The sequence below is a fragment of the Trichosurus vulpecula genome, chromosome 3 (assembly GCF_011100635.1).
Source record: "Trichosurus vulpecula isolate mTriVul1 chromosome 3, mTriVul1.pri, whole genome shotgun sequence".
Taxonomy (NCBI): Eukaryota; Metazoa; Chordata; class Mammalia; order Diprotodontia; family Phalangeridae; genus Trichosurus; species Trichosurus vulpecula.
Window position 1 is genome coordinate 407,944,532 of NC_050575.1, and position 60,948 is coordinate 408,005,479.

At 39.5% G+C, this 60,948-nt stretch overlaps 2 protein-coding genes across 3 annotated transcripts in view; one reads left to right on the forward strand and one right to left on the reverse strand.

Annotated features, from left to right (window-relative positions):
• Positions 1-3,253, forward strand: part of LOC118840961 (zinc finger protein 2 homolog) — a 14,566-nt gene extending 11,313 nt beyond the window's left edge. The window contains exon 5 of the mRNA XM_036748351.1: positions 1-3,253. This exon is cut by the window's left edge and continues 804 nt beyond it. Coding sequence (XP_036604246.1) covers positions 1-806 — 806 coding nt within the window. The 3' untranslated portion in view covers positions 807-3,253.
• Positions 3,254-32,959: 29,706 nt separating this feature from the next.
• On the reverse strand, positions 32,960-60,642 carry LOC118844804 (zinc finger protein 93-like). 2 transcript variants are annotated; one of them, XM_036752794.1, is made up of 5 exons: positions 60,577-60,642; positions 51,615-51,814; positions 41,341-41,467; positions 40,549-40,644; positions 32,960-35,829 (listed from the first exon to the last, which is right to left on the reverse strand). In XM_036752794.1, exons 2-5 carry the CDS (start codon positions 51,651-51,653, stop codon positions 33,920-33,922), a joined length of 2,172 nt encoding a protein of 723 aa, XP_036608689.1. In that variant the 5' UTR covers positions 51,654-51,814; positions 60,577-60,642; the 3' UTR covers positions 32,960-33,919. The 2 variants fall into 2 exon arrangements, with proteins under 2 accessions (XP_036608689.1, XP_036608690.1); XM_036752795.1 differs by lacking the exons at positions 41,341-41,467; positions 51,615-51,814; positions 60,577-60,642 and having other exon boundaries at positions 32,960-35,846; positions 40,549-40,601.
• Between the last annotated feature and the right edge of the window lie 306 nt (positions 60,643-60,948).

The window sequence follows — 60,948 nt, forward strand, 5'->3', positions numbered from 1 at the left end:
CTGGAGAGAAACCATTTGAATGCAATGAGTGTGGGAAAGCGTTCAGTCAGAAGGGAAGCCTTAATGCACACCAGAGAATTCACACTGGAGAGAAACCCTATAAATGTAAAGAATGTGGGCAAGCCTTCAACTGGATGGGAAACCTGAATACACATAAGAAAATTCATACTGGAGAGAAACCTTATATATGTGATGAATGTGGAAAAGTCTTCAGCAGGAAGGGGAGTCTTATTGCTCATACCAGAATTCATACTGGAGAAAAGCCTTTTCATTGCAATGAATGTGGAATATCTTTCAAATGGCGTAGATACCTTAAGGAACATAAGAAAATTCATACTGGTGAGAAACACCTTGAATGTAATCAGTGTGGGAAAGGTTTGAGGAAGACCTCATCCCTTATGCAACATCAAAGAATTCATAATGGAGAAAAACCTTATAAATGTAATGAATGTGGAAACTCTTTCAACCGGAAGGAACATCTTAAAACACATAAAATAATTCATACTGGAGAGAAACCATTTGAATGCAGTGAATGTGGGAAAGCCTTCAACCAGAAGGGAAGCCTTAATATACATCAAAGAATTCATACTGGAGAGAAACCATATAAATGTAAAGAGTGTGGGAAAGCCTTCAGATGGAAGGGAAACCTCAATACACATGAGAAAACTCATACTGGAGTGAAACCATATAAATGTAATGAATGTGGGAAATCCTTCAGCCGGAAGGGAAACCTTAATGCACATAACAGAATTCATACTGGAGAGAAACCTCTCCAGTGTAATGAATGTGGGATAGCTTTCAAATGACCTGCATACCTTGTTGACCATAAGACGGTTTGTACTGGAGAGAAAGCCTTTCAATATAATGTGTTTGGGAAAGCTTTCAGAGGAATACCTTGGCAGATCAAATAATTGTTTCTGGGGAAAATCTCCATAAATGTAAAGAATATAGTTCATCCCTCATCAGAGACTTCATGTTAGAGGTAAACTGTAGGGTCATAATGGGGAGATGTCATAAATTCATCATTTATTAAATACTGAAAGTCAAGGTGTTAATTGTTTTTTCACTAACTACATTATCATTGTTGCTTTGAGAGTGGAAAATGATATTATCTATCCCTCTTGTTTATACCTATTAAATGCCATTAGGTACAATTGAAATTACATTGTATTAGGTACTTGAGAAGATTAAATCAAGGATGGTTCTTGACTTATAGCTCACAGAGGGGCAAAAAGGAGGAAAAAAATATGACAGATAATATATATATATTTGATAATTGTATGGGGAAAGGAAAGATAATATCTGGTAGGGGTTGAGGGCAGTGAGGATTGAGGAAGTCTTCATGGAGGAGAGGCTATTAATATGGTGATATAAAGAAACAGTACAATTTTTATTAACACAGATGGCAGTGGGGAGGACATTACTGGCCTAGGGAATACCATGGGCAAAATTCTGGAGACAGAATAGGGCTTTAGGGGGACTTGGTGAATAATCTAGTTTTTCTGGAAGATAGTTCATGTATGAAAAGCAATTAGAGTATAGAAGACAGCACTAAACCCAAAGTCAGGTACTGGGCTCCAATCCCACACCTACTACTCGCTACCGATGTGACTTTAGGCAAGTCATTTCAACTTTCTAGGTGTTAGACACCTCATCTATAAAATGAAAATTAGAAACCATCTAGGGTCGTTTCTGAGAGGCAACATGGTACAATCAGTAGAGAGTCAGCCTTGAGTCAAGACAGCCTGATTTCATCTCTTACCCCTGGCAGGCTGTCCAACCACAGGCAAATCCCTTAATTCCTCAGTTAACTCTCTAAGCTTTAAAATTATAGATTATTCACCAATATTCATTGGTGGAAGGAGTTACCACACAGAGTTTTCCCAAACCAAAGAAATCTCAAATTTAGCACAAAGTTCCTTCCAGCTCTTTCCATGAAGATGCCATTTTACTTTTGTCTTCTAAAGCCCAGCACACAGCACAGTGCTTTTCATTCAACAAGCACTTCATAAAAATTCTTTAACAATTCAGGTATGACCCTATGAGTAGAATGAGATGAAAAGGTGTGGTGATACCAATTTAGGGAGGGCTCTGATTGCCAAGGAAAAGGTTTTGAATAGAGGAAGGGATATGATCAGATTTAAGCATAAGCAAGTTAATATATTAATAGCTAATATTTATGTAGCACCTTAAAGCTTACCGAGTTATATATGTAAAAATCTGTATGTATATACAATCACGTGTATAGCCTCATTTGTATACATATGTTTATGTATACGATAACTTCATGGCATACAAAAACCTATGAGGTAGGTGTTATCTCCATTTTACAAATAAGGACACAGACTGAAAAATTCAATGACTTGCTGAAAGTCATACAATAAGTATTTGGGGTTGAATTTGAACTCAGGTCTTCAATGCCTATGCCACCAATTGGCCTCTCTTTGTGTTGGATTGGAGAAGGCGCTAGAGAAAGGAGAACTAGCTAATAACCTATTGCCACAATCCAAATTTGTGGATCTACATTAGAGTGTTGGTGGTAGAGATAGCCCCACACCAATGCATACCCACTTTCCCTTCTACCTTATTCTACTGCCACCATACTGCTTGGGAACTACAAACTACTAGAGACAAACAGCTTTTTATTTTGAACCTTTGTCTCATGTGTTCCTCCTACTTTGAAAACATCTTTTAAGCTACCTGGGGCTTTCTTGCCACCCTCTGCTATGGAGGTCTCTTATTTGCTTCCTAATGTCTCTTAGGGCCATAGAACTAGAAGGGACCTAAGAAGCCTTCAAGTCCAGCCGTCTTACTTTACTTTAGAGAAGACTGCAGCCCAGGGAGATGACAGACCGTGTCCAAATTCTCATTGGTAGTAAGGGTCAGAGGTAGGATTTAATCCCAGGTTGACCCTCTGACTCCAGAGCCTGGCTCCACCACCCTCTCACGAATTCTTGTCATTCCAAGAACATCCTGGCCAAATTCTGGTCACTCCTTTGCAAATCTTTGCCATTGCCTGCTGTTGTATGACTTGTTGGACTGTGAAAGTGCCAGTTCACTTCATGGCGGCTGCTTTGTGATATTCATGAGCCTTTCTTATGATGTACGTAAGAATATGTTTACTTTGACTCTCCACTCTGGGAACTGTAAATGAATTCATGTTGCTTGCTGTAAAATATGTACATGCATGAACACATTTGTACATGGCTTTGTTAATACTTAAGACTTTTTTCCCCTTGTTACGGTCTTTGTGTGTTGGAAGTGTTTGTCTCTGTAAGAATCTGAATTAGCTTTCCTATAGAGAATCCCACCTAGCACTATATAAATGGCGGCTGTTATTGTCATTGCAATAGCAGCCTCCTCACGGTTTACCCACTTCTGGTTTCTCCTCTCCCCCTTAAATCTGTTCTTTAAAGCAGTGGTCTCAAAACCTTTTTGATGGTATACCCCCATCAGTTAAACAAAAAAAAGAGATTCAAGCATACATCCTATAACATGGGTCTTCTTTTTTTTTAATTTATTTTTTTTTATTTTCAGTTGTCAACACTCAGTTCCACAAGTTTTTGAGTTCCAAATTTTCTCCCTGTCTTTCTCCTCCCCCTCCCCACCAAAACAGCATGTAACCCAATGTAGGTTCTACATATACCTTTGAATTAAACTTATTTACACAATAGTAAGTTATAAAGAATTATAACCAATGGAATGAATCATGAGAAAGAAGAAACAAAACCAAAAAAGAAGGAAGAGAGCGAGAGAGAGAGAGCAAATAGTTTACCTCAATCTGCATTCAGACTCCATAATTCTTTCTCTGAATGTGGATAGCTTTTTGCATCATGAGTGTTTTGGAGCTGCGTGAGTTTATTTCTAAAGTATATACTTGTACAAATATATTACAAGCAGCTAGGTGATGTAGTGGATATAATGCTGGGCCTGGGGTCAGGAAGACTCATATTCCTGAGTTCAAATCTGCCCTCAGACTCTTCCTAGCTGTGTGACTCGGCAAGTCACTTAATCCTGTTTGCCTCAGTTTCCTCATCTATAAAATGAGCTAGAGAAGGAAGTGGCAAACCACTCCAGTATCTTTGTCAAGAAGATCCCAAATGGGGTCACAGAGTTAGACATGACTGAATAATGACCGATGAACAAAAAAAAAATGTATTATGCATATTATAAATCATATACAAAGTATATGATTTATTTAATATATTTAATTTGAACTTTTAAAAATACTTTGTCCATGTTCCCAATTCAGGACTATTCTCTGAGGTACAGGGGAGGCCTAAGAATTATGCTTTCATTTGCTTCCCCAGTATGATAAAGCGAAAAAAATTAAAAAGCATAGATCTTATACAGGTCCACATGTACAGGCAAAAATCAAAATTGCCCCCAAACCCAGAGTTATATTGAACCAACAAAGAACATATTACAAAGTTTATTAGAGATTATCACTTATTGTATTCTCAGTTTGGTGTTTGGTGGAGTGGGGTGAAGAAAGAATTCCTTCTTGAGCATTGACTGTCACTTATGTATTTCTAATTGAAGTTTCCTCTGATTGGTAATTCTAGATCATGAAATGTGGTATTCCCCCTGCAAAAAAAAAAAGGTGATTTGGTTCATTGTCAGGGAATCTTGTGCATGGACTGCACTGGAGCATTCATGTGGCATTTTCCCTTAAACCCTGGAGACCACTAAAGGTAAGGAGATCCTTTAAAAAAATCTCTTTAGGGCTATGTAGAATTATCTTGGATTCTATACATTTCCAGGGGAACGGCATTCCCTGTTTTTTAAACAGGCCAATGAGAATCTGTTCCTATTCTGTTCCTTGCCACAAGGACTTTGCCTGACCTTGGGGGATTTGTATGAACACAGAGGAGCTGGGTCTAACATCTTGACACCACCAAGCTATCCTTCAAGGATGTCTGGTTTCCTGTCCAAAAGTCTAGCCCACTATCTTGCACCTGGACTCTCAGGAGAAAATGAGGGGGTTGCTGCTAATCCTCATTACCAGACTTCCGACCAATTGTATTATTCCCTGCACCTTGGCTCTGTAACCAGTCATGTTATCCTCACTCCCATGATGTCAACTACCCTGTTCTGCTCTTTGTTCCATACTCCCCAAAATCTATAAAAGGGGAACTGTGCTTTTGCTTGGGGGCTTCCACATAAATGGAGGCAATCTACTGACCTATTTGTGGACAGGCAGTATACCCCTGCTAAGAAATATTACCTTGCTCAGAGAACTGCCTCAGTTTACCCTTCTTGTTAAATTTTACTCATGACAGTGACTTTTGAGGCATAGTTCCAAATTGCTTTCTAGAATGACTGGACCAGTTCTTAGCTCACTCAATAGTGCATTAACAAAATTGTTTTTCCCTAGTCCCCCCAACATTTGTCATTGTTGCTAATCTGATGGGTGTGTGAGGTGGAATTTTAAAGATGCTTTAATCTGTGTTTTTCCAGCTTGGGGTCATCTGAGCATTTTTTCAAATGCTTTGTTGATAACATGTATTTCTTCTTTCAAAAACTGCATATTCACAACCTTAGACCATTTACCAATTGGGGGATTATTCCCCCAATTTAAATCACTTCACATGAGATTATTGTCCCAGTTACCTGTTCATGAAACATTCCTAAACTATATGGCAGTTAATAAAAAGAGGCTTACTCGATGATAGTATGGGGTGAATATTCAAGATGCATACAGCATTAATTCACTTGGATACAGTTTTCATACATCTAGATTCGTCTTGGGGGCGTGCAGACAACAACTATGTGTATAGCCTGAGTCAGCAGTACTTCTTTTCACATTTTCTTCTATGTTTCCATTCGTTTGACTTGTTTTATTTTTTCTTAATGCCTCATGGAGCCATTAGCTTCCACTTGCCCCGTTCTAATCTTTAAGGAATTATTTTCTTCACTGAGCTTTGTACCTCCTTTTCCACTTAGCCAATTCTGCTTTTTAATGAGTTCTTCTCTTCTCTAGATTTTTGTGCCTCTTTTGCCACTTGGCCAATTCTGTTTTTAAGGTCTTATTTCCTTCGGTATTTTTTGTGCCTCTTTTACTAAGCTTCTGACTCTCTCTTCATAATTTTCTTGCATCAGTATCATTTCTTTTTTTAAAAATTTGATCTTCTCCATTTTTAATTTTTTGTAAATAGTATTTTATTTTTAATTACATGTAAAGATAATTTTTAACATCCATTTTTATAAGATTTTGAGTTCCAATTTTTTCTCTCTCCCCTACTCCCTCCCCAAGAGAGCAAGCAATCTGATAGACGTTATAATGTGCAATCATGTTAAACATATTTCTACATTAGTCATGTTGTGAAAGAAAAAACAGAACAAGAGGGGAAAACCACAAAAAGCTAACAATAAACAAACAAAAAACAGTGAAAATATTATGCTTTGATCAGTATTCAGATTCCGTAGTTCTTTTTCTGGATGTGGATCTCATTTTCTGTCATGAGTCTTTTGGAATTGTCTTGGAACAGTGTATTGCTGAGAAGAGCTGAGCCTATCATAATTGATTATCATATAATATTGCTGTTAGTGTATACAATGTTCTTCTGATTCTGCTCACTTCACTCAGCATCAGTTCAATAGTATTCCATTGCATTCATATACCACCACTTATTCAGCCATTCCCCAACTGATAGGCATTCCCTCAATTTACAATTCTTTGCCACCACAAAAAGAGCTGGTATAAACATTTTTTTGTACAATTCTCATTTCTTTTCCCAATTTTTCCTCTACCTCTCTTATTTGATTTTTCAAACTCTCTTTGAGCACTTCCAGGGATTCTTATTGAGTTTGTGTCCAATTGAAATTTTTCTTTGAGGCTTTGCTTGTAGCTGTTTTGATATTATTGTCTTTTGAGTTTGTCTTGATCTTTCTTGTCACCATAGTAACTTTTGTAGTCAGGTTCTTTTTGTTGGTGTTTGCTCATTTTTCCAGCCTATTTCTTGATTTTAACTTTATATTCAAGTTGGGCTCTGCTCCCAGGTGGAGGGAGCACTGTCCCAAGCTTCATGTTTTTTGTGCTGCTGTTTTCAGAGCTAGTTTTGGGGGTCCATAACTTTTCAGCACCTCCAAGATGGTATGATATAAGGAGAGGTATGGTTACTATTCTCCTGGCTTGTGTTTTGTACCCAGGAAGGGAGCTTGTTCCCCTAAAGCCACAAGTGCTGGTGGCTCCTCTTAGCCCTGGAACTGTGACCAGGTCCCCTGAAGTGGCAAGCACTAGTGGTCTTTTCTGACTTAGAACTGTCAAGTCTGTGTTTTCTTTCACAACATGACTAATATGTAAATATATTTAGTATGACTGGACACATATAACCTATATCAAATTGCTTGCCATCTCAGGGAGGAAGAAAATTTGGAACTTCAAAATTTTTTTAAATGCTAAAAATTGTTTTTACATGTAATTGGGAAAAAAATAAAATATTTAGGAAAAAAAAGAACTGAGACCGAGGCTCCTGCTCCCTTGTGAGCACTCTTCTCTGCCCTGGGACTGTGACCAGGTCCCTGCTCCCTTGCAGTGGCTCTTCTTCAGTCTTGAACTGTGACCTGGAATCACATCTGGGTGATGCAATAGGGTCCTGAACACAGCACCTGCAAAGAGTTCCCTTTAATCTCTTTTTGACCAGTTTTCTGAACCCCTTATCATCTGTGGGCTGAGAGCTTCTGAAGCTGCTGCTGCTGTTATTGCAGCCACCTCCAAGGCCTGCTGCTGGCATTGCCATGGTGGGACTTGTCCTGTGCTCCAGGCCCAACTACCACCCCAATGGGACAGACCTTTCCTTCAGACCTCCTAAGTTGTCTTGGGCTGGAAAATTGTTTCACTCATACCCTTTGTTGACTCTGACACTCCAGAATTCAATTTGAGGCATGATTTTGAAGTTATCTGGAGGACAATTTGGGAGAGTTTAGGTAAATTTCTGCTTCTACTCCACCATCTTGGCTCCTATACCTCTCACAGATGAAGGAAGGAGATGTATTCTCAACTAAATAAGAGACAGAGGGAATTGTAGAAAATTATAAAAGATAAAATTGATAATTTTGATTATATGAAACTGAAAAAACTTTTGCACAGACAAAAGCAATGCACCTAGAATAAGAACGGAAGAAGTTGGATGGGGAAAAACCTTTGCATCAAATTTCTTCAATAAGAGTTTGGTATTGTGGGGTCAAAAATTGTCCAGTCTGCAAGAAAAGCCACTGAAGCAGAGCTCCAAGCCAGTAGCACTTTATTAAAGGGTCCGTGGCCCCCTCTAATGAAATGAACCTCAGATTTTCCTTATAATCTGAGATACCCCTGGTCTCCAAGAACTCATTTTTATAGGATTTGATACTGGGTTTGATACCTGGACATTCTGGAGTGGCAACACAAAATACAAAATCCCATTGGTTAATAGACCTTGTTTTGAAGGCCAAAGATGATGTATCGACTGAAAACTGGAATATCAGCAGGGTGGGGTCATGAGTTGAGTAGAACGTGGGATAGCTCCACTGTCTAATTGGTCATAAGATGGGCAAGGCAATAGTCATCTCCGGTGACTATATGGTCATAAGATGGTTACCTGCTCATGTTGGACAAGAAAGAATGGTCTTGAGATACAAAAATAAGTTGGAGGATTTTCCAACGCATTCCACCCACACTGGGTTTGGACTTGGAATTTGAGCAAAACAGGATGGAGATGTCTTTTTCAGCATTCTTGTGGTTGTGCAAGTGAGCCTCATAACTGATAAACAAGTGGTAAACATTGGATTAACATTTGAGACCTACTATAAGAACCTATCTTATCTAATTAGCCTTATGTGATTTAAGTAAAATGTCAAACTGATTAAAATTGATTGGAATAGAGTAGGGGTCCAAATGAATTATTCCTTACAGTATCCAAGATATATAGATATACGTATATATGTGTATGTAGGCATGCATGTATGCATATGTATTTGTAATATGGGATGGCCCTCTGGGAGGGGTAGAAAGAGGGATGCTGGGGGAAACTATGCTGATATTAAAAAAAACCAGGCAAACCAAAAGATATCAATAAAAACTTAGTTTTTTATAAAAATGCTTACTTTCTAGGGGTCAGGAGGAGTCAGTATACTACTGTTCCTAAAATCACATGTAGTTCTAACTATGTATGTGATTAGAATCTTTTTGGATTTGATCTATATGCAATTATTATTTTGGGGGGATTGGATATTGGCACATAAGAAAACTTCTTCCACCAATGCAGACTGGCACCTCATGGCCAATTTGTAATCTTAAAGTCACCCAATCCACCAAGTACTGGCACAGAAGCTTGACCTGCTCCATTTTCAACTTGGGCTGCTTTGCCTCTCCTTAGATATCCTGGCAGATCCCTGAACCTGGAGGCTCGCCAGAGTGGTGCTTGCAAGACTTCATGCTTTTCTCATCAGCTTTAGCCCTACTTCAGTCTAGAACTCCTGGGTTCAAGATATCCAACAGCTTCAGCTTCCCTGGTGGTGGGGATTAACAGGCATGCATCCCCATGCCCCACTCAGACGTAGGACCTGAACCCATTTCTTCCCAATCCTGAGGTTGTAATACAATGCTACCTCAGGCATACACATATATACATACATATTTTGTCAATACCTAAATAACTTGTAATTTAATTGGTTCTGGGTAGATACAGGTCACAACCTACATGACTGGGTTGATGATCCTAAAGAGTTACTGTCACAGAAACATGTAGTTACCTCATTTTGTGGCCCCTGGGTCAATTCTTGAAGAACAGACATCCAGACTGTGAGCTTATGCTACTGTGAGAAACACGGCTGTGGGCAGGGCCAAACCCTGAGGAAGAACCATGTGATGGTCCCTTGGTCTGTGGCGATCACAGGACCTCCCTAGGCAGGGTCAGACCCTGAGGAAGGCCCAAGTGATGGCCCCTTAGGATGGTGGTAAAGATGACAGGGCTCCCAAGACAGGGCCCCAAGACCCAAGTGATGGTCCCTTAAGAAGGCTGTGCAGATGACAGGGATCCCTGAGGAAGATCCAAGTGGTAACCCCTTAACACCACTGTGGGGATCACAGGACTGTCCAAGGCAGAGTCAGGAAGTAAGCCCGAGACGTGCTTCCACAACTCATTGCTTTCCTAGTAGCATAACCTTAGGACAATCCATGTGATTTGCCCATCCTCACCCAAAGAACTCAGGACCAGAGTGGGCAGAGAAAAGCATTTATTACACTCCTCACAGGAGAGTGGGTACAGTGCTCACTAGGAACACTCATGCCAATACAGAAGTAGGAGTGAGGGTAACCAGTTCCTCCATCCTTTTTTGACTTAAGGTTAGTTTACATTCTTTACTTTGCTACATACTTTTCTTAATTTATACAGATTACACAGGTAGGATAGTAAGGATACAGAAGCAAAAATGAAGTTAATTAGTTCTATCTTCCTTGTCTGAGTGAGGATTAATCTACATTCTTTATTTCCCTACCTTCCCTCATTAGTATATGCAAATTATGTAGATCAGTAGACCTGGACACTTGACCAGGACCTGACCCTTGAACTGACATGTTAAGCTTGAACTGGTTCAACTGGTTTAGCCTCTCTAGCTTCCCTGACACCAAGATGGCCATTGTCTTGGTAGGTAAACTTTAGCTCAGCAGGAGCAAAACCAGATACCATACTATCTTTTCTTACACTTCCGATTTTATTTCCAGATAGATGGCATATCCAGAGCATGTGCCATGTAGAAGAGCTTTCAATAACCCACTTCGAGCCATTAGATTAGGACCTTAGTGGAAGATACTGGAAATTGAAGAATACCTTTTGAAGCGTGAATAATATATATTATGCACACACACACATATACATATATATGTGTATATATAATATATATATATATATCACATACACACACACACACACAGACAGATGTATATATACAGTGCTTTTCCCGTGGTCACAAAACTAATATTTGTCAGATAATAATAGTAAATAATAACTAGCATTTATATAGCATTTGAGGTTCCCAAAGCACTTTGAGATGTTTTCTTATTAAATCCTCACAATAGCCCTGTGAGATGGGCACTATTATTATCCCCATTTTAAAGACTGTCAAAAGCAAGACTTCAATTTGGGTTTTGCTGACTTCAAGGGCAGCATCTAACCATGACATCACGCACACACACACTCTGTCTCTCTCTCTCTCTCTCTGTCGCTCTCCCCTTCCCATACTCACATTCAATTCTTCTCCCCCCAACCCTACCCCTCACATTCACCCACCCCACCCCCACTCCTCTTCCAGCCCTAGAGGAGCTGTCCAAAAACAAGAAGCGCTGAAGTCCGGCCACGCCTGGATCTACGGCTGCGCAAAAGCCCTGAACTACGACTCCCAGAAAGCTTCGAGCAGAAGGCCGCAGAGCGAGCGTGAGGCGGCTGGTGCTGAGGAACTCTGGGAAATGGTGTCTTGGTGTTTCCAGCTGGGACCGAGGCACCGCGCCTCGGAGTGGGAAGTGGTGGGGGGTGGGGGGTCCGCCTGGAGCCCTTTCCGCGCAGGCGCACTTCCTTATCCGGGGACCGCGTCTCCTTCCTCTCTTCTCCGGGACCCCACCCTCGGCCCCTCTCCTCTGGGCGCTTTCAGCAGCCTCCTAATGATCGTCTCCGTCCCTAGTCTCTCCCCACTGCAATCCCTGCCCAGGAGACTGGTCCTGCCTCTCCGGCCTTCTGTCGTGTGACTCCCCCTTACAATCCAGGATTGGGCCGGAGGAAGCCGACTTGACGTTTCTCACGGGGGATAGCCCCCCTCCGTGCCTTTGCACCGTCTGCCCCGGGTAGTTCGGGGGTGCTTCGGTTGGGGCAGCGCAGCAGCAGCATTGCTTCCTCATGCAGCACGGAACACTGCCCGGAATGCAGCAGTACCCTAACCCTAAACACTCGAGTCTTCTGAGCCTCGGAAGCCCCGAGCTACCTTCAGGGTCAGAGCAAACGTCCTGCTAGTTCCTTCACCCTCCCCCACTCCCCCCACCCCGCTACCACCACCTCCAGCCTGGTTACCCTGGATCTGCTTTGCAAATGATCCTTTGGGTTCTGGGTTCTGTGTGTGCCTTGTCGCTGCTGCTACTGACATTAACAAGAATAACAATTAGTTTTTATGTTGCGTTTTGCAAACACAAACACAATGTTATTTGATCTTCTTAACAATCCTGAACCTTGTTTAGGAGAGCCAGCGTATTTTATATCCCCTGTTACAATGTAAGCTCCTTGAGACTTAAAAATGTTTCACCTTTGCCTTTCTATCCCCAAGGTTTGGCCCGCCTGGAACACAGTATGGGCTTAATAACTGCTTATTGTTGGATTAGTTGAATGATTGCGAATTGTCTCCCATACCCTCTGTGGGTGGTTTCTTTCCTTTTCCTTTTAAAGCCCCTTTCAACAAAACTCCATTAAATATGTTGGGTTTTTTGTCATTTTGTTTTTAGGCACCAGTCGCTTCTGACAAGCAACCCCCTCCTCCCACCACCACAGTGTTGTTCAGTCGGATCTGACTCTAACTGACCACCATTTGGGGTTTTCTTGGCAAAGATATTGGAGTGGTTTGCCATTTCCTTCTCCAGCTCATTTGACAGATGAGTAAACTGAGGCAAACGGGTGTCACACACCTAGGAAGTGTCTGAGGCCGGATTTGAACTTAGATCTTCCTGACTCCAGGGCCAGTGCTCTGTCCACCATATCATCGAAGTTCAATGCTTAAGTGAAACACAGGAAAACTTGTTTTTACCAGCCCTTGTTTAAGAGTGCGCCATCCCTTGCTAAGAGTCCATCTGTCTTTTGTGATAGAGAGATTCAAGCCCTATTTTCAGACACTATCTTCTTATGTTCACTTCTCAAGTCTGCCTTTCTCTCCTGAAACCCTAACACCACCCATGCTTAGTCTTCCATTTTAGTTCCCAAACCAGCCCTGATCTTCCGTTTGGAGAGATGAGAAGCACAATTGTCAGCAGGCAAAATCCTGAGAAGAATTTACCTGGATGAGTGGATTAAAACCAGACAGATGCAAGTCATTGCAAGTGAAGGTTTTGGATAGGGACCTCTCCCTAAAGACCTCCAAGACTGTGTAAAAGAGTTCTCTCTCTCTCTCGATCTCTCTCTCTCTCTCTCTCTCTCTCTCTCTCTTGATCTCTCTCTCTCTTGTTGTACCGACAGCGAGCAAGACACATCACAGAGTATAAGTTTTAATTGGAGAATTTATTAGCCGGCAACCGTCCGGAGCATAAGCAATCCAAATCAGAATGGCCCCGCTCAGAGCTCAAGGGATCACATTCATACAAACCCGGCAAGCCTGTGTTACCTCACTTTTATGACCCCCCATGTATGTTTAACCATGATACAAGAAGAGGAACTTCCTTAATGGAATAGATTGTAAAGACAACAAATTAGATCGTTGTCAAAGTGTCAACTGAAATTACAACCCAGGATCTCTGTGTCCAATTTGCCATGAACATTCCACAACATAGTATATGCCCATAAAATATCAAGATAAGGAAAAGTCACATAATTCAAGATAATGTCTGGGGCCAAGGTTTTCAACCTTAATGGCCATGGACAGAGCAAGGAATGCTCCATCTGGGTTTGTTGACATAAGGTAGAGACATCTCTGAGCTTACTTAGAGAACAAAGAGACTGTTAGGGTCAGGCTTTTCTCAAGTATCACACTCTGTATTTCTCTTTCCCTCTAACTTGAGAGAAGAGATATTCTTAGTAGTTCCCACCGTTCCCATTTTTCTCCAGATCTCATTCTTTTCCTGCACTTTCTTTTGATTGTTTTCTCATCTTCTTTCATCTTTAATCTCTCCTGCTTCAAAAGTTCCTTTTCTTCTTCACAATATAAATAAGTCTGACCTATATTTTACAAGTACAAAACTTAATCATCTAAATTCTAATTCACCTCAAGCCTTTCACCATCAAACCCTACACTTTCTGTCTCCATTTCAGATGGTCTATTATCCCTTTTTAAATACTATGATCTGCTTCCTAGTCCTACTGCTCTATGGAAAAGGATCTTCGAAGTTGCCACCGATTTCCATGATATCAGCAGTAGCTTACATACATTATGGCACTTAATCATTTACAACTGCTTTTCCTGCCTCTAAGGTGAAAAGTGAAAAATATTATGATCCCAATTTTATAAACAAGAAATCTGAGTGAGGTTCAATGAGGCTAGTAGTAACAGGATGTGCAGTGACTCAAATCTAGGCTTTCCATCTTGAGTCCAGCACTTTCTTCACTATGTGATGCTTCTTCTTTCTTCTACCCAAATTCAAGATTATTTTCTCAGACTTTTTCCTTATTTTACCTCTTAGCAATCTTTCACAATACCCACTATTCATGATACTAGTTGGGCATTTGTGGAGGGAATTATGATTTGGGCATCATTTGGATTAGAAGATTTCTGATGTCCTTTCCAATCTGATTTTCTGTAGTGTTATCCTGAACTCTGCCATGATCAGACCATATTTATTGCATTGTGTGAAGTTCTATGCCATAGTTTTGGAAAGAAATAGACAAGCTGGAGCACCACCACAACAGGATTATAAAGACAATGAGAGAATTGATTTCCAAGGTTGAATAAAGGAACTTGATATGTTGAGCCTAGAAAAAGAGAAGACTAATGAAAGAATGAATGAAAAAGCATTTATTGACCATTTACTATATGAGAAGCAGTGTATTAAGTGCTGGAGCTACAAATAGAAAATTGAGTCAGTCCCTGCTCTCAAGTAGCTAGCTTTCTGTTGGAGAGAGACAATACATGTAGGAGGTTTCAGCTGCAAGACAAATGGAAATACCCAGTGGTCTCTAGGGTGCATTGGCAAAGCATTCAATCAACAAGCATTTATTAAATGCTAACTACTGACAATCCTTTCAGATTATTTGGACCCCAATAAGATCCAAAGCCTGAATTAATCAACCAAACTGCTTTGCTCTACTCTAAAAATGCCCTTTCCTGTGTCAGCAAAGACCAGGTAAGATTGACAAGGAGTATCTTTCCTGTTGGTGACAGGATGTCTACAACCAGAATAGTGGGATTTCTCTTACATTGATATCCTAGGGGCATATGCTTATACAGGGGAAACACAGATATCTTGGGATTATAATTTCTAACTGACACTACTTTGTCAATTGTCTTGTCTTATTGTATTTATGATTTATTCAACTAAGAAACTTATTTTCTCATGATATGGAGACCACAAATTGGAGTTGGGATTGTTCTAAAGTGTATTTAAACCTTCTTATTCTTTTGTCAGTCAATCAGAAGTTTCCTTCTGACTCCATGATCATGTATCTGCCAGCTTCAAGGGAATAAACAATATGAATTTATATATCACCTAGCCTGTTTGCCTCCTTTAATCAAACTTTCAGGTCAACACTACATGCCAGGCCTCTGCTAAGCCCTGCGATACAAAGAAAGGAAAAACACAGCCTACCTTCAAGGAACTCACAGTCTAATGGAGGAATCAACTTGGAAACAACATGTACATAAAGATATATACAATAATTGATCTCAGAGGAAAAGCATTAGTACTAAGAGGGTACCTGTAAAGGCTTCCTACAGGAGGTGGAAATTTAGCAGAATCTTAAAGAAAAGTGAGGAAATTAAGAAGTAGAGGTGAGGAGGGAAAGAATTCCAAGTATGGGGAACAGCCAATGAAAGGCAAGAAGGTGGAGATGGAATGTTGTCTTCAAGGGAAGGCACAAAGACTAGTATGGCTGGATCATGGGGTAAATGAATGGGGATAAAGTATAAGAAGGTTAGAAAGAGGGTAACACTGCATCTTCTTTAATGCCATTTTCATTAGCAGAACAATGTCTCACATTGAACCGTTGGACAGTGCCAAGGACTTTGGCACGATCGTTGGACAAAGTCACTCAAGTTATTTTTGTGACAGCACAAAAAAATGTGGTTCAGATGATAGCACAGCTCAGTGAATTGTCAGTCAGTGTAAAAACCTTATTTAAAGAGCCTTAGATAAAGGTTTATGTCAATTTGGAATTAGTTACCTAACTCTGAACTTGGTGCTATTATGCTCAACATTTCTATTGACACTTTGAATAAAATCTTAGTGCCCTCACTGGTTTTGCTGATGACACAAAAGTACATGGGATACCTCATATAATGCATAACTGAAGACATGCACGACAAGAATTTTAAAAATCTCAACAAGAAGAATGTGCCAAAACAACGTGAAATTTTAAAAGGTTCTAAGTACATTCCTATACTTAGGTTCAAAATATCATTTTCCTAAGCACAAGATTGAGGTTACCTGGTTTGGCAGCAGATCATATTCAAAAGACCTAGGAAATTCAACACTCCTCAATTTCAGAACAAACCAACAACATACTGTATGTACTCATTATTATGAATTTGAGGTACAATAACAGATGTACATTGCATAGGTTGTTCACAAGTATAAAGAGAGGAACAGCCAAGAGATAAATTGCAATAGCTCTTCGTTATCTCAGTTGGCCATGTCATCAGCAAAAAGAACAGAGAGAATATTGCTTCAACAAAGAAGGAAAAGAACCAGATTTTTTCAATGACCTGAAGGCAATGTATGACATTTGGCAAAGGATTCAAAGGAAAGTAGATTTTTTCATATTTTATTATTTAATATTTTTAGGTTTCAACATTGATTTTCAGCAAGATTTTGAGTTAAAAATTTTCTCCCCATTTCTACTCTCCCCCCCGCACTCCAAGATGCCATATATTCTGATTGCACTGTTCCCCAGTCAACCCTCCCTTCTGTCCCACTCTCCCCCCACCCCATCCCCTTACTTTCCTGTAGGGCAAGATAGATTTCTATGGTCCATTGCCTGTATATCTTATTTCCCAGTTGCATGCAAAAACAACTTTTTTTGAGCATCTGCTTTTAAAATTTTGACTTCCAAATTCTCTCCCCTCTTCCCTTCCCACCCACCCTCCCTAAGAAGGCAAGCAATTCTGCATAGGCCACATCTGTATCATTATGCAAAACACTTCCACAATAATCACGTTGTGAATGATTAATTATATTTCCCTCCATCCTATCCTGTTCCCCTCTATTCAATTTTCTCCCTTGACCCTGTCCCTTTTCAAAAGTGTTTGCTTTTGATTACCTCCTCCCCTGATCTTCCCTCCCTTCTATCATCTCCCCTTTTTTATCCCCTTCCCCTTACTCTCCTGTGGGGTAAGATACCCAATTGAGTGTGTATGTTATTCCCTCCTCAAGTCCAATCCAATGAGAGCAAGATTCACTCATCCCCCTTCACCTGCCCCCTCTTCCCTTCCAACAGAACTGCTTTTTCTTGCCACTTTCATGTGAGATAATTTACCCCATTCTGTCTCTCCCTTTCTCCCTCTCTCAGTATATTCCTCTCTAATCCCTTAATTTTATTTTATTTTTTAGATATCATCCTTTCATATTCAACTCACCCTATGCCCTCTGTCTATATATATGCATATTCCCTTCAACCACCTTAATACTGAGAAAGGTCTCATGAATTACACACATCATCTTTCCATGTAGGAATGTAAACAAAACAGTTCAACTTTAGTAAGTCCCTTATGATTTCTCTTTCTTGTTTACCTTTTCATGCTTCTCTTGTTTCTTCTACTTGAAAGTCAAATTTTCTATTCAGCTCTGGTCTTTTCATAGAGAAAGCTTGAAAGTCTTCTATTTTATTGAAAATCCACATTTTGCCTTGGAGCATTATACTCAGTTTTTCTGGGTATGTGATTCTTGGTTTTAATCCTAGCTCCTTTGACCTCCAGAATATCATATTGCAAGCCCTTTGATCCCTTAATGTAGAAGCTGCTAGATCTTGTATTATGCTGATTGTGTTTCCACAATACTCAAATTGTTTCTTTCTGGCTGCTTGCAGTATTTTCTCCTTGACCTGGGAACTCTGGAATTTGGCTACAATATTCCTAGGAGTTTTCTCTTTGGGATCTTTTTCAAGAAGTGATCAGTGGATCCTTTCAATTTCTATTTTAGTCTCTGGATCTAGAATATCAGGGCAGTTTTCCTTGATAATTTCTTGAAAGATGATGTCTAGGCTTTTTTTTTTATCATGGCTTTCAGGTAGTCCAATAATTTTTAAATCATCTCTCCTGGATCTATTCTCCAGGTCAATGGTTTGGAAAAACCAGTGAGATATTTCACATTGTCTTCCGTTTTTTCATTCCTTTGGTTCTGTTTTATAATATTTTGATTTCTCATAAAGTCACTAGCTTCCACTTGCTCCAATCTGATTTTTAAGGTAGTATTTTCTTCAGTGGTCTTTTGGACCTCCTTTTCCACTTGGTCAATTCTGCCTTTCAAACCATACTTCTCCTCATTGGCTTCTTGGAGCTCTTTTGACATTTGTGTTAGTCTATTTTTAAGGTGTTATTTTCTTTAGTATTTTGGGGGTCTACTTTAGCAAGTCATTAACTTGTTTTTCATGATTTTCTTGCATTACTCTCATTTCTCTTCCAAATTTTTCCTCTACTTCTCCTACTTGCTTTTCCAAATCCTTTTTGAACTCTTCCATGGCCTGAGAGCAATTCATATTTTTTTGGAGGCTTTCGATGTAGGCCCTTTGACTTTGTTGACTTCTTCTGGCTGTATGTCTTGATCTTCTTTGTCACCAAAAAATGATTCAATAGTCTGTGTCCTTTGTTGCTACCTGTTCATGTTCCCAGCCAACTACTTGACCCTTGAGCTTTTTGTCAGGGTATGATTGCTTGTAGAGTAGAGAGTACTTTGTCCCAAACTTTAGCGGCTGTGCTGCTGTTTTCAGAGTTATCTTTACTCCACTGTCACTGCAAGCTCTGCCACACCAGTGCTCCTCCTCCCCCAAAAACCACCAACCAGGACTGTGACCCAGATCCAAGCAGGGTAAAGCAAGAGAACCCTGCCTCTCCACCAGCAAAGTGCTCCCTGCACTCCTGTTGTGATCTGCTGCTTGATTCCTCCCACTGTGGGCCTGGGGCTGGAAGCAGCCACAGCTGGATCTCTGGAAGCAGCTGCAGGAACTTCCTGCTGTTGCTGCCACTGCTGGCACTTTGCCTCCAGGGCACCCAGGGCTGGGGCCGGACTGCTCTCACCTCGATCCAGCAGTTTTCCCATTAACCTGCTCTGTTGTCTTTGGTGTTTGTAGGTTGAGAAGTCTGGTAACTGCCACAACTCAGTGATTCATGGCCCTAAGGGCTGCTCTGACCAACTCCCGGTCTGGTTGGTCCTGGCATGGCCCAAGCTGGGATGCGCTCAGCTACCAGTACAGTGCAATAGACCCTTTCCAGTGACCATCCAGGCTGTCCTGGGCAGAAGACCTGCTTCCCTCTGCTATTTCGTGGGTCCCACAGCTCTAGAATTTGTTCAGAGAGATTTTTACAGGTGTTCGGAGGGATTTGGGGGAGAGCTTAAGTAAGTCTCTGCTTTCCAGCCACCATCTTGACTCCACCCCCCAGGAAAGTAGATTTGGAAAGTTGAATTTACTGGCTAATAAGATTGTATCTGAGATTTGGGATTTCTGGACCACAGATTAAAACACAGATCTTTGCCAGAGATGACATACATCTTGGAAGTCCTGATGTGGGTCTATCTGGATTCCTAATTTTTTTTTCTGGTGTAATATTATTCCATAATATTTATGTAGCACAATTTGTATAGTCATTTCCCCATAGATGGTCATTCACTTCATTTCTAGTTCTTTGCTAAAGCAATGTTAGTAGTATGGTCATATTTAGGTAGCTTTTCTTTCTGTTTTTTTTTTATTTTTTTCTCTCTGTCTTTAACCTCCTTGGATTATATATGTCTAACAATGGGATCTTTGGGTCAAAGAGTATTTTTTCCACGTAATTCCAAATTGATTTCCAGAACGGCTGAACTAATTCACAACTATGCCAGTGGTATATTATTATGCCTACCTTTACATCCTTTCCAATCTTACTTATTTCTTTTATCAACTTTACCCCTTTGTTGTGTGTGAGGTGAAACATAGTAAGAATGATATGAACTGATAAAGAGTGAAGTAAGTAGAACCAGGAAAACTATGTAAATAACGGTCATAACAAAGTAAATGGAAAGGACAAGAAAAAGAATCAAGAATTCTGTGTGATTATAATGGCCAAGTTTGATCTATACAATGGTTGATTTCCTGAACTTAAAAAAATTATTGTCACAAGGGAAGGATAATTGGAGGGAGGAGAAAATATTTCGAAACGAAGGCAACTTAAGTGCAAAGAGAATCAATAAAACTTATAAAAAAAATTTGGCTGGTGAAAGGTAGTATACTGAAATCAGGAATGAGAAACTTAAGGCAGCAGTACAACAGTACCAATATTGGATATTAAAAACTAATCTCATGTAAAAAGTAGAACTTTACTAATATAGGAGTAGATGAGTGGGAAAGAATGTATCTGCCTGAGGTTCTGGAAATCTCTCTAAAATGTCTTTTGAAAGATGAGCAGAAGGAAGAAAAATATAAATGCTTAAGGTAACAGAGTTTAACTTTAATATATGAAAAAGTAAAGCAATAGAGGAACTAAAAAACTTGTAGGAGAAAAAAATCTAATTTAAAAAATAGCAATAAAAAGCCTGTGACCTCAGATATCTAGATACAAATAGGAAGATTCCCTTTAATAACCCCAAACTTGTAAGGTTTTCTGAAACAAGGATCCATCTTTTGATGCCAGTGTTCTCCTGGTGGTTCAAAAGCAGAAAGCAAGTGTCTTCCCTGACTTCTCTCTCCCCCAATCCCTGCAGTCTATGTGAGTCTTTACATGTCCTCAACTGAGTATATTGCTGGGGACCCACCCAACATGCTAGGGCCTTGTTTCTTTTCTTCAATTGATATTGCAAGTATTTCAGTGGAACATCCAGGCAATCAGTTCTCTCGGGTATTTCTCACTCTTGATACATGACTAGCCCATTAATTTTTCAGTCATGCATTTCCTTGACATCCTTAATCTGCTTCTTCTTCTTCTTCTTCCTAGTTTATGATGTGTTGAATGTCTTCAATGTGGAAAAGCCATCAGAAGTCATCACTACCTAACTCAACATCTAACAATGCATACTGGAGAAAAATCTTATAAATGTAATGAATGTGGGAAAGCATTGAATATTTTAACAGACATATAGTAACTCATTCTGGAGAGAAATGGTTTGAATACGAAGAATGTGAGAAAAGCTTTAAATACAGCTTGTACTTCATATGACATGAGAGGACTCATAGTGAAATCCTATAAATGTTATATGTATATATATATATATATATATACACACACATATGGGAAAGGCTTCAAGCTAAACTCATCCCTTAGGCTGAAAGAATTCATTTGGAGACAAACCCTGTAAATTTGATGAATACAAGAAAAACTTAAGCTGGAAGGAAAATCTTAATATTTGTCAGAGAATCCATACTGGAGAGAACCTTTATACATGCAATGAATGTGGGACAACTTCAAAACATAGAGGAGCCCTTAATCCACATATGATATGTAAGATATGTACTGGGAGAAAACACTTCAAGTACAACAAAAGTGAAAGAGTCTAGTAAAAGTCCACGTTTTGCTGCACCTGATATAATTTGTAGTAAGTAGAGATTCATTGAATGTAAGAAATTTAGGGAAACCCAGTTAACATTGTGTGATTCATACTGGAGTGAAACCCAGTAATGACTGTGATGAATGTGAAAAAGTCTTCAGCTGGTAGGGAACAAAAACTCCTATTAAAGAGAAGATTTTTAGTGTAATGATTGTGGGAAAGCTTACAAAGGTGTGCAATATGAGACAATTCCCACTGGAGAGAAATCCTTTAAACATAAGAAATGAGGAAAAGTCTTAGGACAAAAGCAAAGCAAACACATACAGTGCAATACAATTGGTTCAACTTTCAAAGTTGAAAGGTTAAAGACTTTAAGAGACTTCCTTCTTCTGCGAAACCTTTTTTGAACATAATGAATATGAGAAAGCCTTGAAGGTTGGACAAACTTTTGCTAACATATAAAATTTCTAATTTAAAAAAAATGTTTAGTGTATTTAAGAAAGACTTCAAATAGAGGGAACAGGATAGATGTCTTGTACAGGCCAAACAGTCCCATTTCCTTCAATCAGTCTTCTTCATGTGACATGAATTCAATGCTTTTCATCATCTTGATTTCCCTCTTCTGGAACTGCATCTTACCAGCTTATGAATGTCATCCCTAAAATGTGGTGCCCAGAACTGAATGCAATGTTTTAGATGTGGTCTAAGGCAGAGTATAGTAGGATTATCACCTTCTTCATTTTGGGAAGCATATTTCTCCTAATCTAAGATGGAATTCTTTTTCTTTTTTTTTTGGAGGGTGGAAGGCAGGGCAATTGGGATTAAGTGACTTGCCCAAGGTCACACAGCTAGTAAGTGAGTCAAGTATCCTGACTCCAGGGCCAGTGCTCTACTCACTGTGGCACCTAGCTGCCCCTGGAATTCACTTTCTTGACTTGTACTATCAGACTGTTACTCCTGTTGAACCTATAATCTTACTAAAATCTCCAGATATTTTTAAGACAACTTGATACTAAGCCATACTTCCCCTACCCTGGATTTATGAAGCTAATTTTTAACTGTTAAACCTTATGCTTTTCCATTAAACTTCTTCTTACTACATTTGGCCCAGTGTCCTAAGCCTCGGACATTTACTAGCAGTGTGACAAGTCACAACCTCTCTGCGCCTGTTTCCTCATCTGTGAAATGAGGGGGTTGGATTCAACGGCTTCTAAAGACCTTTCCAGTTCTAAATCTTGTCCTCTGATTGATGATCCTATAAACTATCCTTTCATACAAGTCTTTCCATGTTTCTCCGAATTATTTATAGCCTTCATTTGTACTGTATGATATTTTCTGGTGACCACATAGTACAGTTTGTCAGCCATTTCTCAATTATTGGGCAAAAATGATTCCCAGCTTTGGACTGGCACAAAGAATGTAGTTATGTATATTCTAGTATACTTGGGAAGTTTCTGTCATTGAATTCTTTATGTTCTGAAGCTGGGATCATTAGATTAAAGGATGTGAACAATTTCATGACTTTTTATCAACATTCCAAATTGTTTTCCAGAGTCAATGGACCAATCCATAGCTCCACTAGTAGTGAATTACTGCATCTGTTTTTCCATGGTTGCTCCAACATCGACTTCTCACATCATTTGCCATCTTTGCCAATTTGTGATACCCTGGAGTTGCTTGATTTGCATTTCTCTTATTTAGAAGTGATTTCTTTTCTAACAGAATTGAGTGATTTAGAACAGTGGTAGTAAATTCAAATAGAAATGAGCCATGTGAGGACAAGCAAAGCGGGATTTTTTGTTGTTTTTCTTTTTTGAGTTTAATTTCCCAGGCTTAAGTTAAATTGTAGGCATCTGAAGGATTAATCTCATTTGAACCCTAGTAATCCACAGCTGTAACACTTTAGGCGCTGAGGCACACTTTTATGCCTTCGGGCACTAAACTAATTAAGTGCCGAGGCGAGGGCATTCATGGCTTTGGGGCACTAAGCCAGTCAGGGGCTGAGTTTTGGCACTAGACACGTGAGCTCTCTGGCTGAGCCAATCAGACATCGCACGTGGCTATGAACATGGGCTCAGCCAATCAGATGCTGAGTAAAACCATGTATATAAACTGGAAGTTTGATATTGTCTTGGGGCTCACTCATTGGAAGAATATTTGGAAGAATACTGTGCCTGAGAACGCTTAAGAAGAAGACGAGACTCTGGGTAGCTGTTTTTTTTTTAAAGGCCCCCCCCTCCGGCTATGAATGTGAACCCAGAAGAAGATGAGCATTGAGCACTAAGCGTTAACATTGAGCTTCGAGTGTGAATATGAGTACAATCATGAGGAGGAAAATAGGCTTTGAGCGTTGTGCTGAGAGAGCTGGCAGCAGTGGCTGCAGCAGCAGCAGGAGTTTGCATAGCTATGGCTTTTGGTGAGACTGGGATGGTTGTTTGTTGTTTCCCAGTCATTATGCTACTTTTGGAAGCCAAAGCTCCTATAGAAATAACAAAGGAGCAAGGAGAAAAGTTTCTTTTGAAGTCCTCAGTGCCAAGGCTATGGCCAGAGGCAGAGCTTAAGTGGAGCGACGAGCTGAGACTAGCAGCAGCAGCAGAGAGCTGTTCGCATCAGGATCCAAGCAGACCTGCAGCCTTGGGTCTCAGAATTAAGCCCTGGGTCAAGATGAAAGACTTGGACTCTGGAGAAGGACATACCCCCAAGAGGACTTTACTTGGACACTCTATTTGGATTGAGGGGATTGTAAACTACTGTGACCTAGGGGTGCAGTCTCTGCTACCCCTGGGGATGTGATTATGTAAACAAACATTTTGGGACAGTATGTTATATATTGAATGATATGTTATATATTGAACGATATATATTGAACGATATATATTGAACGATATATATTGAATGATATATATTGAATGATATGTTATATATTGAACGATATATATTGAACGATATATATTGAACGATATATATTGAATGATATGTTTTGTTTAAGGATGTTACTATGAATTTTATGCTTTAGTTTCCTGAATAAGGTTTAGTTTTGAATTGAGAGCTCATTATACTGTGCGATTTGACCCTAAATAAATATATATGTTCACAGCAGCAACCCTCAAGTGGGCTGTATTGATTGGCATTACAGGCCACCAAGCCATATATAAAGGACCCCTGTGGGTCAAATGTTAACTTAGCTTTAAAATGTAATGTAAACAATGTTTTATTGTATTTTTATTTTGTTAAGTATTTCCACAATTACATTTTAATCTGATTTGGGAGCACTCTGGAGTATTGTGGGCTATGTGCAACTGCAGCCCAGTTGTATGACACCTCATATTATTGTTGACAGTTTGAATTTTTTCTTTTGAATACTATTGATATACCTTGAACATTGTCTGTTCAGAAATTTCTCTTAGTCATGTGGATTTGTGACAATCCCCTATAGATTTTGGATGTTAGACTTTGTAGTAAATGCCCATCTTTTCCTCATTAATTTGCTCAGATTCATAAAATCTGGCCCACCTTGTCTCTGACTGAAAGAAGGCTTGAGTGCTGGAATTCTTTCAAGTCAGACCCACCCTGTATTTCAGGGTTTCCAGCAACTCTAGACCACAACAATTACAGACCTGTTTGCATGGCAGTGTGTTTTCCTATTGAATCTCGTCTCAAAAAACACATTTGTTTGTGGTGCTCTATAAGATAAATTTAGTTAAGTGGGATGGTCTGAACCACTCACTTGAGCTGATGATGACCCTCTTTAGGAAGAGAAGTGGTTGTTGAGAGAACAGTGGTTGTGAGATTGCTGATTGCAACTCACTGGGACAGCCTCTTGGTACTCTTTATCTGATAGCCACTCAAGTAGGGGATGGCAGGCAGAAAGTTCTTAATTATAGGGAAGCTCCAAAGTCTAGATAGTGATAAATTCCATGTTCCCAGCTAAGTCTTTTATGATTCACTCTATAAGGGCATTTAACAGGACTTAAGCACGTGTGTGTGCGCGCGCACACACACCCACACACACCCACACACACACTCACAAATCAAAAGTGACTACCGCAAAATTATAAAGAAGGGAAGGAAAAGGAATAAACATTTATATAGTGCCCACTATGTGACAAGCCCTGTGCCAAGCCTGACTAAGGATAGCTTAAGGGAAGAGTTATGAAAAGACATTTCCAGCCCATTCTTTTGAAAACGTGGGAAGAACAAAAAAAAAGAAGCATTTATTTGTGCCTATGATGTGCTAGGCACTGTGCTAAGTGCTTTACCTATGTTAACTCATTAGATCTTCACAACAACCCCAGGAGGTAGGTGCTACCATTTCTATTTTACAGCTGAGGAAACTGAGGCAGACAGTGGATAAGTGAATTCCCCAGGATCACATATTTAGGAAGTGTCCAAAGGAGAGTCTGAACTCATGACTTTCTGACTCTAAGTCCCACGCTCTATCCACTGAGTCATCTACCTGGTATATTACACATATTTTTAGATTTTTTCAACTTATTGATCAATTGCGCTGATGTTTTTCCTCTTTTTCTTCTTTTGTTTTCAAAATATTATTTTTGTTGCTATTGTCATTGTTACATGAGAGCTTTTTGATAGGGAAAAATGGGAAGAGATACTGGAGCAAATTATAGTGATGCAAAAAACCCAAAAGGCATCAGTAAAACTTACTTAAAACAAAAGCCAAAACCAATATATACAACTACAACAATGTAAAATGGAAAGAACCACAAAAAAAATCAAAAGTGAATGTTACAAAACTACAAAGAATAAGTATTACTCCAAAGAAGAGGTATGAGAAGACATATCTTCCCAACTCCTTTGCGGAGGTGGAAGATTCTTGCATACAGAGCATTACATATATTTTCAGACTTTTCCAATGTATCGATTGCTTTTGTTGTTGACACCCCTTCCTCTTTTTGTTTTCTTTAAAAATATTCTTTGTTATACAGTATGGCTTGTGGGAAGAAGAGAGAGGAAGACTGGAAGAAATTTAGGCAATGTAAAGACAAAATGCATCAACAAAATTTAATAGAAAAAATAAACTTAGGATAATAAGTTATCATCTAAAAAGGAAATTTTATTGGGTCATTATTCTTTAGTGAGATTGGCCTATAGTTCTTTGCCCTGCCTCTTCCTGGTTTGGAATCGAGGTTGTATTTATCTCAGAAACAAAGTTTGGCAGAATGCCTTGTGTCTATTTTGGAGAATAATTTTTATAGCATAGGTATGAATTCCTTTTAAAGATCTGTTGAATTCATTTGTAAATCCATTTGTTCCAGATTTGCACCCCTAATTTGGCTTGCTTAATTTCTTTTTTCTGAGATTGGGTGTTTAGCTCTTGATTTCTTGCTTTACTAATTTGGTAGTTTACATTTTTGTAACTACTTGTCCATCTCCTTGGAATCCTCAGTTTTGCTGGAATATAAATTGTGTGCAGTAGTTTCTTAAGTCAAACTAGCTCTTGAGTTTGATAAGTTCTGTAGTTTTTAGTGTCTTTTTTAATTTTTAAGATATCTTTGATACTTTTAGGGTTGTTAAATTATTTTCCACTCTTTGTTAAGTTGCATCTCAGTTTGCTGATCTTGTCTTTATATATTTTTTCATTTTCAAAGGTAATTTTTGTATCTCACAGACTTAGCATAGTCCTTAACATAGAGTAATCAATTAATGCTTGTTTAGTGAATATGATAACAAAGACAACATACCAAAGTTTAGAGGATTTAACTAAAGCAGTCATAAGAGGAAAATAAAGTGTCATGGTGGTCAGTCTAAAGCTCACCTATCAAAGCCCAGGGTAGTTGTAGAGGTTGAGGGAAAGATTCCAATGTGGAAAGACTGGGAATAATGGCCAGTGGAGGAAGCAAGGTGTAGAGCTTGCTGAGAAGTGGTTACTGGGGATCAGAGGTATCATAAACAAAATATTAAATTATCTCTAACCTTTACTACTGACTTGATATGTTAATTATTGAGAAAGTCTTCTGTAGTTTATATAACAAATAATACTTAATGAACCAAGGTGGTTTCTTGAGCTGAGAAAGCTGCAATTTTATTAATAAGTCACCATTCAATCACAGCTCTGGATTGCTTTAGGGCTCAAGATGAAAAAATTAAGTATTAGTTCTTCACCAGTTCATGCCCACTAAATGATGGGGGTTCTCCAAGGCTCTGACCCAGGTCCTCTTCTCTTCTCCCTTTGTTACTTCACTTAATGAACTCAGCTCCCTGAGTTCAATGGTCTCTATGGAGATGATTCACAGATTGGCTTGCCTAGCCCTCTCCATGTGCCCATTCTAAGGCTAATAGGTCCTACCTCTGAGCTTGCCACTCCACCCATGATGAATATTACTTGGGGGAGCTGGTGGAGAAGTGAATGCTGAGTTACTTGGCAGGCTGATGACCTACAAGTAGTTATGGTCAACTCATAATATTTGCTACAGATGATGGTTGCTCTCCATTTCACCTTGCTACGTTAAGAAATGTTGCTTTCATTCTAATGCTGTGCTTACTTCTAGCTGTTCTGGGATGGAATTATAACTCATTTCTAGAATTGCTAATTCTTAATAGACACTGAATTCAATGAGAGATAATCTATAACCTGTGTCTAGGCTGCTATATCCTGTTCTATTTTCTCTTATTATCTATACCTTTTTATATCATGTAATCCTCCTTTTGAGCCTCTAAGTCCAGGTCCAATTCTCACTCAGACATGCCCCTCCTGAAGTTCCAACCATTTCCCTCCTCCTCCCCTCTCCCTCCCTTCCCATGGGAGTTAGGGTACTGAGACACATGACTACTCTTTGAGAAGCTATATTCTCTAGATGTTTATTCCTTCCTTTCACCCCCTGGTAGTTTGTTGCAACACTCCTATCTTACTCCCTCCCACCTGTTGGTTTACATCATAATGATGACCGAGGATTCCCTTTTTGCAGAGGAACTGGACAACGAAGAAGAAGAAACCTGTAAGTTTTTTGCAATTAATCTTATTTCTCTTGGCCATCAATTTGTTCCTGCATAATATTAAATTGTTGTAACCAATACCATCCTTCTTGGCCCCTATTTCCTCTGACTCCAGGGCCAGTGCTCTACGCACCATGCCACCCAGATGCCCCTATATATTCTTTAATATTTTTACTCAGAAGTCATCATCTTTGAAATCTAAAGTTCCCAATAGTTGGTTAGGCTATTTTGTTTTCATCTTTTTGTTATATTAATCTGGTATTCTGACTTCATTATCATCTATGCCTTTTTGTAATTCAGTTAGTTTCATCTTTAAGAATTTGGATACTGTTATTTGGTGCACATATATTTAATATCATAGTTTTGTTGTCTATAGTGCCTTTAAACATTATGTAGTTTGACACTGTCAACTTTCACTGTTGTCATATCTGAAATCATGATTTCAATTCCTTTTTTTTAAATTAGCCGGAAATATTATACTCCCCACCCTACTTCCTTCCCAGCCCCTCATTTAAATTTTTTTGTGTTTATTTTTTTGGTGTGTCAAAATATTTAGGAAATTGCTAGGTTTTATTCTTAGCCATTCTTTTTTTTTGGGGGGGGGGAGGGAATTTAAGCCATTAACATTTAATGCTATAATTGTTAGATTTGTGTTTTTCTACACTTAACTCAGGTTGATGGTGGTGTGGGGAGAGCTTTATTTTCCCTTTCTCCTCTTAAGTCAGCACTTGGTCTCCATGACTAGTTTTGTTCCTTAATTTGACCAGTCTCCTCCCACAGACTCACTCATCTCCTGCCTTCCCCAGTACTGTCCCAAATTCCTGAATTTGGTTTTATTACTTTTTTTCCTTCTTCCCTTTCCCAGCTTGGATGAGACTACAGTACAGAGTATTCTCTGCTATGAACCTTCTGGGGAACTGTGAATTTGTCTTCCACCTTATTCTTTTCCTCTTTGAGGATATTCTTAAAGGGAATCTTCCATGTATGGGCTTTATAATCAACTCATAACAGATAAAGCTTCTGGAAAACAAAAACCTCACTCCCACTTTAGTCCAGTTCATCCATCAATGCTATTATAGATTTCAGCCACTCTGTTCTTCTCCATTTCTTTTAGGTCTATTTTGTTTTTCTGAAAAGCATCCCTTTGCAAAGCCTGGCTCCCAGAAATGCTGCTTTATGAAGGTGGTTTTGTGTTGTGGTATGGCAGAAGTTGCTCTTTTTATAGGATATCTCACTCTCTTCTTCAATCTTTATGGACTGGCTTCCAGTCTCATCATTAAACCTAAACTGTTGTCTCCAAAGTAACTAATGATCTCTTAATTGTCAATCAAGTGGCCTTTCCTCCACCATCATCCTTCCTGATCTCTCTGCAGTCCTTGGCACTGTCGATCCCTCTCCACTCCTTGAAACTCTCTAGATTTTTGTGGTGCTGTTCTCTCCTGGTTCTCCTCCTACCTATCTGCTGCTTTCACCCAAGGATCTTTTCCTACTTGACCATAGGACCCCAAACAGGGTGAAAGGTTGAAGTCCCCTTTTCCTCCCAAGCTAATGCTGAGGGTGAGGATATCTTTGGGTCTTTCTCCTCTCTTCACTCATTTTCCCCTTGCCAAGCAACTCCTTGCCCCACCCCACTCCCCATATTCCAATTTATTTATGAGGAAAAGTGGGTTTTAGTCCAAATAATATAAATCCTTCCTCCTTCCCTCCTAATTCCTTAACTCTTCTGTTCATTGGCCTCTTAGATCCTCATGCAGCTAGACTTCTCTTTGTTTTCTCATCGACTCTCAACTAAGGTGAGATTTAAAAATAGCTTTATCTTTCCCTAGAAGCCACTGAACATTGATTTTGTTGCTTACTTTCTGTTATCTGTGTTTACTTTCCTCAGTTTTCTCTTAATGAAATTATTTGCGTGCTGATCATTCACTGTGTAATATTTATATATGTGGTTCTATTATTTTGTCAATTGTTTGCTCCTTTCCCCTTATTTGTTTTTTTTTTAATTTTTTTTTAATTTTTTTTGGAGGGGAGGAAGGCAGGGCAATTGGGGTAAAGTGACTTGCCCAAGGTCACACAGCTAGTAAGTGTGTCAAGTGTCTGAGGCTGGATTTGAACTCCGGTCCTCCTGACTCCAGGGCCGGTGCTCTACTCACTGCGCCACCTAGCTGCCCCCCCTTATTTGTTTTAATGCACTGAATGTTTATTTGCCTGGAGAGTGGCCTTATACCCAACCTCTCTTTCCTAGCCTTCCTGCTTACCATCCCTTTTCATCTGTTCTAAATATATTTTTATCAGGTCTCATTACCTTGTTTGATTCCTTTCTCCATACAATGCTCCTTGCTTTTGTCTATCTGCATAACCAAATCTGAACAACTTTAATAACCAACTTGAGTTAAGTGCAACAGGGTAGAATCCAGTTGGAGATCTGTCTTGAAGAAATCCCATGGAGAGATGGCTACAGCTGAGCTAATACCAACCCCTTTAACATACCACACAAGTCCCTTCCCCTCTGATTAACTTTGTATTTCCGAGTCTCTCTGCCATCTAGAATAACCCCATTTCTCTGCCACTGAGACTGGATGAGTTCTGTGAGAATTTACAAGGGACAGAATAGTTGCCACCATATCCAACACTGGAAATTCATGCCTAATGAGACGATCACCCTGGGAGCAAGAGGGGCTTAGTACCTTGAGGAGAAATGGGTTCATCAATCTTCTGAAGCCATTTTAGAAGCCTTTACCTTGTGGAAGTGGTTTTTTTCCTACTCTTCTTATGGTAGCTGATATTGCTTTTGAGGCATATTTGTAATGGGGGTGAGGGTGGGAGGTATGCTGATTGTAAATCTCTCGCTCTTGCTATTTTTGTAGAAATTCTCCTAGCTGCTGGTCTCCACCCCATTTATAGAATCTTTTGGATTTTGCAGGGACCTTCACCAATTAAGGTGGCATTTGTTCCTAGTGAAGCAGAAAGCATTCCTGGTTAGTTCCAAAACTTTCAGTCTCAAAACTTAAGGCAAGGCCTTGACTTCCTCCCATCAAACTATGGGATCATTTTCTCTACTGGTGGAAGCAACAACCCTCAAGATATCCTGTAGTAGGGACAGATATTCTTATCCTGGAACTCAAAATGAGGCTGAGGAATTCAACACATACTCTTCAGGGGCACAGCTGCAGAGCAAAAATTCTGAACCTTTGAGTAGGAAAGGGGTAATCGAGTGCTTTAATACCATTCCCTACCAAGGGTCAATTCCTAGCCAATTGCAATCCAATCCAATCTAATACAATTCCCAGCCCCAGTAGACTTAATATAATAGATTTAAGAACTGGAAAGGACCTTAGAAGTCCAACTACCCCATGTCTTTAGTTTTAAATATTATTTTATTTTTCCCCCAATTACATGTAATTTTTATACTCAGTGTTTTTTTTTTTTTTTAGTTTTAACCAACTACTCCATTTAAAGATGAGAAAACTGAGGCCCAGACAGGTTAAGTGATTGGCTCAGGGTCATTTTGAGTGTTTGAGGTAGGATTTGAACCCAGGTCTTCTTTGCTGCAAATCCAGCACTCTATACCACCATGTTGCCTTCCTTGTACAATATGAGTTTTACTGCTTAACTGTGGGCTGAGTCACCACTGAGATGCCTACTGTACTGCCCTTAGGGATCTTGATAGGGTGTAGATTTCCTTAAGATGTTGGCTTTAAAAGTGTTGAGGAAACAATAATCGAGGGCTTCCATGGCCATTCAAGAACCAGTCAGTGAACTTTCATACTAAGGTCAAACCCAGATCTCATTAGCATGATGTGGAGTTCTTTGAGTTGCTACATTTTCCCCTTGGATCAGGAAGCAAAATTTTTTTAAGTTCATTTCTTATTTTCTCTATTTCTCATCCTTAAGTTCCAAAACAGCATCTGAACCAGGTGATTTTTTTTTTTTTTGCAGAGCAATTGGGGTTAAGTGACTTGCCCAAGGTCACACAGCTAGTACATGTGTCAAGTGTCTGATGCTGCATTCGAATTCAGGTCCTCCTGACTCCAAGGCCAGTGCTCTACTCACTGCATCACCTAGCTGCCCCTGAACGAGGTGATTTTTAAAGTCCCTTCCTTTTTATGATGCTATTCCAGACTGGGAAGTACAGTATGTATAAATCTGATCCAGATAAGCCTAAGGGTAATTAATTTACATTTCATAAGAACTTCCAAAGAGATAGTTCCCATATTAAACATCCTCTGGAGGTGGGGGAATCATCCTAGGACATTTATCTACTATCTTTTATTCCTTGGCTCTAAGAAGTTATAATAGTTTAACTATTTTGTTAATTAATATTTTGCTGTGTTTCCTAAAACTATTTAAAAAAAATCAGACTTGTATTATATTGGCAGTACTTCAAATTTTGCACTTTTGCAACTGAACAGCCACCTGATTGGCAGCTAATATAACAAAAAAGAGGGACATAAAGGAAGATGGAGCTGTTTTTTTCTTCTCAAAGCAACAATTTAATTGATGATAAAACTTGACATCTTGATTTTCCAATATTTAACAGATGATAAAACTTTATGAAGCATTCCTTCAATTATATGCATGGCTAATCTCCAGTATGAAAATTCTGATGAAGAGTGGACTCCAAAGATTTTACTAGGGTCATTATGCTTCATCAGGGATGAGCTCATTCTGAGGGCATTTCCACATTCATTACATTTATGAACATCCTCACCAGTATGAATTATCCAACATTCTACAAGTTTTTCTAGATTGAAAGCTTTCCCAAATACATGATAATCACAAGATTTCTAGCCAATATGAATTTTCTTATATGTATCAGAGCTTTTATATCAGCCTGAAAGAAGTACAACATTCATTACAGTCAAAGAATCTCTCCAGTATGAATCAACTTCTGGTGCTTCAGGTTTCTACTCTAGGTGAAAGCATTCCTACATTTATTTCACTGAAAGGATTTCTCTTCAGTATGAATTCTTTGATAACTAATACAGGTTGCACTATTGCTAAGGACTTCATGAAATTTATTACATTCAAAGAGTTTTTCTCCAGTATGAATATCCTTGAGAGGTTATTAGTTGGTATATTGGATAGAGCATAAAACTTAAGAGTCAAGGAGCCCTAACCTGATGCTATCTGGGCAAGTCACTTAACATTAATGTTATACATGGGTTGTGATTTAATCACAAATTTTGGTTATAACGATGAATGAATCCACTTGCGTCCTTCAGTTTCCTACTCAAATTGAAAAATTTCTCACATTTTTTAATCATGAAAACTTTTCTCTCCAGTATGAATTCTCTGATGTGCAATAAAGCTGTTTTTGTTTTTTTCCTGCTGAAGGCTTTCCCAATTTCCTGATATTGAAATGGTCTACAATAGAAATTCTCAATTTTTTTAAGCAATGAGCTGTTTCTAAAAGTTTTCTCACATTTGTTTATATTCAAAGGGGTTCTCTCTATTATGAATTTTATCATATGCAACAAAGTTTGGACTATAAACACTTCCTCTTTCATTCCATTCAAAGAGCTTCATCCCAGCATGAGTTTTTTTATGTTCTTTAAGGTTTCCACTCCATTTGAAAGCTTTCTCGCATTCATCACACTGAAATGGCTTCTCTTCAGTATGAATTTTCTTATGTCCTTTGAGGTTTTCACTACGGGTAAAAGCTTTCCCACACTCCTCACACTGAAAAGGTTTCTCTCCAGTATGAATTCTCTTGTGTTTATTAAGATCTCCTCTCTGGCTGAAAGATTTCTGACATTCATTACAATGAAAGGGTTTCTCTCGAATATGAGAAAATATCTGATGACGAGCTAAGCTCTGGTTATTGGTGAAGGCTTTTTCACATTCATTACATCCAAAAGGAGTTTCACCTGTATGAATTCTTTTATGGGTGTTAAGGCTTCCCTTCCGGCCAAAGGCTTTCCCACAATCACTACATATATAGGGCTTCTCACCAGTATGAATTCTCTGATGTTGCACAAGGAACGAGCAGTATCGGAAGCCTTTTCCACACTCACTACATTCAAAGTGTTTCTCTCCAGTATGAGCAATCTTGTGTGCATTAAGGCCTCCTTTCTGGCTAAAGGCTTTATCACATTGATTACATTTATAAGGTTTCTCTCCAGTATGAATTCTCTGATGTCGCATAAGGGATGAACGGTGTCTGAAGGCTCTCCCACATGCATTACATTGAAAGCGTTTCTCTCCAGTATGAGTTATTTTATGTGTGTTAAGGATTCCCTTCTGGTTGAAGGCTTTTCCACATTCATTACATATAAAGGGTTTCTCACCAGTATGAATTCTCTGATGCTGCATAAGAGAAGAACTATACCTGAAGCCTTTTCCACATTCGTAACATTTAAAAGGTTTCTCTCCAGTATTATTATTATTATTAATTACCCTACGTTTAGTAATGTAAGAGGTGTTGCTGAAGGCTTTACCAAATGTATTCAATACATATGGTTTCTCTTGAGAATGAATTCGTTGATGTCGAGTTAGGTGTCTATTACTGCTGAAGACTTTTCCACATTCGTTACATTCAAAAGGCTTCTCCCCTGTGTGAATTCTCTTGTGTGTTTTAAGGTTTCCCTTCTGGCTGAAGGCTTTTCCACATTCATTACATATATAGGGTTTCTCTCCAGTATGAATTCTTTGATGCACAATAAGGCGTGAATTGTTACTAAAGGCTTTCTCACACGCATTACATGGAAAGAGTTTGTCTTCAGTATGAAACATCTTATGTGCATCAAGGTTTTCCTTCTGGCTGAAGGCCTTCCCACATGCATCACACACAAAGAGCTTCCCTCCAGCATGACTTCTCTGATGTAGGGTGAGGTTTAAAATGCTATTAAAAACTCTGCTACATTCATTACATTTAAGAGGTCTTCCTCGAGTATGTGTTCTATAGTAATGAATGAGGTTTGACTGATAATTGAAGGGTTTCCTGTACTTACTATATTTACAAAGTTTCTTTCCTAATTCAATTCTATTATATTTAATTAGGTCTGAAAATTGTTTGAAACTCTCTCCAAGTGTATCATACTTATGGAGACCTTCTCCTCTAGGAAAACTCAGTTGTGGAATGAAGAAAGACCCTAGAATGAGCTTTCTCCCAAATATATTATAGTCATTAGTGACTGGTACCTGTCTTGGCTGTCTCTCTTGGTTTCCCTTTTGTCTCTCTAACCTGATATCATGATCCCAAGCTTCTCCCAAATGGGAATTCCAGGGACCCTCCTTTGTGAGTCTCTCATTGGATGATTCTCCCATAGAAATATACTGCTCTGGAACTGATTCCTTGATTTCATATCCTGTCTTCTGAATAAGGGAATCTGAAAGAAACAGAAAACTGTCAATATTTACTGTTGCCTGTGCTGTGAGAAAGAAAAGTGATTTATACTAAGTTCTAGATTTTACCTTCTTATTCAAAGTGAATGACAATTAGTCTGGAAAAAGTGGAACATTGAGGGAAGTGAGAGAAAGTAAAAAGAAGAAGAGAGTAAAAGAGCACCTAGCCACCCAGAATTTAATCAATTGCATTCTAGGATATGGCAAAACTTTATAAATTTCATCAGAGTACCAATATTGGGAATTCTTGGGAAAATATGTCAATATTCAGAAAGAGAAAATATATTAATTCTGAGAATAAAGATAAGCTTGAAGTAAATCTCCATCAAAATTCAAGAACCTACTATGAAAGAGATTATTTATAAACACAAATATCCTTATGGAACAATGTAGAATAATGCCTCACTTGTGTGGGAAAAATTTGATGTTACCAAGAGGCAGACAAATATTTTTTATTCATTGAAAACCAGAGGAATATAAATGTAAAGAAACATAGCTTCAAGGATACCAAAGAGGTGATGGACCACACTGGAGAAGTTATAGTTGCAAGGGATTATGGTATTTTGGCTCACATATATATATCTATATATCTATATCTATATCTATATCTATATCTATATCTATATATACATGTTTTGTGACTAAAGATAAATCTTTTTTTTAAGTCAAATAAACATTTGAACAGTGATGTGTGATTTAAATTGAGCTACAGATTTCACAGGGAAAATTTAGAGAGTTTGTGACTTCTTAAAGGAAAGGTGAGTCACTGAGAATCAGGAGGTTCTCATTTAAGCCACAAAGTATTTAAGAATAGGGTGTAGGAACCTGAAAAGAACCTGACATAGAAGTCTGAGAAGAAGCGATCGGGGTGGGAGGCTGCTTATCTTTTCTGCCACCTAAAGCTTGAACAGGAAAAACAGAAAGGCTTTTTGGATCTGCTTTAGTATTCTGGTGAGCTGGCTAGGTTTATCTGTCTAGCTTAAAAGAATCAACTTGTAATGTGTTGCTGTGAGCACTACCTGACAAAGCAGCATCTAGGTGAATGAATAATTGGGATGGTCTGTAAATCCCAGAGATAGCTAGTTTCATGATTTTTGCAATTCTCTGGTTTAAAGAGAGCTGTTATTCGTATTAAGTAAAACTTCTGGAAAATGGGAAGACCTCTATGAAATCATGCAGAGTAAAATGAGCAGAACTAGAACAATTTACACAATTTACCGCAACACTGTAAGAAAAACAATTTGAAGGACTTTAGAATTCTGATCAATGCAACGAATAAATGAGTCCAGAAAATTCAAGATGAAACATGCCACTCTCCTCCTGTAAGAGAGGTGATGAATTTAAAATAAAGATAAAGACGTAGATTTTGGGAGTACAACTAATATGGGAACTGGTTTTGTTGGACAATGCATGTTGATGGTGATGGTTTTGTTTGGAGTTTAAAAAAAGTGCAATCGTGAAATAGTGGGAGGGACTGATTAAAAATGCAGAGCAAAATAAATAAATGCTTTTTACAAAAAGTAACATTTTTAAACACCTTTTTAATGGTAAGTATAAATTAAAAGTCTGTAAAAGCTATGTTCGATTAGTGAAAAGAGGATTTTCCCAGCTGTAGAGCGGTAGGGACCAACAGGCAAGCAGTGGATAGAGAAGCAATTTCCTGTGGACCAAAAACATCAAAGCCTACAGTCCAGAGTTTTAAGTTACCCAGCCACACAGGTTTTCCTTCTTTTTGTGCTTTCCTGCCAAGTCCCAATAAGTGTATGCTTGCCCTTCACTAAAGATTAGTGGAAGAGTATGATCTAGATTTATATGTGTACTGTGATCAATTTTATTTATGCATTGACTTTAATGTATTAGTAGCTACCTTGTAATTATTACTATTTATTTTGTCTTTTTGTCAAATAAGTGTTTATGTTTCATATCTAAAAGTGTCATTGTGAGTACTAATTATGTTGCTAGAATTAATTCAACAGGGCTCAAGACCTAGAGTGGTGAGTAAGGGAAATGTATTTCCCCTCAAAAGAGTTACCTGTAGGCCTTTGAGAGAGCTTGAGTGTAATCATATAATGGTGGTCTATCTGTGGGCAAGTTGGAGTGAGGGAGCTAACCCAGAGAATGAATGGGTGTTGACATGGCCCATAGGAGGGGTTATATAGTATCACATTATGGGGGTGGTCAAATTAAGGGACACCCCAGGCATATATTGTCATAGTATACCTAATGCTAGCTACCTGCTATCTGACTTCTGTACTCCAGTTCTGGGGTGGTTATGGAATATCATTGGAGAAAATAATAAAATTGAGTTAATTAAACATATAAATTCAGGGTATATAACCTTAGCTGAGGCCCTGCTCCCACTCAGCCCTGCTACAGTCCTTATATTCTGCCTGACAATCCTATTCCAATTCTCTATATCTAGTTCCACAAGGACTATTTCATGTTTTCTTTCTCAAAACACCCTAGGCTCCCCAACCCCCACCCTTACTGCAGATGACCTAGGCTCTCACCTCAGTGAGAAGAATGAAACCATCTGACATGAACCCCATTCTTTTCCTTAAATGTTCTCGACATGATCATCCTTGCTCTCCTCTCTGCTAATCACAGAAGTGATATTTCTACTAGTCATTAATGTAATTATGCACCTATTTCCACTCCCCGTCCACATTGCCCCAAAGTTTTCAATTACATGTTTTCTCTCTAGCAATTTCAATTTCTCATCTCACCACTGATTGTTTCATTCATCAGCCTGCAAATATGCTCAGGTCTCTCGAGTCTTATAATTAAGAAAACAAAAAAACCAAACCCTAATACCTTTTCTTAATCTTTCTGGCCCATGTTGCTTACTATCTTGCTCTTCTCACTGCTAAAATTCTAAAATGTGTATACATTTGATGCTCTCACTTCTTCAATACATACTTTTGCCTCAATCCCTTACAACCCCTTCTGCCAAGATTCTGGAATATAATGACTTCCAAATCCCTAAATCCCAGGGTCTTTTCTCAAGCCTTATTTCCCAAGGTCTCTATGTCAGATTGATCATTTCCCCTAAGGCAAATTTCTAGGAAGGGGAAAGTTGCAGAAGATTTGTGACCAAGATTGTGACAATGGAAAGGGACCTTGAAGAATGATTACTGCTAAATGGCAAGGACAGAATTAAGGATGAATTCCAGAGAGTCCCACAATGAACAAGGACCAGAGCACGATATAAGCTAGGCATGCCAGGTCTGGAGGACAGCCTGTCACGGGGTTATCAATGCCATTTCTCCTGCCACTGTGGCCTTAAGATCACTGGCACCAAGGCATACTGACATCTCTCTGCTCAGGGAGATGAGACTGTATGCTTCTATGGCAAGAGACAATGATAAACCTTCTCTTTCTGCTGAGACAGTTATATCCTTGTCTCTCTCTTCACCATAATCCAGATATAGTATTTTCTCTGAACTCCTCTTCACTTGCTCCTCCTAGCCCAATCCCCTTGCCTCCCAACACCCCCAGATATTTCCAGATAGGCCTTATGCCTTCTCTTGGGCACACTAAAATGTACCCATTATAAAAGCCTCTTGTTTTCTGAATCACTGGCCTTTCTGCCACTTCTATGAAGATCCCTAAGGAGCTACAGCACATTGGGACAAGCAGATCTACAGTCCTTCCACATCTGATTTCCTGGTTTCCTTCCTCTGATTATGCTCTACCTTTTCCACGTCCTTCCTACAATGAAATGCCCAGAACTGAACATAATATTCAAGCTGTGGCCTGACCAAGGCAGAGTCCAATAAGACTCTCACAGAATCCCAGAGTCAGAAGGGACCCCAGAGGCCATCAAGGCCAACCTAAGCCAGACAGAGAATCCCATCTGAAGCCTCCTCAAGGAGCATGATGAAGTGAAATGCTGCAGAGGCGAGCCAAGAGGAAGATGTGAGAGAAAGCCTTTGGAAGAGAGAAGAGAAGCCAACAGTAGGAGTGGGAAAAGCCATGGATTAGAGAGAGCCTCAGTCTGCAGCCTCATTATGATTGTAATCAGTCCGGTGCCCACAGACAAGACAAAGCCCCCGATCTTCAGCCTCCTCTGATGCAAAATGGGAAGGTCAATGCATGATTCACCTTACATGGTGTAAAAGCATGTCGTAAGCTATGAAGTTTTATATGTATGCAAACTGTCACCCCTACTATGGAACTCCAAAGCGACCACAAAGATCATGGTCTATATGGAATAGCTGGAGAGAAGATAGATTTTAGCATTTCATAAGAGAAAGACACCAAAGGAAATGGAGCCAGTATAGACAGCATGTCGGGAACAGGAGTTTGGGGCTTGAAAGGAATGAGAAAAAATGTAAGGTAAATATGAAAGGCAACAAGAAATGGCTTCTTTTGTGTCAGTTTTAAATACAAGTCGAATATATTGTATCTGAAAGCAGAAGGAAAGGAAACTTTGAAGAGTGACAGATTATAGATGCAAGGAGAAAACGCTATGGGAGGAGGCAGGAAAGGAAAGGTGTGGAGGTGGAGGTGCTAATGTCAGAGACGAGGACACCAGCAGAGCAAGTTATCAGCCAAGTGACTGAAGTCAGAGTTGGTTACGGGGAGAATGTGGGTCAGACAGCCATTGCTCTTCTCCAAAGGCCAAGGAGGCTTTAGGGAAAATGCCCTAACACCCTCAAGTTGCTCCTTCAAAGGATTCCATCAGTCTGGCTTTCACTCACCTAGATAAGTGCTTATCAGGACTTCATTCTCTGTCATCCATGGTGTCTCTCTTCTTTCTAGATGGGAGATCACGTCTGGTTTGGACACTGGGAGCCCTGCTCATAGGGATATAAATGGTAAAGTGCTGAAGAGAGAGACATCACAGAATTCAATCTTACCTTCTCCCTTTGGGAGTAGAGGGCATGCTAGGAAGACCCAGGTGACAGTGCAAAGGACCTTGATATTGTGTTCCTATGAAGCAGTGCGGGTGGGTAATGGGGATGATCTGGCCTCAAAGAAAGCATGCTGGGAGGGATGAATCAAGATTGGCATTGGGCTTATTTTAATAAGATGAAATTTGATAAGGATAAATTGAGTCTTACACTTGGGAACAAAAAACTAACTCCCCAAATATAAGCTGGGCAAGGCATGGATGGATTGCCATTGCCTCCAAAACTCAGTAGCTGTGTGACCCTGGGTAAGTCACTCCACTTCTCTATGCCTCAGTTTCCTTCTCTATAAAATGAAGATAATAGGAGCACTCACCTCCCAGGGTTATTGTGAGGATCAAGTGAGATGTTTGTCAAGTGCTTTGCTAATCTTAAAGCACTACGTAAGTGCTAGCTATTATTATTATTATTATTATTTTACCTCAAAGGATTTAGGAACCTCCACATTACATGTATTCATGAGAAGATCCCCACATATAAAGTCAAAACTCAGTGAAACATTGCAGGCATCCCAAGATGTTAGGAAATGAGAAGGCAAAGACATGGAAAGATGATGATTCATAATGGAAAAGCCGTCTTTACCAAGGAAGACAAAATTCTCATAGTTCTCCAGCATCACGTCCCGGTACATATCCTTCTGGGCAGGCTCCAAGCGGTCCCATTCCTCCTGGGAGAAGTCCACGGTCACATCTTGGAAAGTGAGTGATACCTGAAATGTCAAATCATATTTGTGCTCACCCAGGGACCCCTCCTCACAGGAAAAACCAGGAGGATGCGAAGGTAGCAGAAAGTAAAGGCAGAAGATCTGGTTTGCAGTGTTCTTACTTCACTTGTGTGCTTACTATTTTTTTTCAGACTGCATCACATAAGAAACTCTGCTTTAGTACTCAAGGTCAACTTTACAAATCATCTCCCAAATTGAGTCCCAGGTACATAATGCACTTCACTCACGTAAGGCACTGATCCTTCTCTATATGAATATTTTGGTTACTCACGGGAGCTGAAAAGGATGTTCATGTAAGGAAAACTAGCAAATTCACCTTCAGGAGAGATACAGAATCTTAGTTGAAACACTGAGAAAGACAGACCGTATTGGGGACCAGAGACAGAACTGCCACTCAAATAAATGTACTGAGAGGACCTGTCTGATAACAACATTGGCTGCAGGGATTTAGAGCACATAAACTCAGGAGAATGGGACTGTTTTCAGAGGTTATATCTAATGAAACATTATAAACCATGTAAATGTCTGGAGGCTAAGGGAAGATTCTCTAAGGACTGCTGGGAGATCACGTCTGGTTTGGAAGGAAATAGAAAGAAAGTAAAAAGTTAAGATGATGGCAAAATATACACAACGCCACACCAAAGTGTTTGAACTTGATTTTTAAAATCATAAGCACCAAATCTGTTTTGGATAAATCAATGAAAAAGAATTTATTAGATAACTTTGCCAGCCATTGTACTTAAAGAAAGGTAAACATTTACACAAAAAGGGAGACTATCTCCATCTCCAAGGAGCTTACGTCCTAATTGCAGGAGATGACATATATAGGGTGTGATGTGGAGGCCAGGGAAATGGGGTTATGGTCTGGAGAATCTCAGGTATGCTGAGGGGATCCATAAGGCAGTTAAGTGACAAGCCTTTTCCTCAAGCAATGGTACTACTGATTGATTACTGTGCCAGGGACAAAGGGTGGAAAGTGAAGGGGATGGGCAAGTGGTACACTCCCACGCAGCAGCAGGCATATGACAAGATGGCCTAGGGGGGTGGTTAAATGGTATGCGAAAAAGCATTGTCCAGGGCTGTGTAGATACGATGGTCAAAGTATGCTCAGCTATCAATCAATATGGCTTAGTCCTTGGGCAGAAATTGAAGGGTATGGAGGGCACACTAGAGTCAACTTGGAACACTTCTCACAAATTTTCAGTGGAAGCATTTACACCTTGGAAATTGGCGAAAGCTACAAAACAGGGCTTGATTTACTGTTTTGCCAATTGTCTAGTGAAGACCTAAGAAAGTGATGGAAAAAAATGTTAATGTAGAATAAACCTAAAAATGTGTGGTGCACACATTTTTTTTCCCCAGAGATCTAGCTGCTAAGCACTTAGCAGACAGTTGGGTTTATGCACTCACTGAATGTTCATATTAAAAAGATGGGCCTTTTTCTGGGTGAACACCAGGAGAGAATATTGGTGTTTAGCTAAAAAGATGTTTTTGAATTAAACACCTTGGGATCACTGAAAATGTTATACAACTTTCTAAACGCAAGCACATTCATTTTCTCCTATTCTATTCAGTTTCAGTGTTAGCTCACTGACAGAAGTATCTGTCCAAGATACACATACTGATGTATTTTCTTGAAGGATTGCTCATATAACTCAGTATCATATTTTGGACAGTAGTCATTCTTAATCATTTTTTTTTTCCTGTAAAGACTAGTCAGCTACTCCCTTGAATGGCCATTTATGGATCACTGAGCATCTGCAGTACTCTGGGCTTTAATGAAATTAGCACATCATGTACAACAGGAATATTTAAAGGTCTTTATTATTTAAAAAAATGAGAATTCCTTTCCCACTTGGATTCTGCACAGAATATGTCCGATATCAGTCTATATCAGTATTAAACAACTTAACATTAGCATACATATTCCTGCTTAATGCCTTTAATATGGTTGTATCTATTAAGGAATCTTTTTCTTTTGGAGGCAATCAGGATTAAGTGACTTGCCCAGTGTCGTACGGCTAGTAAGTTTTTTGAGGACATATTTGAACTTAGGTCCTCTTGATTTGAAGGCCAGTACTCTATCCACTGTGCTCAAGGAATCTTGAAAAATATTAACATGTATTAAACATGTCTTATTGGAGAAGAGCTTCTTAGATTGCATTTTTCTATGAGTCAAATGCTTTTAAAAATAATCAGCCAACAATATACAGCAGAATCTCATAATCTCTGTACCTTATGATAAACTGTATGAATGTGAATATAGTGTTCTACTGTAGAAAATAGTTTATAAAAGCCTGATTCTTCCATTCTCATATTTTTATCAAAGATTCTCTGATTTAATATAAGGTAAAAAATAGGCATTTGGATTAGTAATTACTAGAATCATAGGATCATAGAGTTATAGCTGGAAGGGACCTTCAAGATGATCTAGTTCAACCCTTGCATTTTACAGTTGAGGAAGCTGAAGCCCAGAAAGTTAAAAATGACTTGCCCAAAGTCACATAGACAGTGAATATCACAGCCAGGATTTGGTCCTAGGCTTTTTTAACTGCAAAGCCAATCAATGTTTTTCTCACTGTGCTGCTGCCTCCTATTAATCACATTTAAAAAAAAAAAACCATCTATGATTTCTTTCTAAACATTTGTATGTATGAGTAAATGAATGAAAAAGCATTTATTTCACATTTACTATGCACCAGGCATCATACTAAACACGCTATACAAACTTAAGTAGAGGAGTCCTTGCCTGCAAGGAACTCGAACTCTAATCAGGCAAGACAACATACAGTATTAGAAGGAGTGAGAATGGTAGGTGTTGGTGGCTGCCTGGTTTGGAAATGAATAGAAGACTATGGTGACCTGGGTTCCAGGCAAGATAAGGCAAAGGCTCACCTATCAGGCCAGAATCCAAGGGGCAGGGCTTGAGATCAGATAGGAGGAAGAGAAGCGTAAACACAATGTGGGCAGCATAGTTTTGAAATGGCTTGGAAGTGTTACCTTTCTCCAACTATCTTGAAAATTAGTGTCAGGGCAGGTAGGTGGCGCAGTGAGCAGAGCACCAGCCCTGGAGTCAGGAGGACCTCATACACTTGACACATACGTACAAACAGACCTCATACACTTGACACACTTACTAGCTGTGTGACTTCGGGCAAGTCACTTAACCCCAATTGCCCTGCCTTCCCCCTCCAAAAAAAGAAAAAAGAAAATTAGTGTCTTGATGCTTCCAAATTTGTCTCCTCTAGCACACATTTCTTCTTTGTTTTTAAAACTATTTTAAATCATTATCTTTTGTCTTTACATCAAATTCATTTCCAAATGCATCCCACCCTGCCCCCTACCCAGAAAACCTTTCTTTATAACAAAAATTTAAAGAGAAAAAAGAGAAGCGGATCAGTAAAAGCAAACAAGCCACTGATTGTGACAGGATGTGAATGATAAGCTTTTAAAAAGTGCTTGGGAATGCAGATCCAAAAAGAAAGGCAGGCCCTGCCCTTCAGGAGCACAGCACTATTGTTAATAGCTAGAGGGCTGCATCAGAGGTGGAGGCAGCACCTGGATGGCAAGACAGAAAGTGGACCAAAATGCTTCTGGTTGGGCCTGTGGTCACCTAGGTACAGTGAACTTCAACCAATCAAAAGAGCATGCCCCAAGGTGTAAGGCTGGTTTGGAGTCTCTGGGCAACATGGTAAGAAGATGGCTGGCACAACATGGTTGGGACTGGGGCCAACTAGACGTGGTAATAAATGTAATATTCCGTACCCACAGTTCCTTACCTTTGCAACAAAGAGGGATGGTATTGCTTACCGCTTAAAAACATAGTGTATATAAATATACTTTTTGTTAATACTTTATTTCATGCATCAAGGTATTACAGTAAAGACTTGAAATCCTTTTCATATTTGGGAGTTACAGATTCAATCTGACATAAATCTAGCTTTCATTAAAGTAATGCAATATAATTAAACGATATTTTTGAGACTAGTCTACTGCAGTGTATAAGAAACTAAAAAAGCCCAAAGTGTAACCTGTGTTTCTTTTGATTAGCTCTCTAAGATATTCCTTTATTTATTTTCTAACCCCTCGGAAACCTATTAAAAACATCTTCCCTTCTAGAGTCCACTTCTATACATCATCTCTTTCATTAGTACAAATAAATTTCCTGATAAAGCACTTATTAAGCGTTTATGATATGTCAGGCACAGTGTCAAGTAATGGGCCTGCAAGTACATGCAAATAAGACTGTTCCTGCCCTCAAGGAGCTTAGAATCTAATGGGGGAAGGCAACATATAAAGGTGAGCTGGAAGGGGAGGGTAAAGGTATGCATATGGTGGAAATTCGTTTATGAGGTTTCTATGCCCTAGTACAGGATCAACTTTTTTAAAGGTGCCATGCACAGTTGAGAAATAAGTAGATTCCTTTCTGTTACAAATTCAGCAATAGGCAAGCATCAATGATATCTAACTTTTCTAAAATGACATTCGTTTCCTATTTTTTTGTATGATTTTTCTAAATCCAAAAGGGACACATTGAGGTCTCCACTTGTACTTATAATTGTATAGTCTTATAATTGTACTCTTTCTCTCTATAATTCAACTAATTTTTCTTCAAGAAGTGAGATATCGTGTGATTTGGTACATATATTAAATATATTTTTGTTCATTAGCTATAGTGCCATTGAGGAAAATGTCATTTCCCTATCACTTTTAACCCTCTCTATTTTTACCATTGCCTTGCCTGAGATCATGAATGTGACCCTTGCTTTTTAAAATTCACCTGAATCATTAATAAGTTCTGCTCCAGCACCTCAATTTAATTCTGTGAGTCTTTGTTTCAAGTGTATTTCTAGTAAACAATGTATTGTTGGATTTTCCTCTTAAACTATTTTGCTTCCCTTTTCCATTTCATGGGTGAGTTCATGTCAATTCCCAGTCATGCCTTAACTGTGTATTTCCTTCCATCACATCCTCTTTTCCTTCTCTTTACAAAGTGGATAAAGAGAAGTGGTCTGTTCCAGCTCCTCTGCTCCTCTTTTTACCAAGCCCAGGCCCTGATCTCTGGTTCTTACATTTCTATACTTTAATCTACCCTTTCTTTATGATCAGCTTCCCAAAATTCAAGTTTATTCTGCTTGTGAGTATTCTCTCTCTGATTCTATTCTATTTTCCCTTTTATGCTCTCCTCTCTTCTCCCTTTTCTAGATGGTATTCTTGTTGATTTTAACATATCTTTGCACTAAATTTATTGTATGTATGTGTTCACCTTTCTTTCTCTCTCAGATACGAATGAGGCCATGAGAAGCATGCTCCTCTATCCTTTTGTACATATTTGTAGACTCTTTTTTCTTGAGAACCCCATTTATGTTAAATAGTAAAGCCCTCCCCCCTTTTGATTATTTTTCCCTAGCGCATTCCTCCCTCCTTTTTCTTTTCTTAAAACCAAAAAAAATTTACCCCCATCTCTTGTATTTGTCTTATTTACTTGAATATCTTTGTAACCCCTGAAGACATTAGGATTCTTAAAGGTTAATTTCTTCCCTGCTTAGTAGAATGTAAATACTTCATCATTCTTTAGCTCCTTCCAATTGCTCAAATATATTACCTTTGTAGGTTTCTTTTGACTCTTGTGTTTGTATTTGAAAGTATATACTCAGCTCCTCTTTTTATCAGGACTACTTTAAAGTCCTCTATTTCATCAAAAGGTAAACTTCCCCTATAGGATTATGTTCAAGTTTTGCAGGGTGAGTTACTCCTGGTCATAACTCAATATCTTTTGCCTTTTAGGATGCCATATTCCAAGGTTTTCTACCTTTAATACAGCTATACCATAATCTTGTGTGATCCTGACTGTGGTTCCTTGGTTCTTGGATTCTATCTGGCTCCTTGTGATATTTTTTCTTTAATTTGGAAATTCTACCAAGTAGCTATGCCATTCTTGAATGTTTTGAGTTGGGGATTTCTTTTAGTAGGTGATTAGAGAGTCTATTTTTCACTTTACCTTGTGGTTCTAACAGATGTAAGCAGTTTTATTTTATGGCTTCTTATAATATTGCATGCACACTTTTTGTTTGGTCAGGGTTTTCAGGGAGTCTGAAAATTCTCAAATTATCTCTTTTCAAACAATGATTCAGGCCAGTTGTTTTTGATAGAGAATGCTGAGAAGGGAGAATAAGCAACAATATGGAACAAAGATCAATATTAGCAAACTGATCTAGTTTAGATCGGCTGCAGAAATTGTGCATGAAGAAAAATGTTTCAGAAAAATGTTCCAAACTCACAAAATGTTCTGGCTGTTGTTATTTTCCTTATTGATGCAGAAACATTTGTTGAGAATAAAAGTGTGTATCTATGCTTTGCATAACTGGAACAATGCTCAGAGCCATCCAAATCTATCTCCCTTTGTTAACAAGTAAAATCTCTCTTGGCTTATGCTACTGGTCTTGATCTGGTTCTCTGGGTGTTCATCCAAGATCTGCCCTATCTAATTGCCACCTGGTATTCCTCTCCAGGGGTGAGAAGTGCCCCTCAGTCAGTAGCTGTCTGAACTGGATCCCCTTGTCACTTTGGGGGTAAGAATCAGAAGCAGGACTGGTAAGCTTCAGCTCTTACAAGCCCTAGTTAGGCAACTCCCTGTGTCTGGGTCTATTTAATTTTCTGTCATCCTTGTCTTTCATTTGTGTTGGAGACAAAGACTCTTGGGGCACACTTCTGCCAGAAGCCTTTCTTGAAAGGAAAAAAATTGTCTAGAGATTACCATCTATACATATATACATATATATATATATATATATATATATTTGTATACACACACATCTATACATACACATAAAAGGTTTATACTATGTGTTGTGTGTGTATATTATATATGTATAGATATGCATATATATCTATACATACATGTGAGTGTGCAGGTATATGTATAGGCAGACTGGCCTAATGGACAGAGAGCTGGTCTCAGAGCCATAAAAATCTAGGCTCAAGTCCTACCTCCAGCCCATCACAGCAATGGGAGCCTGAGCAGATAGATTTACCTCTCAGGACACCAGGCAGTGTTCTAAGGTAATAAGTGGTAGAGAAATGCCAGTCTGCATTGGAAGAGTGCATTTACTCATTAAGAGTACACTATACAAATGAAATCACAGGCCTGGTTAAAAAAAAGTCATAAATAAGTGAAGAGAATTCAATTTTCAAGGTTAGGTTGCAATAAAATAGAGAAAAAGAGGAAGCATTATCCAAAGTCATCTAAAAATGTAATGCCATAGTATTCAAATTACCAAGGGGATAGTTTATAGAACTAGACAAAAATAATAATAAATTCATTCTGTGAATCAAAAAGTCAAGAATTCTTTAAGAAAGAATGAAAATTAAAAACCAACTCTAGGAATGTTAAGGAGAGAGGCAGCATTACCAAATTTTAATTTCCATCATATAGCAGTAATTCTCAACTCTATTTGGTCTGAACAAAAAAGATGACCAGTGAAAGAGACTGAATAAGTAAGGTTAGAAGGAAATATGTGTAGCAACCTAATTTTTAATAAATTTAAGAACACAAAGTACTTGAGACATAACTTTATTAATGAGTTACTGAAGCTACTGGAGAGCAGTTTAGCAGAAAATATGCTTAAACCAGCATCTTTTGGCTATACCATAATGAATTCTTGGGATAAATCCTATGCAAGTTAAACTGTAAAAAATTGATAATGAAAGTTTCTCCCACAACTGCAACTTAAAAGTTTTTATACCATAGACATTTCTTAATATACTTCCCTCCCATCTTACTTCTCCTTGTAACAAAAATAAACAATAAAGCAAAACCAAAGCAACAACCAAATCTCACAAAGTATGAAACATTTGCAACAGTCCTTTATCCCTCTACTAAGAAGAAGAAGAAGATGCGCTGTATTCTTTGTCCTTTGGAACATTTAATCTAAGCTTGGCTATTTTATTGGTTTTTTTATTCTCAGTGTTTTAGTCACTGTGTATATTTTTTCCTGATTCTGTCTTCTTCACTCTGCATCAATTCATACAAGTCTTCCTATGTTTCTCTGAAGCCCTTATACTTGTTGTTTTTTATACATTTATATGACACAAGTTATTTAGCCATTCCCCAAATGATGGAAACCCAATTTGTTTCCAGTTCTTCACTAAAACAAAGAGGACTGCTATGAATACTTTAGAATATTCATATTCTAAAATATTTTGTCTTTGAATTCGTTAGAAGTCAATGAGTCAAAGAGCATGGGAACAAGCTTGTAATCAGATCCAAAAAAGGCAGTATCACAAAAGATAAAATATATTACTTCAATTCTACCACAACAGAAAGCTTCTGCAAACCTCTTCTCTCTCTCTCTCTCTCTCTCTCTCCCCTCCCATCACAAGTGTGCGCACATGCACACACACAAACACACACACACCCTAACCCTAAAACACATACACAATACACATAGATCAAATAAAAATGAGAGATTCTGAGTGGGTCAATGTAGTGACCAACCATGATTCCAGAAGTCTATTGATTAGGCATGCTACAGATCTTCTAACAGAGGGGTGATGAAGAATGAAGAATACATAGGGAGATATGGGCAATATGGGAATCTGCTTTGCATGACTATCCATATTTGTTATAAGGATTTTGCTCTTTTTTATGAGGGGACGAAAGAGGTATGAGGGAGAAAAAATAAATCTCACTTAAAAAAATAAAATTTAGAAATGAGATATGAACATTTCTCAAAATATGAAATGCAAACTACCAACCACCAGCTCAACATTGCTAGTAATCAGAGAAATTGATATTAAAACAAGTTTGAGTGTTTTGACCTCACATATTAAATTTCTAAAGATGGAAAAAATTCAAGTGTTTGTGGGGATATGAGAAAATAGGATGTATTCACCACTTATGAAGTTATGCGTTGGTCCAACCAAAATACTTTGCAATTAAGCAAGAAAAGTTACAAAACTGTTCACATGCTCTGATCTAGTTATTAGGTCCCACTATTGGGTTAAATTCAAAGGAGGTTATTGCCAAAAGAACATCTGTCCAAAAATATTTGTAGCAACACTATTTGCAATAGCAAAAAAAGTGAAAACAAATTGTCATCTCAAAGACTGAACTATGAAAGTTTCTAAGAAATATGGTCTGATCTACATAAAACAGCATAAAAGGAAAAATTAAAAGAAGAACATACACAATTACTTCAACTGTGTATACGAAAACAAATTTAAATGGCAACAAGATCAAGAACAGCATTTATTAGGGGAAAGAATGTTGGTTTGTGGGGGTTTAAGGACTTAGGTTCAGTTCTGGCCATAGCAATTATTACCTATGGGACCTTGAACAACTTCCTTAACCTTTCTGGGCCCGTTTCCTTATCTGTAAAATAAGGCAAAATTAGACCAGATGACCCATTAGGTATCTTATAATTCTAAATCTATGAACACTGGATGACATTAGTAATGGCTTATAATGTACCCTTCTTTTAACCACTAAAGGACTGAGGCTGCATGTACAATTGGTCACAATCACTCATTGGTATTGTTTTACTTACCTTTTTTCCAAAACTACACACTGTAGGGGATTCAACTGGGAGTAACTCATGGGTATCTATGATGCATCAAAACAAAATTTATCAATACAGTTATTTTTAAAATTAGTTCTGGTGAGTATATTTTTCTGTGTCAACAAAACTTTAAAGACAGGCAGCAGCCTTAGACTTCTTTGCCTCAGTACTAAGAACAAATGAATGACTTTTTAAAGGGAGGGAGGTCAGAGGAAAGACACAGGGCAAGTAAGGAACATTCCACACTGATGACCAGAGCAGCAAGACTGGAGCGCATGTGGAGACTCAGGTTCTAGGTCAGGTTTGGTCGCTGGCAAATGTGAATAAGACACTATTTGCTTTAAGCTTTGATTTCCTCATGAATCAAATTAGGGGTGATTTCTAGCATTTCCTCAAGCTCTAGTGATTATGAATTCTGTATCATCTGTCAGAAGAACCAGTCTTCTGAGGTAGGGAAAACTGATGTTCAAACCCCTGAAAGCAACTACAAACAAAATAGAGGACAAGGGAAAGAAGGGTCCACACTTTGAGAAAAGGAATGGTATTTCAAGAAAGAGGAAATCCCAACTCACCTGGGATCTGGCTGGTAGGAGACCAGAAGTCATTTCCATCTCCTCTTTGATTTTCCTTTTTTGGAGAAGCGCAGAATCTTGAGAAGACAGAACTTAAGGACAAGAAAGAAATCAAGAGGGAGACCAAGTCGTGCCTTGTAGCTCACAAGTCCACTGCGGCAGAATCTTCCACTTATCATTTGGGTGTGATCCCCATGGTCCTAAGAGAAGGAAAAGTCAAAAGGAAGCCAGAATCAGACACATCTTCTACTAAAATCAGAGGGAAAGGCCATGGACATGATTTCCCGAGGACAGATCAAAACATAAAATCCAAGATAAGTAGAGAAAAGATAAAAGAGCACCTGGCTACCTTTGATGAGTTAAAATTTCAAGGCCCCAAAGAACTATACCCCTGTTCTAGTTCTGAGCAACTAAGTGCCTGCTGGCCAGACTTATAGATATCAATCATGCCAATAAATGAAATACTGAAAAAAAGGCCCTAAGTAAATGTCAACCTGTTATCTGTACCTACTATATGTATACTTTAGAGACTAGAGATTTGCATAGGAAAGTTAAAGGTTAAATCAGAAAATCAGGCCATAAACAAACTTTAGCACTCTTGTTCTTTGTATGGACTCACAGGACTACCCATGAATGTCCAGTCACGGCCATGAAGAACAGATTCTTATCTCTATGAGGAACAGATCCAAAGTTGGTCCAGGGATGAGTCAAATTCTTTCCTCACTTCCTTTTCTCTCACCTTTGGCCCATCAACCAATTACCACGCTAAAAAGTCTGAAAGCATAGATCTGGAAGCAAGGTAACAGATAATACCTTGCTTCCCCACCAATCACCACTATGGAGCCCCTCAAAGTGGAAACGTCCCTAACATGGGGCTGTTCCTGTACAAAAAGAAGAGCTGGGAATCTACCTTCAGAGCTGCCATATCACTACCCTAATCTGGATAAGCTTTGGAGAACTGCAGCATCCTTCCCACACCTAGCTGGCAGAAAATAACGTACTTTTAAAAAAAAATCTAATTTGGATAAATGAGCTTTATATGCAAAGATTTTCTCCTGTTCTCCTTCCTAGTGCAGATAATGGCTCACCATCCCATCATTGATCTGGAGAGGCCTTTGCTGCCAAATATTCAATTTGAAATACCCAAATGAATCTGTGGTTCCACTACTTTGGAAGTTCATTCCAATGATGCAAGCCACAACCCATCCATGCTGGTCTACCCTGAGCAATTCTTGTACACATTCTTCCATAAGTTTGCCAAATGGTGTCTATTCAAAGTCCTTAAGGCCTTCCTTGATTTCTCCTGGCATCCCAACAGGGTCAGTGAAGCACTCTTGGCTGCGCACCTGTCTTTGCCACATGACCAGCCCATCTTTCCCCCTAGCATGCTTTCTTTTTTTATATAAGTTGATTTATTTTTAGTTTTCAACATTCACTTCCCAAAGCTTGAAATTTTCTCTCCCTTCCTCCCCTCCCCTGCCCCCTCCCCAAGACAGCATGCAATCTGATATAGGCTCTCTATATACATTCCTATTAAACATTTTCACATTAATAATGTTGTATGGAAGAATTAGAATGAATGGGAGTAACTATGAGAAAGAAAAAAAAAAACAAAACAAAAAAAGGAAATAGTCTGCTTTGATCTGCATTCAGACTCCATATTTCTTTTTCTGGATGTGGATGGCATTTTTCATCATGAGTCTTTTGGAACTGTTTTAGGTGCTTGCATTGCTGAGAAGAGTTAAGTCTATCAAAGTCAGTCCTTGCACACTGTCACTATTTCTGTGTACAATGTGCTCCTGGATCTGCTCGCTTCACTCAGCATCAGTTCATAAAAGTCTTCCCAGGTTTTTCTGAAGTCTACCTGCTCATCATTTCTTATAGCATAATACTATTCCATTACATTCATATCCCACAACTTGTTCAGCCATTCCCCAATTGATGGGCATCCCCTCAATTTCCAGTTCTTGGTCACCACAAAAAGAGCTACTATTAATATTTTTGTACATGTGGTTCCTTTTCCCATTTTTATGATTGCTTTGGGATACAGCCCTACAAGTGGTACTGCTGGGTCAAAGGGTATGCCCATTTTTATAGCCCTTTGGGCACAGGTCCAAATTGCTCTCCAGAGTGGTTGGATCAGTTCACAACTCCACCAACAATGAATTAGTGTTCCAATTTTCCCACATCCTCTCCAACATTTATCATTTTCCTGTTTTGTTATGTTAGCCAATCTGATAGGTATGATGTGGTATCTCAGACTTGTTTTGATTTGCATTTCTCTAATCAATAGTGATTTAGAGCATTTTTTCATATGACTATAGATAGCTTTAATTTCTTCCCTTGAAAACTGCCTGTTCATAACCTTTGACCATTTATCAACTGGGGAATGACTTGTATTCTTGTAAATTTGACTCAGTCTCTATATATTTTAGAAATGAGCCCTTTATCAGAGACACTAGTTGTAAAAATTTTTTCCCAGTTTTCTGCTTCCCTCCTAATCTTGGTTTCATTGGCTTTGTGCAAAAACTTTTCAATTTAATGTAATCAAAATTATCCATTTTGTATTTTATAATGTTTTCTATCTTTTATTTGGTCATAAATTCCTCTATTCTCCATAAATATGACAGATAAACTATTCCTTGCTCCCCTAATTTGCTTATAGTATCAGCCTTTTTATTTAAATTGCCTACCTATTTGGACTTTATTTTGGTAAAGGGTGTCAGATGTTGGTCTATGCCCAGTTTCTGCCATACTATTTCCCAGTTTTCCCAGCAGTTTTTGTCAAATAGTGAATTCTTATCCCAGAAGCTGGGGTCTTTGGGTTGACTTCTGTGTCTTGTGCACCCAACCTATTCCACTGATATACTCTATTTCTTAGCCAGTACTATGTAGTTTTGATGATTGCGCCTTTATAATACAATTTAAGATTTGGTATCGCTAGGCCATCTTCCCTGTCATTTCTTTTCATTAATTCCTTTGATATTCTGGACCTTTTGTTCTTCCAGATGAATTTTGTTATTATTTTTTCTAGCTTTCTAACAACATGCTTTCTTTTGGTGACACCTTTTAATCCTCTTCTTCAAAGTTCTTCATCTGATAAAAGTTTCAGCCTTCTCAAAACCACCAGGCTCCTGTCCACTGCTCTCTCTATAATATTCATTTTTAATTTTGCAGAGACTGTTATACTCCACATTTCACTGCTATAAAACAATTCTGGTAGAATGCTGATACATCTCTCTCTCTTTCCACATAGCTATATGCATATGTACATACATATATATATACACACATGCTAAATATGCTATATATATGCCATACATGTGTACTATATACATGTATATATATGTAGTTACATATTATAGTAGTATATATGTGTTTATTGTATATATACACACACACACACACACACTTTTAGAAAGCTCTATAGGTTGTCCACTAAATATGTGTTGTTATATTAGCACTGGACATTCTCCATCCACTTGGTCTCTCCCATTTGGATGGTTGGGCCAACCTCTAATGAGTGGTCACAGATCTCTTCCAGGAGGCTCTGCAATATTCTGGAGCTTGAGGCAACCAGCACAATGTCATCTATGAACAGGAACATCAGGAAGACCCTACCACCCACAATCCTGCCAAAGATTTCAAATAGCCTGGGAAGATACTGATTAGGCAACCTTCTCATTTTCATACTTTTAGAACGCACACAAATAGGTTTCATTCAAACTGGAACTGAATGAACAACACTAATGAGTGGCCCTGATTCATCGAGGTACCAAAAGACCTGAGAGAGGTAACTGTTGAGCTACCTCAGGGAATTCTGAAAAATGATGAACATGAGAGGTCCCACAAAACTGGAGAAGGGTAAATACCACCTTAATTTTTTATAACAAGGGAAGAGAGTAGTCTACAGGCTAAGTCTTAGATTTGTTCCTCTCCTATTACCACAGCCACCACTGTATTTCAGGCCCTCATCACTTCATACCCGGACTGCTCAATAGCCTCTAAATACTCTGCCTCCCTCTTCCATCAAGCAGCAAAAATGGTTTTCCTAAAGTGCAGGTCCAACAATGTCACTCCTCTACTCAATAAATTCCAATGATTTCTTATTACTCCTAAGATCAAATCTACTTTCGTCTGGCACTGAAAGCCCTTCAGCACCTGGCCCCAACCTACCTTTCCAGACTCATTGTATATTTCTCCATGTAATACTCCATTTCTCATCTTTATGCTACAATGGACTCCCTCAAGTCCCTCATTTCTTTAAAAACAATACCAGGTAGCTATTCCTAGTTTCCCAACCCCTCCATGGGAGCTAGTGGCCCCCACCTCCAATATATTAAGTGTCTACTATGTGCCAGGAACTGTGCTGAGGGCCAGGGAGAAAAAGAAAGAAAGCAGTCCCTTTGTAAGGAGCTTTTAAGAGCATAGTCTAATGGAGGAAACAAGAAGAAAAAACTATTTACAGACAAACTAATTGTAGACATGGACAAATTGTAGAACATCAACAGAAGGAAGGCATTAACATTAAGAGGGATCAGGAAAGGCTTCCTGCAGAAGGTGGGATGCTGGCTGAGACTCGAAGGAAGCCAGAGAAGCTAACAGGCAGAGATGAGGAGGGAGAGAGTTCTAGGCTGAGAGATAACACATGAAATTGTGTGGATTCAGGAGACAGTGTCTAGGCTGAGGAACAGCAGGGTGGTGTCACTGGCCTCTGGATTGCAGGGTATGTGGGGGAAGTTTAAGGTATAATAAGACCAGAAAGGAAGGGGGCAGGGTATAAAGGGATTTGAACATCAAACAGAATTTTATATTTGGTACTGGAGATAATAGGAGTTGAGTGAATAAAGGGGAATAACATGGCTAATCTTGTGTTTTAGGAAGATCAATTTGCTAGCTGAGTGGAGCATGGGTTGGTGTGTGGAGAGACATGACTAGGGAGATCAATCATCAGGCTTTTCAATAGTCCACGTGGGAGATGGGAGAATACCAAGGTGGTATCGGTGGTAAAGTAGAGAAGGTGACAGATATAAGAGAGATGTTATAAAGGTAGAAGCAACAGGATTTGACAATTGATTGGTTATGAGGAGTGAGAGAGAGTGAGAAGTTGCAGATGACACTTAGGGAGTGAGCCTGGGTGAATGGGAAGATGGCTGCACCCTAGGGAAGTTAGGAAGAGGGGAGGGGTTTGGTGGGAAAGAAAATGAGTTCAGTTTTGGATATGTTTTATTTCAGATGTCTATGAGACAGCCAGTTTGAAATATCCAATAAGCAGTTGTAAATGTGAGACTGGAGTTCAGGAGAGGTTAGGGCTGGACAAATCTGAAAATCATCTGTATAGAGATGATAGTGGAAACCACAGGAGGTGAGGAGATCACCAAATGAAACAGTACAGAGGGAAAAGAGAAGACGGCCAAGGATAGAGCTTTGGAGGACACCCATTGTTAAATAACTTGGAAGAAGATTCAGCAGAGGAGATTGGGAAGGAACAGTCAGACAGGAAGGAGGCAAACCTGGGGAGAACAGCATCACAAAAACCTGGAGAGATGAGAATATCTAGAAGAAAAAGGGGAACTGATGGTGTTGAAGGCTCTAGAAAGATCAAGAAGGATGAAGACTGAGAGCCCATTATATTTGACAATTAAGAAATCACTGGTAACTTTGGAGTGAGCAATTTCAGTTGACCAATAAGGTTAGAAGTCAGACTGCAAAGAATTGAGAGAGGAAAGGAAGTGGAAGCACTGATTGTAAACAGCCTTCTCAAGGGGTTTAGCTAGAAAAGGGAGAAAAAATATAGGATGCTGGCTAGCCAGGATGGATGGATAAAAGTGAGGAGCTTTTTTTTGGTAGGGGAGACATAAACATGTTTGCAGGCAGTAGGGAACAGTTAGTAGACAGAGACTGAAGAATAGTATGAGTGGGGATGGTAGAGTATGAAATTTGCTGGAGAAAACAGGAAGTAATAGGATCACTTGGTACACGTAGAAGAGCTAGCCTTACAAGGAGAAAGACCACCTCTTCACGTGAAAGAAGAGGAGAAAGTGGCAGAAGGTGACTTAGTGATGTGAGAGGAAGAAAAGTGGGAAAAAAGAAAGGTGTGTGTGAATGGCTTTTACTTTTTTCAGTTAAGTATGAGACAAGGTTCTCAGCTGAGAGGGTGGGGAGGGGGGAGCCATGGGAGGTCTGAGATAGAGGGGTTTGAAGAGTGGCTGTGGTGAGTGGGACAGTGAGTTAGGGAGGAGTAAAAATACTGCATTGTAGCCCAGGTGAGACTATTCAATATAAATTTGTGGTGGACCCTGCTAGTGTGTTACCATGATTTTCTTGAGCTTTATTCAGCAGCACATATAAGGAGTGAAGGCAGCTTTGATGGTGGGAATAATCCATCTAAGGCTTGGCAAAGCAAGATGGATGACAGGATAAGGGAACAAAGCACTCAAGAGAAAATGTCGGATTGTTCTGGTTTGACAAAGGGTCGAGATGGAAGGATGGAGAGTGTAGCCAATGCTGGGGTGATAGCTTGGGAAAGAACTAAGGAATCATGAGATCAGAGGTCACAGTGAGGAGGAAAGACTAGGTTTGGAGGTTGCAGAGCAGAAAGAAAGGTGGAATGACAACAGATACAATGTGATTAGATTAAGCAATTTGAGAATTCATGAACATGGAGGTAGTTCATTTGCAGGCTATGGTAAAATCAAAGATATAACCATCCTTGTGTGTGGCTAAGGTGGAGTGGAGGAGTAGGTCATGGGAAATCAGTAAATTGAGAACTGAGAGGTTAGAGTGCTTGAAGGAATATCAGTATGTTATGGTGAAGTCCCCTGGTATGAAGACAGGAGCTGGGGAGGACAGAAAAACTCAGGCAAAAAGGAAAGCATCTCAGAGGGTGTCTGCCATCAGAATCTTGATTGGGTGATAAATATGGACTGAATGAACTTCACAGATGTTACTGAATGATGGTGGTAGGAAAGCCTAGAAATGGTGATGGAGAGCAACGAGCATTCCAACTCTCCCACTTTTACCAGGGGAAATGAATGAAACCAATGCTGGAAAGAGTGACCAGGGAGGCCGTATCATTAGACACAAAAACAATGTGTTTATTTTGTACAGTATATATTTGAAGGCTAGAGCGTTGGGTCAAATGAAACAAGATGAAATTCAGTTAAGAATAAATGTAAAGATTTATTTACTTGGGTCAAAAAAACTCAACTTCACACAGAGAAGACGGGAGAGATAGCAGTTTATCTGAAAACAACTCAGTGAACAAGACTGAAAAGAGCCAAGGGTTTTAGTGGGGTGCAGGATCAATAAGACCACAGCTAAAAAAGTTCATACAATCTTGGGCTGCATTAAGAGAGGACTAACTTTCAGATGACTTCTGCCCTCATCTGTTATGTTCTGTTGTGCAACAGAGCTTAAGATCTAAAGGAGAGCAACCAGAATGGCTGGAAGTTTTGAATTTGTGTCACAGAAAAATCAACTGAAAGACATGCTGAGTTTGGAGAATGGAAGACTAAGAAGGGAATAACGGCTATCTTCAATTATTTGAAAGTCTTGTCACATGTAAACAGGATTAGGCTTGTTGTGTATGAAAAGGGAGGTCAGAATTAAGAAACTGTGAAAGATGACAAGGAGCAAATTTAGGCTTGAGGTCAAGAAAAACTTGCTAACAAATAGAGATGTCTGACATCAGAATAAGCTGCCTTAGGAGAATGAGGAGACTGCTCCTCCTGGACCGTCCTCAAACAAAGCAGGATGAGATTTGCTTGGTTAGGTCTAGAGGAGATTCTTTTAATAAGGAAGGCAAGGATGGAACTAGACTTGGTATGAGGTCCTTTCTAGCTCATGAGTTCTACGATAGGATAACATCTCAAGGGCAGGGGCTGTTTCCTTTTCATCTTTGCATCCCGTCAGCAGCACAGTAGAAGTCACATAGCAGATGCTTAATAAATGACGATCAGATTGTTTAAACTCACACAGCTATTCTACAAACAATAAAAACAGATTAGGCAGCAAACACAGTATTCAAATATGGGAGGGAGAGAAGGAGAGAAAATGGAGAAAAGAAGGGAGAAGCAGAGAGAATGAGGGAAGGGGGAGAAGAGAAGGGACCAAGGGGGAGAAGGGGGAGAAAAGTAGAAGAGATGAAGGAGTGAAGGGGAAGAAGAGATGAAAGGGGAGAAGAGAAGCGGTGAAGGCAGAGAAGAGGGGAAGGCACGAAGGGACGAAGAAAAAAGGGCGAAGGGGGAGAAGAGGAGAAGGGGGGAAGGAGTAAAGGGAGAAAAGAGTAGACGGGACCAAGGAGAGCAGGGACGAAAGGGAGGAGAGGGAGAAGGGGGGAAGGAGGGCAGGGAGGAAGGAAGAAGAAGAAAAGAAGGGACGGACAAAGGGGGAAGGGGGAAGGAACGAAGAGGGGGAAGGAACGAAGGGGAGAAAGGGTAAAGGGGTGAAGGGGTGAAATCGGATAGGAGAAAAGGGGACGGGGGAAAAGTGGATCGCGGGAGAAGGGATGAAGTGGGAAAAGAGAAGAATGGGTGAAATGGGAGAAAGGACGAAGGGGGAGAAGGGGGATCCGGGGGAAAGGAGGGTCGGGGAGAAAGGACGAAGGAGGAGAAAGGGGTGCGGGTCTGGAAGGTCACAGAAGGCGGCTCTGCAGGTTCTACTCAGACCATATGACCCCCAAAGTTCCCCTTTGGGCGCGTCCTCTCCTCTCCCCTCCCCATCCCCCTCCCACCAAGGACCCCGGCCCAGCAAAGCCCCTGCCCCGCCCCTCCCCCCCAAACAGCTCTCACACACACACTCAGTGCCCCGCCTAGCGCCCCTCCCCCACACCTCCCCCACGCCCAACCCCCTCCTGGGCCGGCTCCGCCCGGACTCGCCCGCACTCACATTCACACGCTAGCTTTCATCCTCCCGCACACGTACGTGCGCGCACACACATTCACCCCACTCACCAGCTCACCTGCACTGAGCTCGGCGAAGAAGTAAGGGCGGAAAGCCCTGCCCCGCCCACTCACCTCTGAACTGCGCCTGCGCGGACTGAGCCCAGAACTACGACTCCCAGAAGCCACTGGGGTGGGAATTAGTCCAATGGGAACAAATAGGACATGCGTGCTACCTCGGGATGGATTCTGGGAAATAGATTATGGTTCCAGGACGCATTTCGACCTGACATTCTGGGAAGTGTAGTCGCGGGGTGTCGCTACTCAGTTGCTTCAGCATCTGCTCAAGAGGCTTTTCTTTTTCCCGTTGGGTTCTCGGTCCCTGGAGGTCTCTAGACCCGGGCTTACCCCGGCCGGGAGTGAGCCCTCCCGGCCTCCGCTGTTGCGTTCGC

What these genes read in the sequence shown, in the direction of transcription:
- LOC118844804 (XM_036752794.1), bottom strand. Translation starts at nt 51,653, where the DNA reads ATGGAAATGACTTCTGGTCTCCTACCAGCCAGATCCCAG. An exon ending in TCCTACCAGCCAGATCCCAG is followed by an intron (nt 41,468 to 51,614) that starts GTGAGTTGGGAT and finishes TTGACATTTCAG; the next exon opens with GTATCACTCACTTTCCAAGA. An exon ending in TGAGAATTTTGTCTTCCTTG is followed by an intron (nt 40,645 to 41,340) that starts GTAAAGACGGCT and finishes CCCTATGAGCAG; the next exon opens with GGCTCCCAGTGTCCAAACCA.